The sequence below is a fragment of the Hetaerina americana genome, unplaced genomic scaffold (assembly GCF_022747635.1).
Source record: "Hetaerina americana unplaced genomic scaffold, ioHetAmer1.1.p SCAF_21, whole genome shotgun sequence".
Taxonomy (NCBI): domain Eukaryota; kingdom Metazoa; phylum Arthropoda; class Insecta; order Odonata; family Calopterygidae; genus Hetaerina; species Hetaerina americana.
The window spans coordinates 7,965,423-8,031,847 of record NW_027286775.1 but is presented as its reverse complement, the minus strand read 5'-3'; the positions used below and the strand labels follow the sequence as shown (position 1 = coordinate 8,031,847).

At 41.1% G+C, this 66,425-nt stretch overlaps 2 protein-coding genes across 3 annotated transcripts in view; one reads left to right on the top strand and one right to left on the bottom strand.

Annotated features, from left to right (window-relative positions):
* The first annotated feature begins 11,398 nt into the window (after positions 1 to 11,398).
* LOC139688610 (sodium-coupled monocarboxylate transporter 1-like) lies at positions 11,399 to 46,742 on the top strand. Its single transcript, XM_071586157.1, has 12 exons — positions 11,399 to 11,637; positions 15,638 to 15,797; positions 17,283 to 17,334; positions 17,445 to 17,512; positions 20,062 to 20,216; positions 20,465 to 20,605; positions 25,937 to 26,045; positions 26,206 to 26,315; positions 29,995 to 30,178; positions 41,111 to 41,197; positions 42,341 to 42,507; positions 46,508 to 46,742. The coding sequence occupies exons 1-12, from the start codon at positions 11,399 to 11,401 to the stop codon at positions 46,740 to 46,742; spliced, it is 1,707 nt and encodes a 568-aa protein (XP_071442258.1).
* Positions 46,743 to 63,969: 17,227 nt separating this feature from the next.
* pit (probable ATP-dependent RNA helicase pitchoune) overlaps positions 63,970 to 66,425 on the bottom strand; it is a 25,104-nt gene continuing 22,648 nt past the window's right edge. Inside the window, exon 11 of one of the 2 annotated variants that reach the window (XM_071586212.1) lies at positions 63,970 to 65,067. In XM_071586212.1, coding sequence (XP_071442313.1) covers positions 64,922 to 65,067 — 146 coding nt within the window. In that variant the 3' untranslated portion in view covers positions 63,970 to 64,921. The remainder of the gene's footprint in view (positions 65,068 to 66,425) is intronic. The other variant, XM_071586211.1, reaches the window with a different exon arrangement.

Below are 66,425 nucleotides of genomic sequence, written 5' to 3'. Positions count from 1 at the left end.
AATAATTTTTTTTTTAATTGCGACTGCCCCATCCAATTCGTATTTAGCCTACAAAATATTCCCCATATTAGAAGGGACTTAAATAAAAAAATGGAAAGAAGAGGCAAGGAGGAGAAACTAGGGCGTAACCTTCTGTTAACGAATTTTCTAGCCTTTTAACGATTTCAATGGCCTCTCTGATTATTCTCTGGAAGTATTTTTCTTCTTTCGCTATTTTTTTCCCAAATTTTAACAGAGAGGATGGATATCCACTCCACAGTGCGTGGAAAAGAATTATTCCGCGCAAATATGAGGACGTTCCCTGATTGGCCAAGAAATTTCCCGATATTGGCGCCGGATTTTCCCTATATAAGACGGGACAACGAGCTTCTTTCCATCCTTGACCTGAGGACGCCAGCAGGATAGCTGGCGAAACTGTTGTGCATTTAAACGACATACGCGGACGCAGCCCGAAAAATGTGGAAATCACCTACTCATCGCCGCGGAAACCTGCGAACGAACATCTTCAATTTTACTTTGGCGTGGCAAAAAACACTATCTCTTATCATCCAAATACATATCCGCTCCCAGGAAACTACGCAATGATGATGCTGTTCATAAAATTTGTGCTAAACTTTCTGGGTCTCCCGGAATTTTCCACATGGCTAATGCGGTGCTTAAATCATTCCTCTCAAAAAACACTATCTCTTATCCTATAATCATCACATCATTGATAAATTGTGCCCAGATGATTTGTAAAAACTCCCTTTCTCCATTCATCCTTCACCACGTTAAACTCCATTATCACAACCAAGTGTTTCTTTAGCAAAATACCCTTGATCATTACCTCTAGTTGGTCATATGCACAAGTGACTTGTAGGTATGACTTTGTCAGTAACTTCATAGAGACTTTGAGGCTCAAACCGACAAACAGAAACGAGAGGCGATAGTTTTAATCCTCAGCGTCAGAATTATCTATTCCCATGGAACAGTTTTATTACCGAGTATTTACTACAACTCCGTCCACGAATTGCAACGCGGCATTATGCAAGAAACCTCAACACTAGTCGCTTACAAATCTACGTATTTTTGGACTTTTTAAAACGTGTTTTTTTCTACAGAAGCTTGGGCATTGAGTCGACGTTGAGACTTCCCGTTATCTATTCCCTCCTCTTCTGTCACCAAAATCGTTCTTCTATATCCCCTGACCCTCCCAATTTTCTTAAGAAAGTTTCCTAAATACGAGTGCGCATACGTGAATTGAATGTGGAGTATTTACTACAAATGATCAAAATTGTGATTCCTTGAGGATCTGTCCACGCTTAGGCTAGAATATACGAGCAACTCGCGTGTGTGAATAAATATATACAGTACAGTAGGTTTACCCTATCAAACTCTTTCTCGAAATCTGCGAGACAGACAAAGACATCCGTTCCTATCTAATCATGACCTCATAACTGCAATGGCATCATGCGTTCCTGTAACCTTCCTGCACCCAAACTGGTCATCCTTTAAGTTATCATTTGCCATGCTCTCCATCCTTTTCCTAATAATCCACTTCAGCCAAGGCAGATGCTCCTTCTATCTCACCGTCGATTAAGCCTGGACCTAAGCTATGCTCAATTACGTCATATTCTCCTTCTATCTTTGAGCTTGCTGGTCTAATCTCTATACCATGCAATTTTTCCCTACATTTCTGTCTGTTGTTCCTTCTCAGGCTTAACTAATACTTTCACTGACTTATTTGGATTGTTTGCAAAGATTTCCCGTTCTTACTTCCCGATAGTGTTTTAATCTTCTTGTGTAGCGCACCAATGTCACACTTCCTCTGCAAACTTTCCATATCCTCTCGCACTGAATCTTCCACCACGCTTCTTTTGCTGTATTTGTAATCGTTTCAGTTTATTATTTAACGTTTTGCACTTCCTTCTACTCAGCTCTCTATTTAAATTCTTCTATTTTCCTCTCTCATCTACATTTCTAATCAAATCGTCCGTAATCCATGGTTTCCTTTTCCTGTCAACAACTCGTTCGGTTTTTGCGGCCTTCTATTTCCTTTTTTATGTACGAGTATTCCCGTTTTTCCACGATAGTACTCAGCTCTTTTCCCTCATTCATGATTTTTACTACAGCGTACTGATGCTCCTTCCTGGTCAATCCAGTTATTGCTTCGACATTCCATTTCCCAAACTACCTTCCCTGCTTTATCTTTTTGAATCAAATTATACATTTCATTATTTCTAAATTGTGATCCAAGTCCGTAACCGCTCCCAGGAATCTGTACGAATTGGTCACTCAACACCTAAATCTGTGCCTAACCATAATATAATCTAACTGATACCTTCCTGAGTCCCCTGGCATTTCCCATTTATACCTACACTTTTCACTTAGTCTACAGCAAGTTTTAGTCATGATTAACCCCTGTCTCCTGCAGAACTCATTGATTTCTCCCCGCGATCATTCCTTGTTCCTAAACAGTTGTCCCCCTACCTCACCACAATCTCATCCTTCGTCTACTATATCATTCCACATGCACATGTACACATTCCAATCCCCCATCACTATCAAATGTTTCCTTGCGGGAACGCACGCGATTACGTCCTCTAACTTATCAAATCGAATCGTATCGACTTCTTCCTCCTTATGATTGTATTCCTGAACAATGACCAAGTTCGTCGGGTCTGCTATTGCCACTTCCAGTAATACATGTATATTCTATACAATATTCTATCCTTTGCCTGTTCTATGTTTATTACGCTTCTTCCTACCTCTTTATTTAATACTATGGCAACTCCTCTTAGGATCTCGTCCCCGCCGCTGTATATTATTCTATAATTATCACTCCAGTAATCCCCGCTATCCTTTCATCTCACCTCGCATAGACCTAAAAAGTCTATATTTCCTCTATTCATCTCTCGCTTAACATTCTCCAATTTCCCTGTCGTCATCATTGTCCTAGCATTCCACGTTCCTATTCTAACTAATTTGATCTTCTATGCTACTGCTGTCGGTTTTGCTGTGTAAGGCTTTCGTGAGGTCACGACCGCGGAAGCCTCGAATCTCCCGCTGCCGGGCACGACACACGGCCAATTAGGCCGAGTCCCGTAGTTTTCAGGACTCGTATTCTCTGTAGTGACCATCATAAAAATCTTGGGAATGATAATTGAGGTGGGTTCCCGTTGCCTTCCTCAATAGTTTTTGCAGCTTGGCTGTATCATTTCGGCAAGGCTCACTGGTACAAATTAATCCCATCCGAAAAGAGATACTAAAAACGGTGAAATGAAAATCCCATTCAGCCATGAGAACTATTTGAAAGGAAATGTGTGCCAACCCCAGATTTATCTCATCATATCAGAGTGACATTTCGGAAACTATCGGCATGTTAATAGAGTCGTCATTGGTTGATAAGACGAAGAAATCGGGTGAATGTATATCTTCGTCAGCACTAAAGTGCCATTGGCGGGAGCAACTGGTTTAAATACGAAAGACAGGGAGAAGCTTGAAGCTTTAACGGACAGTTTGTCCCCTCGCTGCCTCATTTGGTGAGACTGAACGGCCGCCCGCCTGTTCAGCGGAAGAGAGAGAGAGAGAGAGGGATTTTAAGGTTCAGGGAGTAGCGGGTTCTCAGGGAGACTGGAGCCGAATGGAGATTAACCAGAAATAAATACTGCCTTGGTAAGGTAAGAAAATTCAAAGTTCAAGAAATAGCAGTAAAATGTTTTGCTATATCCATAAGTTTAAATCAGGACACATTTTAAAATAGTTTTCCTATTTTTTATGGAAATCAGTTTTGAAAATTATATTATCCTATTTACTTCACTTATCGTTTAGTTAAAGTCTCAACGCTTAAACTGATACGCAACTTAACTAAGAGCAAAGATTGCATCCGAAACTGTACAATTTATACACAAAAGTTGTTCATTGTTTAGACACTGAGCAGCATGGTTGACTCCTGAAATGCACAAGGCAAATCAAATTAAGGCTTACTTCTACAATATATAATTCTCATGCATGGTGCTTACAGGGAAAAATTCTGCACTTTAGCCGGCTTCCTCGTTTAACTCGCCACCACAAACTCTTCAGCCAAATGGACCAGGTGAGATAGCGTTGAAGTAGGAAATACATGTAATCGAGCTTTAAAATTTTTAGTTTGGCCATACTCGTTCATTTAAAAATGTTTACGGCTCTTTTAGTGTTTTACATGCCAACAGGATGACTCCGCTTTATCAGGAACACCTTTCAATAAAAATTATAATATTTATCAATAACCAATTTCTGTATTGACAAAACTGCCATCGGGCCTGGTTATCTTCAAGATCATGAGATTGAAGGAAACAATCGAGAATGAGTTCGATTTCTTCAATTGGGCAATGTTTAGCGCAGGGTTTAATGTAACGAGCGTAAATTAGAACCCCCCTCTAACTGAGGATATTTGCAAACAATAAACATGGAGATGTTTGATTGTTAATATATCAATAATTAATACATATTATTTCTCATTATTGCCTAGCAGTAATAGAACAGTCATTTAAGGCATTCTGTCTTCTAAAGGTAGGTTTTGGACGGTGCCTAACGACTGTCTATGTACTTCTGCCTATTATGAGAACTTCCTCTTCATCCTTGCCTTCATCAACTCCTCTCAACTTCCGCCTTAGACTGCCGTCCAAGAATTTCACTCTCTTCCCTATTCATCCCCGCTTAACCCCACCCGTTCTTCATTCTTACCCGGCAAATTCCACCCACTTTTCCTCCATGCATACCTTTTCTGCCTTCTGATGACTTACCCACGCCACGCCGTAGTACAGGGCTCGAGGGAAGCTCTACTGTCTTGTTCCCCCATCACACCATCCTTGAGGAGTTGAATGCTGCGGTCGCATGACTTGTTCTCCTCCACAAGAATACTTTCCACCCTTTTCCACATCTCAGAAAAACCTCCACTCAACGTGCTCTCATCCACTTGCCTCAAATACCAGGTTTGCCATCTGGGACTACTTAGCGCTCTCGTTATCCGAAATTCGATCTCCCTTTTCAGATCAGTTGGACATCACGGACCCTGGAGTTGAATCTACGCCAACTCCGAGTGGATTTTGTTGGACTTGCTCATGCAGTCTTGTGTTTCTAAAATTTAAAAAAAGGTGATACAATATTCGCTATCAAATCGACGTCCCGAATCCCAGGTTTTATATCCACACTGCGCCACGCGCCATATTAGTCTATACTCATCTTTTCTTTTAATCTTTACTTTCCGAACATGCTCTCTCCTTCTATTGAAATCTTCTCTGTATTCCTTAAGTATTTCCTTTTCAGCTCATCCATGATATTAAATCCTTCTATACACGCTCTATCTTCACAGCAAATCTTCTCGCAATGTCCCCACTACGACCTTCTCCTCCAAAATTCTGGCCAAATACGTGAACTGCTCCACTCGCTAGTGGTTGATTCCCTCCTGCATTAAGAATTATCTTAGCTTTCCTACTTCTCAAGAATCACATTACATAATTTCGAATAACTATCATCATTATGCTTTATCCCTCCGATGATTGATTCGTGGGAGCTATCCAAGCTATAGTCCATTCTCTCTGGTATCACTTCATTCATAATTCCCCGAGCCACGTCTTCCAGCATCTCCTTCCCGTTGTCCACCTTTGGCTTTCCTCTGCAATCTCCTCTCCACCCCGCTCATCTTTCCTTCATTCATATTCCTCGGTGAACTGCAATCGGGCCTCAGGATGCGTCCAGTTAGTTACCCACCTCTTCTTCTTGTTCTGGGGGCTTCCATAGGCTTCCCTCTCCACCCCCACTCACTACCAAGCATTGCTGTTTGTTTATCATTTTCAATTTAATTATTTTTCTGCATTTTTCCACTTCCATTGACTCCAGCCTTCCTCTTTGCGCAGCTGCCTCTTCCATGTTCAACACAAAGGCAAATAACACACAACAGCTCAAATCAACCCCTTCAGATTAATACAATTCATGGCGTCAGTACTTGGTTCTTTTGAGCCCGGCCTCTCTTTGCTTCCAGTGCTGCTTAAATACGCAAACCTTTCCCCTTGTTCTTAGACTGCTTTTGCATTTTTGAAAATTTTGAAACAAATTGCGGGATTCTTTATCTTAAGCCTTATATTTTCCCGCTAAGGTACGTTTTACCGTTGAGCTTAGCTAATCTACCCATTTTGAAATTTTATATCTATTTCATTTTTATTATTTGTCAATGATAACTCCTTCAAATCGGTCAAAAACAAAATAAGAATGAGGTTTCGCCACAATTTTCTGCCAACACTTCACCCGGAAATATCATCTATCTTATCTCCTCGGCATCGCCGTGTCGTCTACGTGGCATAAAAAACTGGAGGTCCCACTATTTTAAGGAAGTAGTTATAACCGAGTCAAGGTTAAATATTTCTGGCGGGGATGTGATTTGCTTCAGAGAAAATTACACAAATACCGCTGCAAACTGGAAAATGCAAAAGCTTACGTAAGGCAAAATGAAATTAATCAAATCATCAGCGAAAAATAACACAATAATAAAGAATGTCGGGGAGAATTTTTTTTCACACTCATTACCGCGGACGTACGTGTAGTGACTTACTTGGTTAAATACGTACTCATGTCACAGAACACTGCTAAGGTTGTCAATTCATTTAAGAACTTTAAATCAAGGAAATTACAAGGAAGCCAAGGATCACAGATGAGATTATTAGAAAGATAGATGAGAGAAGAAAATGGGAGAATGTAATCACAGAGTTTGGTAGAATGAAATACAAAGAGTTAAATAATAAATTGAGACGGGTAACAAAGACATCAAAAGTAGTATGGTTGAAGACGCGCTGCGAGGATATGTCCGCAGAGGAAGGGTGAAATTGGTGCACTATACAAGAAGGTCAAAACACTATCGGGAAGTAAAAATGGAAGGTCGGTGTTCACAGTCAGAGATAACTCGGGTAAGATAAAAGCTGAACTAGAAAAGATCCAAGAGTGATGGAAGGATTATAGAGAAGAACTGCATGGTAAAGACATTAGGCCAGCACTGTTAGAGATAAAAAGAGATTCTGGGAGGAAGATGGCTTGTACATGCATACCCAAAGATGAGATGGAAAGGGAAAATAGAGAAATAAAATCAAATTAGACAACATTCCCGTGGAACTGCTGAAAGGTTTAAGAAAATGTGGGAGGATGATGCTATATGGATTAATTCGTAGCATATATGAGGAAGGAATCTGGCCGCAAGACTTTGTGAGATCAGTGTTAGTTCCTATTCCGAAAGAGGCCATGTCTACATCATGTGAGGACTACAGAACAGTAAGTTTGATTTTGTGCTAAAAGTGGTTCTCAGGATCATCAATATGAGCGACCCAGGCGACGTAGGCGGCCGTCAGTAGTACAGGATGCTCTAAGAGACGCATTGTGGCTCATGTCGGGACAAACGACGCCTCGGAGCGTGGATCGAAGAGATCCTGCGCTCCTTTAAGGAGATGCACTCGGAGGTTAAACGGATCGAGAGAGAGTTGAAAATCCCAATAAATTTTAGTTTATGTAGTATTGCGCCGCGCATTGACCGCAGAAGGCTCGTCTGGAGCCGAATAGAGGGTTTTAATCAAATGTTGTTGGGATTTTGCCAGACAATTAGAGGGGACTTTGTTGCTTTGAGGCCTGTCCTCTCGTCGTGTTGGGTACCCCTTAATCGCTCCGGGGTCCATTATATCGCCGAGGCATCGCAGTTTCTGCTACGCAGGATATAAAAACACGTTTTAAGGGTTTAGCATAGTGGGTGGGCAAGAGCGCAGGGTAAGCATTGGGAAAAGAAAGTAGGATTTAGTTCTTTTTGTCACTTCAAAAGTGACTTTATAGTCGGGAGTGACTTCAATCTTCCTTCAATAGGCTGGGACAAATTCTGCAATAATACCGCTGCAAGAAACCACGGTCCATGCGATGCCATCCTTAATATGCTCACCACCAACACAATGAGCCAAACACCAACCAGGGGCAGCAACATTCTAGATCTTTTCTCAATAAACCATCCCGAAATTGTCCCACATTCATGTGTAACGGAAGGAATAAGTCATCACAAAGCAAATGCAATAGAATTATCTGTTTCGGTAGATAAAATCGTACAAGCCAGACGAAAAGTATACCTATTCGAGAAAATTAGCTCCAAGGATTTCGCCGCGTCTCTTAGAAAAGGCCTATAATTCACATTACGGAAACAAGTAGATGTGATATTCTTTGATTTCAAGAAGACCTTTGATAAAGTCCGGCGCGCTAAATTGATTCACAACTTGCAATGGTGTGGAATAAACGACAAAGTCCAACAAACGTATAGTCGGAAAGTGTAGTGACGAAAAAGTGAAGGAAACGAGCTATTTATCTTTAGTATGGCCTCACATTGAGTATTCGGCGAGTGTTTGGGATCCTTTTAAAAAACATTGACTATAGAATTGAATAGGGTACAGAAAAAGGCCGCCAGGTTCGTGAAAACTCGTACCAAAGGACACAGAGCGTCACACATTTAATACAGAATCTGGGGTGGGAACCTTTAGATATGCGAAGACTCAGGGCATGATTAAACTTATTACAAAGATATAAAGCGTGTGGTTTTGCATCCGACACTGGAGATATAATTAGACCTCCTAATTACATTGGCAAGGTAGAAAATGGCTACAAAATTATAGAGAGTTAGACTGTCGAGCTGATGAACTCAATTATTCGTTTTTCCCGCGCACTATTCGCGACAAAAATAAAAGTGGGAACACCTAAGAAAATAATAGATACGCGCTGCCGAAAAGAGGAGTATAAAAGATTAAATTCCCAAAAAAAAACTCTCCAAGTCTGGCGTCCTAACAATCCGCCCCACCATGCGCCCTTGTGCCAGGTGGGTGGGGTAGAGGTGTAAGTTTATAAAGTGCATTGCATTTGTGAATTGTCCGTCCGAAATGCGTAGAATACTAACCGGTAATACTTAAGTGTCTGAATTGAATGTATGTCTGAAATGTATGTGCGCCTGCCCTCTGTTAACGTATTTTCTCGTCCTCCGTTTGTGGGCATAGTAATAGCGGCTAATCATGTAATACTCGTCATATTCAAGTCTTGTATGCTGCGTCTATGACCTTGAGTGGAGCAGATGTACTCCAGGGAGCAGGGCACCCTCGGCTCCCGACCAGGACGGTCACTCACTACAATACCCGTGTCCCTATTTATCCAAATAGGGACACGGGTAAACTCCCTGGATATGTACCTTCGTTATGAGCCACATGGATTTTGAACATATCTCTCGGATATTCTCTCGCCCTAGCCCACATTGTGCCATCATAATTAAAAAGATGTGATAACCGAATTTTTACATTTCTGAAATGTTTTCAATGGATTCCAGGGACGTACGAGGATAATTCACAGCACAATTCAGCACGTACTGAATATTACTATTATAAATTCAGCTGCTCACTGACCCACACACACTTATATACCATATCAAACCTCTGCGGGCAATCGTATAGCTATTATTTATTTGGGATGTGGAACAGATTGACCTGCCACTCGTACACAGTTTTTAATGAAACCAGAATGCTAAAGAAAAAAAACTATTATTGGCACCATCGTAATACAGTACGATAGAGCATGCCATGCCATGTAGCGTCCGTTTCAAAAAGATAAGGCAGGGGCGGCGAGTTAGAAAATGGAATGTAGAAGCATTAAATGGTTTGAAAAGGAAGGAATACAAACAGGCGGTAGGGGAATTCATGGAGGATGGTAAAGGGCTTAGTACTATCGAAGAAAGATGGGAAAGTTTCAAGAAAGGGTTGTCTAAAGCCGCAAAAGACACTATTGGAACCGTTAACGCTAAAAGGACAAGAAAACCATGGATCACGGATGAGATGATTACAAAGATGGATGAGCGGCGAAAATGGAAGAATTTAAATATAGAATTAGGCAAAATGAAGTACAAAGAATTAAACGATAAATTGAGGCGGGCAACAAATAAAGCAAAAGAAGCATGGTGGAAGACGCAGTGCGAGGATATGGAAAGTCTGCAGAGGAAGGGTGAAATCGGTGCGCTGTACAGCAAAGTTAAATCTTTATCGGGAAGTAAGAAAGGAAGATCTATGCTAACAGTTAGAGATAAGGCGGGTTATCTTACCCGCCTTATCTCTAACTGTTAGCATAGATATTCCTTTCTTACTTCCCGATAAAGATTTAACTTTTCTGTACAGCGCACCGATTTCACACTCCCTCTGCAAACTTTCGGAGAAAGATATCGACTAATATTTTGAAGGATTCAAAGAAGTTAAGAGCATCGCTGAAAAAAGTGTATCGACGTAAAAGAAGACTATGTTGAAAAATAAGAATACATATTTGAGGAAATAATGTATCGTTTATTTTTGTCAGATCGGAAACTTTTCAGACTACCCTCGTCATGCCTCTACGTAAAAAAGCACAGTCTTATTTGAATGAGTTTCAAGAGAAAATAATGAAGGGATAGGCATATGAATTTGAATTTTGTTTGTTGGGTGATAACATTGGAAACCAAACTAGAGTATGATAACCAGTAAGAGAAATTAAAAAACCTCTTTTCATCGATGAATTCCATGAAATTTAAATTTATTTTTCTAATAACTACTTTTTTATACTAAAGTAATAATACTACGTGACTTCGTGCATCAGTGAGGAATCGTCATGAAATGATTTTGGTTTTTAGTGCTTTGGCTACACTCATTTTGGCTGCCATTCAGGTTGCCATATGATGAGCGCCTTCCGCTCACTTTCCCTATTATTTTCTTGCTATATTATCTTCCACACATATAGTATCCCTGATACAAGCATTTCCTGTTAATATCGCACTTGATTGATTCTACCTGAGATATGTTCTTTATTGGAAATTCTGCTATATTATAATTCTCTTGGCACAAAAGTGTTTATTCAGGTAATACTTTTTTTTATTTGAATTGTTTGCTTTTCACCATTCATTGGTTTGATTCCATCTTATAATCAGACTGTCGTGGGTCGCGGTAGTCCAGTGGGTAGAGCGTTGGACTGCTGACCGGAGGGTCCCGGGTTCGATTCCCGGGCAAGGCACTCTGGGCACCTGCAGCTCCACCCAAGCTAAAGTGATTTTTCGGGTACCAAATCTTCCTGGGAAACCATAACTGGCTCAGGGAAAGGAACTGGCCCCCCTTATTACCCTGATGTGTGAATTTCACACGCCGTATAGGGCTTAGTGCTGGGTGAACTCTACCATCACCCAATACCAAACCGACCTTCGGGTTGATTACTGTGTTTATGGTTTATTTTAATCAGACTGTCGGTGAAATGAGTTGCATTCGCTGTAAATTGCAATGTTTCCCGTTCTTGGCTAGTTTTCGTGTGCGATCTAGAGAGACATTCTTCCGGGAGTTCATTTTCGATGCGACTGACCCCGGCGAGGGAGATGAGCAAGCAGCACCCTTGGATGCCCCGGGGCGAGGGCGAGTGTGCGGCCGGCGGCGGCCTGGACCGTCATCACTTCACCCCGGCCGATTACGCCGTCTTCGGGGCAATTCTCTGCATTTCAGTGTCCGCGGGAGTGTTCCAAGGATGCTTCCGGGGCAGGAAGACCACGGCCTCCGAGTATCTCATGGGCGACCGAAAGATGCACTTCTTCCCCGTCGGTATATCGCTTATAATTGGGTGAGTTTACATGCATATTAACTTATAAATAAAATCAAATTAAAAGTTAGCATTAGAATGGAAATAAAACCAATTACACGCTCATTCCAGCATAGGCATATATTTCCCATGCATCCGAACAAATTCATTGAATTTGACTCAGGTCATTAGAGGTCGAGGAATTTCACTCCGCATAAACCGAAATTTTTTCTAAAAAGTTGTATTGTCTTGAAATGGAGAATGTCCTTCTTTCAAGATGTAGACTTAATGAAAGAATGAAAAACTCGCAAAAAGAAAGACACATGAAAAATTACCTCAGATAATTGAGGAAATAAAGCAATTCATTCAAAATATGGTAATTATTCCATTTCAGGTTATCGAAAACAATAGTCATACGAGATTTGACAAAAACCATCAACATCCGGACTTCTTGCCAGAAATACTCGGACCTGTCCTCGGGGATAAAAATTCATTTGGTTCCAATGCAACAATTTCAGAGTGTAAAAATCATTCGCTTTGACTGGGATTCGAACCCAGATCCCTCAATATCCGGTCGAGTGCTTCAGCCACCTAAGCTACCGAGGCGTCCTCTTACGCTTTGAAATTTTGGGGCTTTTAAAGGAACTAGATGTTGTGACGAAATGCCGTACATACAATTTCTTTGGAATTCATTTGTTTCTTCATTTTAAGGTCCATAAATACATGAAATTGTTGTTGAGCAGAGATGAGTTACGAAACATCCGAAAGGGTTCCAATTTCAGTGATGAGGTTCAATAATATTTCCAAGTAAAAATTCTAGAAAAAACGAGCCTGAATGGTCCACATCCGCATTCCCACATTAATAACCAAAAACCACGCGTTTAATTCACGCTCTTTGATGGAGTTGACAATATTAATTACATTCCACGGGAAATTATTCAGTTTGGGTTTCCGCTGCTTCAAAATGAATCGTACTTTCTTTGCCTGGATTCTACTCTTTGGTAGGGGACGAAATCAAAAGATTAATTACTTATAAACCCCGTATTGAACATGATAACATTAACGAAAGCCGTTTTGCCTCTGACCCAAAGAGACTACAAATTCTCTATCAACGAAGAAATTACTTGTTCCCCAACGTTTTTTTTTTGCTAAAATACGGTTATGTTCGTTCGAAGGTTTCCGCGGCGATGAGTAGGTGATTTCCACATTTTTCGGGCTGCGTCCGCGTATGTCGTTTAAATGTACAACAGTTTCGCCAGCTATCCTGCTGGCGTCCTCAGGTCAAGGATGAAAAGAAGCTTGTTGTCCCGTCTTATATAGGAAAAATCCGGCGCCAATACCGGGAAATTTCTTGGCCAATCAGGGAACGTCCTCATATTTGCGCGGAATTATTCTTTTCCACGCACTGTGGAGTGGATATCCATCCTCTCTGTTAAAATTTTCTGGCCTTTTAACGATTTCAATGGCCTATCTGATTATTCTCTGGAAGTATTTTCCTTCTTTCGCTATTATTTTAGCGTCGTCGAAGAGAATAGAGTGTCCAGGTTCACTCCAGGCGTGCTCAGCGATGGCCGATGCTCTAAACTGTTTGGCCTTGGTTGCCCTCTGGTGTTCACTCATGCGTGTTTTCAGCGCTCTGCACGTTTCACCGATGTACCATTTGCCACAGGAGCATGGCACTTGGTACACGCCTTCTGATATTAACGGTGAAATTCCATCCTTGGGTCCGGGTAGGGTGTCAGCTATCTTGGTGACGCAGTTGAATCTGGTCACCACATCATGTTTCCTTAAAGCCCTCGCGATTCTTTCCGAAGTCCCTGCGATGAAGGGGATGGTGACGTAAGCCTTCGGACGTGGTCTGGAGTCTTCCTCCCTGTCAAGAACAGCGGTGGTTTGTCTCTTCTTTTCTTCCTTCTCGGCCCTTTTTTGGATCATATGAGCGCTGTATCCATTCCTTTGCAGGGCACTGCCAAGACGGAGAGAAGCACAAGGGCTATCATTAAACGATCGCTTATTCCAAAAGAAGAGCAACGACGCCTGCTTCCGACTGCACGGAAACCACCGAGACTGTACGGCCTGCCCAAAATTCACAAGAAGGATGTACCTCTCCGACCGATTGTGAGCCAGATTGACGCTCCGACTTACCAACTCGCCAAGTACTTGGCGCGGTCTCTGCAGGACCACGTCGGACAGACACCCAGCTTCGTAAAAAACTCGACGCATTTCATTGACGTAATAAGAAACATCACCATCCACGACAACGATCTCATGGTCAGCTTCGATGTTGAATCGCTTTTCACCAGCGTCCCTATTGAGGAATCGCTGAATATCATCAAGGAACTCACCTCCCGCGGAATCCCTAAGGACTTTCCAGGATTGGTGGAGCATTGCCTCCGCAATTCCTTCTTCCTATGGAATGGTGACCATTACGAGCAGATGGAAGGAGCTGCGATGGGCTCACCCCTCTCCCCGGTTGTGGCCAACCTGGAGAGCTTCGAAAAGAAAGCACTGGAATCCTGCGACAAGCGGCCCTCACTGTGGCTAAGATATGTCGACGACACTTTTGTCATTTGGTCACACGGAGAGGAAGAATTAAAAAAGTTCCTGAAACATTTGAACTCACAGCATCAAGCCATCCACTTCACTATGGAGGTGGAAAAGGATCACCAACTGCCCTTCTTGGACGTCATGGTGAAGAGAAATACAGGGAATGGGAGGCTTGGACACAGAGTATACAAGAAGCCTACTCACACCGACCGCTACCTTAATGCTGCATCGCACCACCATCCCAGTCAGAAGACCTCACTGGTAGACACACTTGTCAACCGAGCATATAAAATATGTGACTCCTATTCTATTGCCAACGAGAAGAAACACTTGACAAATGCCCTGCAAAGGAATGGATACAGCGCTCATATGATCCAAAAAAGGGCCGAGAAGGAAGAAAAGAAGAGACAAACCACCGCTGTTCTTGACAGGGAGGAAGACTCCAGACCACGTCCGAAGGCTTACGTCACCATCCCCTTCATCGCAGGGACTTCGGAAAGAATCGCGAGGGCTTTAAGGAAACATGATGTGGTGACCAGATTCAACTGCGTCACCAAGATAGCTGACACCCTACCCGGACCCAAGGATGGAATTTCACCGTTAATATCAGAAGGCGTGTACCAAGTGCCATGCTCCTGTGGCAAATGGTACATCGGTGAAACGTGCAGAGCGCTGAAAACACGCATGAGTGAACACCAGAGGGCAACCAAGGCCAAACAGTTTAGAGCATCGGCCATCGCTGAGCACGCCTGGAGTGAACCTGGACACTCTATTCTCTTCGACGACGCTAAAATAATAGCGAAAGAAGGAAAATACTTCCAGAGAATAATCAGAGAGGCCATTGAAATCGTTAAAAGGCCAGAAAATTTTAACAGAGAGGATGGATATCCACTCCACAGTGCGTGGAAAAGAATAATTCCGCGCAAATATGAGGACGTTCCCTGATTGGCCAAGAAATTTCCCGGTATTGGCGCCGGATTTTTCCTATATAAGACGGGACAACAAGCTTCTTTTCATCCTTGAACTGAGGACGCCAGCAGGATAGCTGGCGAAACTGTTGTACATTTAAACGACATACGCGGACGCAGCCCGAAAAATGCGGAAATCAAAATACGGTTATTTTTCCCTAAAAACGTATGGAGGACAAAAGTAACGAACATTTATCATCAAGGCAATGGACAATCATGTGTGGTTATTACCACGCTTGTTTTCTTATTAATATTTTATTTCCAGCGATCTGTGAAAAAAACTTGATAAGTTTCGTAATGATATTCAAATAATGAAAACTATACCATAAAAAAACCATCAATAATGCATATGCAGCATTCACAGGTTTTCTCATAAATGCTGTTGTCTGATATCTGACCGAATAATGTAGTATTTCTCGCAATCTTCATTTTAAGAGCCCGTCACAATTCACCTCAGTAATCGCGATACATAATTGTAGACGGAAGACTTCGCTTTTCGATATTCTTTTATCTGCTACTTCCCATAGATTTTCGACGGCAATATCGGTGCTTGGGAATCCAGTGGAGATGTACAATTACGGCGGTCAGCTGTACATATTCAGCACAGCATTCTTCATCGCTGGCCCGATGACCACCGCGCTTTACATCCCCGTCTACGATCGCCTAGGAATCACTTCCGTAAATGAGGTAAGTGGTGAACAGGTCGTAAAAAAACAAGACGCGTAGATATTCACCCAAAATCAATCGCTGCGATTCCTCTGCAGTTTCAAGGATCCGAAAATGTTCCCACTAACCATATTTCAAAACTTACCGCTCGAAAGTGACACGGAGAGTTCAGGGATGTTTCGATTTGCATCTAAAAGTTTCGTTAGTATTTCGCTAATGTTCTCGATGCCATCTGCGCGTGAGATTGCAAAGGAAGCGGCACTCTCTTCCACTCGTGTTATCACCTTTACTCACAATTCACTTTTTAAAGTGTATTTACAATGACAAGAATACTTTTCCCAAAGAAAATGCACACGGAACTGAAGCATTCAGAAGGATCTTCCGCAAAGCACCTCTGTTCTCTTAAAGAACGAGCATATTTATTTATAAATAAACAAACAAATAACTCAAGAATTGAAACCGCAGGATATTATGTGGAAATTAGGAAGATGTTATCGTTGAGTTTACAATCAGTAAAAAAAAACTCAAAACTGCCGGAGAAAATATTCCTGGGAAGATATCATCGAAAAGTATAATTCCAGGTTAATAATAAATTAAGACCGTTTTGTCGCAATAGAAATGCTGCCGTCAGCAACAGAAAAATGCCACGGGGCCGAGTTTTGATGGATGGCCTATGCGTCGACTTAAAATAATTAATCTAGTATGAGTATCGTAATCGTGTCATGGGTGAGGTTAATTACGTTACTCTCGGATATCAATTGAAAATGGAGGGTTTGACGAGGAGAAGGAAATAAACGAGCCGACTGTGGTGACACCCGAGGGCAACGGATTGCGACGGCTTCCTTAGCCACGAGAGGCATTCTGTTGGACTGCAGCAAATATTAAATGCAGTTGGACATGAGTGAGTGCATTGGTATTCATTTTCGTCGGAATATTATCGTTATAGAAAAATGATAAAATACCGTCTAAGGGAAGAAATTTATATTCCTAATCAAGTAATTTTTGGTTCTATTTTCAGCTTAGCGAAGTGAAAAATGATTTCCGTAGACAAAGCTCCCCTATTAATGAATGACGTACCACCCAATGAGTTTACTATTTCTTTCCTTTCTTTTATGATGAACTTGCACAATTTCAAGTACCTGACGTTAATTGATAAATGGAGCTGGTGAAGAACAAAATCAAAATATCAAGTCACATCACTCGAAGCTACCTCCATTCTTTCTTAAAAAATTAAAAAAAACCTCCAAATTCCTTCTCTTTAAATTGACTCTTTATTGCTTAAAAAGTTAAATAAACTCTTCGATTCACATTTGTCGGGCCCTTTTAACGACCCACCTCGTGGTTTGTTTTTCAGTATCTACTCCTGCGATTCCACAACTGCGTTCGGCTGATCTACTCATTTGCTTTCATCGTACAGGGGGTAAGTATCTCGTGTAACTCGTAGAATTTGAAAGTGTTGAGTCCCCCTAGCCTTTCGTATTCCGACCATTTCGTTTTCCCCTTCAGATGATGAGCAACGCGCTGACGCTCTACGCGCCCGCCCTCGCCCTGGCCGAGGGTGAGACCGACCCCCATCTCCTTCTCTCTACCCACCCGGGCAACGAACACGACTCGCACGTTCATTCATCTTACGAGCCACCACTAATGACATTTCCTTCTTTATTTCAGTGACCAACTTGAACATTTACGTAATTCTGTCGATAGTGTTCGGCGTTTGTGTTTTCTACGTTTCCATAGTAAGTACACCGTAAGTATTTGATAAATGAAAATCTGCATGCGTAACTTTTAATCCCAAGCTTATTTAGTTATTAATTCACAAATACAATACGAAGTAACTCTGAGATCACAAAATCAATTGACATAAAATGACATACACAATGAAAAATATTAAAAGATGAATACACACATAATATATAAGAAGTTTCATCAGGAGAAATAAACCTATATTATTTAAGGTATTGTGAGCAGAAAATTACATTCTTTTTAGTGTCTACAAATCCGTTGAGGATTACTTCACATGGGTAGGTGAAGTTCGAAAACTTCTTAGCTAGGTCATTCCATTCCTCGATACGAATGGTATACTGTGCATGGGGATAAACCATTAAAAAAAATACCTTATCGCCTCACGCGTTAGAGAAAGCCATTTAATTTTCCAATCATAGTCCAAAATGACCTTACTTACAGCCGCATGTTTTTTCTCTCCCATAAACCTGAAAATGCAGCCTTCCAGTGAGCACTACAAAGGTTTATCACGGAAATGGTTGACTTCCTGCTCTTCGCCAATCCCTCCCAAACGAGTTTGCTGATCATCTCACCAACTCTGCCCTTTCTCCTGTGCCATTTTTCAAACACAAATCTAATAGCAACTCCCTGATTTTTCAATTTTTTCGACTGCAACATTTAGGCGCAAAAGTCCCTCAAGAGAACACCATAACTTACGATTGGCCTCTGGAACAGTATTTTGTTTTTTCTAACAAAATAATGTGTTCAAGGGGATTTTCAAAGCTATCTTTTCCATAATATGGCTCCTACTTACCTAAGCTTCACTTCGAAAAACATAATCCTACCTAAAATTGCTCAACATTCGTATTTTTCAAGCAAACGGCGGAAGCCTATTTCATAGATTAAAATATCCTGGGCTGGATGGAAGACTTTCAAATGCAGTAGAAGTCATTTCAGATACTCCCCAGGGGAGTGTTATCTAGCCTTACCCTAGCTATCTCTAACCTATCTCTAACCTAGTCTATCTAGCAAACAAAAAATAGGATTTATTAGAAGAGTATTGGGGAAATGAGATGAACAGGTTAAAGAGTAATATTATATTTCTTTAATGAGCCTCATTTAGAATACAAGTACGGTGCTAGTACAACATAAGGGATCCTCATGAAGTTGGATCGATAACCGAATTAAATCGCGTGCAGCGTAGAGGGGAGCTAGACTTGTGAAATGTTTTTTTATGATAAACTTATAGTAGCGTATCAAAATCATTAGAGGAGCTAGGTCGGGAATCACTCACGGAGCGAAGGTTAAATTTCAGATTAAATCCCTTGCACATAAATCGGAAGGACGTCTCTTTATAAATGATGTTGAACATGTATTATTACCTGCATTACACTTCGGTAGGGGAGATAGAGTCAATGAAATGAGAGAGATTTTTTGTAGAGCAGACATATTTAAGATGTCATTTTTCCCCGAATCAGAATAAAATTATCCGCGCCACTTAAGGGAAAAGTATTTTGGGTCAAAAGTAGTCTGGTGTGTAATCACCCCCTGCCACACACCCAAGAGGTGGCTTGCAGGGTACCTAGGGTGATTGAATAAATAAATGAAAGGTACATAAACCACTCAACTTGTATATGCCCAACTGTACTATACTCACTCTACATACTCAACCTGGACATATTTAAGTCCAACTTGCATTAACTCTGTCCAAAATATTTTGCAACAGGCCACAATTCCCGATGGCTCTCAACTTATTGTATACCGCGCAACTATCCGCAGGCAAGCGAGCTAAACAGTTCATAACACTTCAGGAAGGTCATTCATCAAAATGAGAACCATATTGGTACTTTATTGCGCTTCCCTGTGAAATCCGCGAGTTAAAACTATAATTCCATCTCACAGTTGAATTTCTCAGCTTTTGTTTCCTACAACTCGTAAATGCTACTATTAAGTCCACTAGTCATGGATCTAAAGCCGTGTTATTTATTTAATGAGGCCGTCAGTCAGTGCCATTCACGTCAAATTCTTGAGTAAATGCAATTAATATGGCGTCAACTTATTCGAAGCGATCATTCGTGTCAGCACATTTCTAGTAAAATCTTACTATTTAGATGTCTCTCACAAAAAATTTCAAGACCAGTCTTCTCTCAAAATTCAAACCTTAAGGGGGGCCGTCAACATTCTAAAATCTCTTCTTAGTTTATTAAGAGTAGCTGAGCCCTAGCTCTGCTTGCATCTTCACCTGTCCAATCTATTTTAAGTAAGTTCAGATTAACCGCAATCACTGTACACGTGTCATTTACTTTTTTGCATCGCCATTCTGAGATTACACACCGCAATTATTTCAAGTTTCTATTCCTCTATGGGTCACTTAATGCTACAATCCTGTGATATTTATCAATAATGCTCACAATATCATATATTGTTTGCTGATATGCAGAAATATTCAAAACTAATTAAATTTCTTTCTCAATCGTGAAATACCTGTGTTGCTGCATCTTCCAAGAGGAAATGTTGACTTGAGTATCGTTAAGACATCCGAACGGGATTGATTTTTTTCCAGGGAGGGATAAAGGCCGTAATCTGGAGTGATGTGGTGCTGTTCGTCGTTTTAGTTGGCACCCTGGCGGCTCTTATCGTACGCGGGACCATTTTAGGCGGAGGACTGGAACAAGTCTGGAACGACAACCTCGCGACTGGGAGGTTGCAACTTTTAGAGTAAGTAGCGTGCGGAGTGAAAGGGATTATCTCCTAGCTTTTTATTCTTCCCTTCGGCCGGAAATAAAATGTTTCGAATTTTTGAACGGCTGCGGAATAAACGATACGATGAGTCTAAAATATGGATACGATTACTCCCCCCAGCTTATTAAATTTGAGTCCGTTAACAGACGTTTAATTTGAAATATAAAGACATGTTTAGGTGCATCTTGACAACCAAAAGTATTTGTCTAATTGCTAAATTTCAGCTTCAATCCGGATCCCACCGTACGCCACACTTTCGTGTCCGTGTTGATAGGAGGGACTTTCTACTGGACCGGAATCATGGCTGCGAATCAGAGTGCAGTCCAACGGTTACTGACACTACCATCCAACAAAGAAGCCACAAAGTAAGATTTTCGAAAACAAATACAATGTTCTTTTCAGTGAAAATATCAATTATTTCTAAATCGCTCACATTGTCCTTTGCAGCTGTATGCAACAAATTATCATTCTATTCGCAGTTGCGAAAATCAATGATAATCTAAGCAACCAGTGTGTGATCTAATTTAAAAGATTGTGAAGGCTGCATGGTTTCACCGCGTGTGTCGCTGGCAACCGTTCCGCCATTGTCACATCTGGCGAAACAGTTGCCGGCGGAGAGAGACACTCGCGGTTAAATGTCCTCTCGACTTTCGTCGTCTAATGTCCGCTCACGTCCTCGCCTTCATGGCCGTCTCTCTCTCTCTCTCTCTCTGTTCTCATGGCTCTTCATTTCGCTACAATCTCCATCAAGCTGTTGTTCCTCAAAATTATATCAACAGATGATACACTAGTTCTCATTTTAGTGATTCCATTGACTTCTTTCCCCTTGCAGGGCTCCATTCATAGTCTACGGCCATTCTCTCCTCCACTGTCGCGCCCAACCCTCGTCATGTGGTCGTCCATTCATGCTCCTAGTATTTGAAATCCTCACGAAGTTGAATTCATTGCCGAATTGGATCGCGTGCAGCGTAGAGAAGCTAGATTTGGCAAACTTCATTATGATTAACTTAGTAGAGTATCCAAAATATTAGAGGATCTAGGCTGGGAATCACTTAAAAGAGCGAAGGTCATATTACAGATTCAATCTCTTGTATAAATTGGAAGGGCGTATCCTTAGCAATGAAGTTGAAAATGTGTTATTATCCCCATCGTACAACGGTAGGAGAGATCATGTCAATAAAATTAGAGAGATTAAGTGTAAAAGAGATTTTTTTCCACGAACGATAAGGGATCAGAATAACATTTTCCGACTGCAGTGGGGATAAAATAATTCGGGTCAAAATTAGTCTGTTGTGTATTCACCCCCTGCCATACACCCTGCATAGTACTAAAATAAATAAAATATTCATGACTTGAATTGTTTTGCTTCCTTCGATTTTATGTTTTTACTACGAGCAGACTTCTTACTCTCGGTTAACGAAGGGCAAACGTAGTGGTAGCGGAACAATTAAAAAATACTTGGGAGTCTCTCTGACATCGGATCTAGCGAATGAAATACGTACACGTTGTTAACACTGGCGGAGCATCTGTATCAATGAATCTTAGTCTGGTCAAAGTAATGTTCAGTAAATAAATTTAAAAATGAAAACAATAAGGAGACGTCAACAATCCCGGTCAAGGCGAATGATTTTTACACTCTGAAATTGTTGCATTGAAATGCATATCAGCGGATGACTCCGTGAAAAGTTACTGTCGCGACATCTCCCGCAGTTTCTTGCAATAAGGAGAGGTTCTATGTTCGCTTAACCTTGCCTTCACTACATGCCGCGTGCCTGATTTCACAGAAGACCCTAATTTTGGGATAAAATAAGATTCAGAGAAAAAATCAAGGATTATATGCAAGACTAAATACGAGGGATGTCCAGAAAGTAACTAAAGTTTTGGCCTAGCGTGGCGGTGGGTAGGACTAGAGCCACCATCTTGGTGTCCAAACGTCCCCACACACTCAGAACGCATCTTGCTATAGTAGTGTGTGCAGTCAGCGATTCTTCTACTTTACTCATATTGCAAACTGTCAAAATATAATGCAATGCGATAGAAAATCCCGCGAGATTTTCGCGACCCGCGAACTTGCGACACCCACTCTCATCTATTGATATCCCAGGATGCCAGGATTGGTGGTTAGTAAACTCATTTACTTTTCCTCTGGATTTTTAATCCTTTTGAAGCAGGGTAGGTATATATAAGGAGGTAATTAGTTAGGGATTGATAAATAAAATACAAGGTGTGATCAAAAAAAGACCGGGCTGATTTTATTCTGTGCAATCCGTTCAACGGTTTGAAACGAGACACAGTGCGCCATCTAGCGACATATCTGACGACTAAAACGAGAGGTGTTGCGTTTGTTTACGTCGAGTCGTTACGCAGCAGCAGCGGTACGTGTCTTAACCTGTACGTCGCCGCGTGCTATGGCAGCAATGGAGGAGCGAGAAGGAACAGCGTGTGTGCGTGAAATTTTGTTACCAACTTGGCAAAAGTGCTATGGAGACGTTTAGAATGATTTAGCAAGCCTTTTTTAATGAAGCTATGAGTCGAAGCCAGTGTTTTGAGTGGTACAGTCATTTTAAAGTGGGCAGAACCTCGACAGATCAAGATCGCGAACGGGGCAGCCTTCCACTTCGACAGACCCTAACCATAGCAATTTGGTGCTGGCAAATCGCCGTTTTAACTGTTAGGAAGAGAGCCGAGAAAGTGAACATTAGTTTTGGATCCTATCAGACAATTTTGACAGGCATTTTGTGTATGACGCGCGTCGCATCAAAATTCGTCCCGCTGGTGCTGACTGATGAACAGAGACAAAAACGTGTGGACATTTGTCATGAACTCCCGTATCGAGACAATGCCGGCCAAGAGTTTCTTAAAACCTTCTTTTTGTTCCCAAAGTTAAAATCAACCTTGAAAGGGTGCCGATTGGACTCTATTGCGGGCATTAAAACTAATTGTACAGCGGACCTGAAGAGGATCCCCAAAGCGGCTTACCTGGCAGGGTTCGAGAGCTGGAAGGAACGTTGGCAAAGGTGTGTCGTCAGCCAAGACATGCACTTTGAGGGCGACGAGTTCGATTAAGCTGTATCCGTCGAAATAAACAACTTATAAAATCACTCTTGTCTTTATTTGATCACACCTTGTAAGGTAGGAATGGCTTCCAATTTCGATTTTAATTGGAGTCCGGTAGTAGTAGTATTCAGGGGAAGGAGGCGACCGACAGCTGAGGTCATTTGCGCCATTGGGGATGGATGCGATAGGAAGAAGGGTGGAACCCGGCGTTGGCATTAGCCTATTCTTGTCGAAAGGCGCCAAGGGGTTCGCAGTTTAACGTCCCATCCGACGGACGACATACTACCTTGATCAAAAAGTTCCCGGAATAACCACCGTGTGGCGCTCCCATCGTTCCGATTTGAGTTCTGTTTTTTTGTTAAATTGGTACATCTGTTGTTGATATTCCCTTTAAATCTTAGTGTCATAACTTGACATTTGCAAAAGTTACGTAGCCAAGAGTACATCTATCTCTGTGTGTGTTGGCGATTTTTTACAATTGCAGAAATGGATTTAAATTTGCAACAACGAACTTGTATTAAATTTTGCGTAAAAAACGGATTTAGTGGCGCACGGACGTTGGAAATGTTGGAAAAGTGTTTCGGCAACGATTCTCTAAAAAAAACGGTCGTTTACCAGTGGCACGAGCGGTTCAGAAGTGGTCGTGAGTCAATCGAAGACGATGAACGCAGTGGCAGACCATCGACATCGAAAGTCGGTGAAAAAATTGATAAAGTAAAAGAAATGTTGGTCAATAACCGCAAATTAACCATCAGAGAAATAGCGGAGGACTTGAACATTGCCTATGGATCCGCCCAAGACATTGTGGTTAATGATTTGGGTTTCCGTCGTGTAGCAGCAAAGTTGGTTCCAAAAGACCTCAATTTCATGCAAAAAAGAGACCGTGTTGACGTCGCAAAAGACATGATTTGCGAGGCTGAATCCGATCCCACATTCATCAAAAGGATCATTACTGGAGACGAGACGTGGGTTTATGAGTACGACACGCAATCCAGACATCAGGCAAGTGAATGGCGTTCACCAAATGAGCCGAGACCAAAAAAACCACGTCGTTTTCAGTCAAAAAAGAAGGCAAAGCTGACGGTTTTCATGGATTACAACGGTGTAGTGCATCATGAATTTTTGCCAGAAGGCCAGACAGTAAACAAAGAGTATTATTTGGCCGTTATGAGACGTTTGCGTGAAGCAATTCGCCGAAAGAGACCAGAAATGTGGGCAGAAAACTCGTGGATTTTGCACCATGATAACGCACCATCGCACAGTGCTATCATTATTCGTAATTTTTTGACGAAAAATGCAACAAATACCATCCAACAGCCACCGAATTCACCTGATTTGGCTCCCTGTGACTTCCTTCTGTTCAATCGAGTTAAAAAACCATTACGGGGAACGCGTTTTAGCAGCCGAGAGGAAGTAATGGAAAAATCGCAGGAAGCACTGATGGACATACCGAAAACCGAATATAAAAAATGTTTCGAGGATTGGATCAAGCGCTGGCATAAGTGTGTTGCAGTCGATGGGGATTACTTTGAAGGGGACAATATAGATTTAGATGAATAAACTTGTATTTTTAATTTTCTGAATAAATTCCGGGAAATTTTTGATCAAGGTAGTACTCACTCAAAGTGCTCTCCACAAATCACCTCAATTAGGGATCGAGATACTGCTGAAAAATTCGGAAAGATTCCGTCGAGAAACGTGATTTCTTGAAAATTTCGAAGGGCGAGACGCAAATGTGGCCATCATAATCTTTTAGTGAATGAAGACTGCATTCGTCAACCCCAGCAAGTGTTTTTCTCCCTACCACTGCATTGAAGGGCTACCAACAATTCCGCATCGGAAGAAAGGAGAAAATTTAATTTTCCATTCGCTCATGTTGGAAAAGTATCCGAGTCATCTCGGAATGCAGTTTATTTTTAAAGACGTAGTTTCTTTTCGTTTCCTTTCTTTCGTAGCGGATTTGGTGTCCACCCTATCAATGAGGCGATAGGGTATTGCGACCAAATTCAAAAGAGCCTTAAGCAAGCACTAAAAATTCTCACTTGAACACCGTTTGGTTTTTTATTTCAATTTTTCGTAAGAGGTATGTTAAATTTTGTGCTAAAATAAGGCAAGCACAATTCTTATTCGTATAACTGTGAAATAACTAACTCTGAATGAATCTCAGTTTTGATTTTAAAAACGTGAGAAAAAAGTAGAAAGGGTAACTTCTGTTGGGTCACTTTCGCCCACTCTAATCAAATTTGAATTAAACTGCTCAATGTGCTAAATCCGTGCCTTTCAGATCGAGAGTTATCGCACCCATAAGAGTCGATTCAATGTGCACAGACAGACATCATTCAGAAAATGACGAAACGTGTTCAGGGGGAACTCACTTCCGTTGAAAATCTTAATACTGGATTTCTCACGAAAATAATGCATTTCTCAACACCACGTGCTAAGTTAACTTCAAAAATTCACGAAATAAAACAGAGATTAACTTTTCTAATAACTGATGCGTTGTATTGATATCGGGAGTGCAATTAAATAAGGAGACAGGCAACGAACGCCATTGTCATTGTCTTTAAGTGGTACATCGACCGCCGTGGCGACTCCATTTTGAATGTTTAACAATGGAACGACAATCCTCATTTGAACAGGTGCATCTGGTTATCGGCTGTCGGCAACGTATTCATCACTGGAGTGCTCTTCTATATTGGAATGATGATTTACAGCAGCTACAAAGATTGCGACCCCATGTCGGCCAAGGTTAGTTTTTTCATGCAATTCGTTTAAATCTTCGTAGTATTAGGAATTTGGTTTTCAAAACCAACGGTTATATCCATAAGGGTAATTGCAAAATAAAGAATAGAGTTTGCGAATTCGTTCTTCCCATCTTATTGTCATTAAAAATTCCCCATTCGTGCAGATGGTCGAGCGATCTGATCAACTCCTTCCCCTCTACGTGATGGATGTGATGGGCGATTACCCTGGACTCCCCGGCTTATTTGTGGCCTGCGTATTCAGCACTTCAATAGGGTAAGTATTTCCCATAAATACGAAGAATTAAATACCTTCTAACACAGTATACGATTCGAAGACTGGTTTTGTTAGGCTAAGGTAGAACGTGTCTGATGTCGGGTTTTGAAAGACGATGTAATAGGACGAGGACCTTCAATTGTTTCAGGCCCAACTTTGTGGAAGTTCATGTTCATTAAATGAAGAGCACAATGTATTTTTACACTCTTCTTTATTTCCGTACCTCTAGACATTATCAGGTGGTCATCAAGAAAATAAAGAACAGTGGAAAAATGGTATTCTTAATTTGATGAGCATGAGGACCTCCTCATTCCCTCTTCCGCTGGTGTTTCCGAAGATATGGCCCCCTCAAAATCACACAGCTTGGTAGAATATGAGAATGCTTAGAGAAAATCATCGGAGGAAGTCGAACCTGGGTCATCCACTCAGTAGGAGAGCGATTTAATCACTGGAATGTATCGTCGTGAGACATATTTTTCAACTGCACCCCAGGAATGCAAAACTTGGACCAGATCAAATTTATATAAATATGGGGACAAAGAGTTAAAAATAGTGTGAATGCATAGATTATTCATATATTATTTCCGGTGAAGACTAAAATTAAGCATGGTCGCACTGTATTTGAGTGTACACATTGTGCTAGTCAATTCTTTGTACTTGGAAAGCGAGCCACATGAAAACAAGGTCATGAGACATATACAGGGTCCGTACAGTAAGTATCGGGACTGGTTCTAAAAATCAAAATTTATTGCAGTTATCTCTTGCGAAATTTCCACCCGCGACAGTTTTCGTTCCTCGCTCAAGATTTCCGGCACCAGGTTCGCGCACACTGTCGTCATCGCAAGGTCCTCTGTTGCAATGGTGTGGACGGTTCCGACTGAAAGGCCGATCTCCTCACTCATAACGGCGATGGATCGTTTTTCACTTTGGCCTCCTGAGCATTCGTTCGAGCTGTCGTCAGGCGTTCGACGCGGTGCTCGTCTTTGACGAGCTCCCGGCCTTCCTTAAACGTTCTGTGCCACTCAATAACCCTTGTGCGGCTTAAGGTATCATCCTAATAAGCCTGTTTAATGAGTTCAAAAGTCTCCGACTCGGATTTCCCGAGTTCAACGCAAAACTTCACAGCGTAGCGTTGCTCGACGGTGCGCTCCCTGCTGGCGCGACGACACCACAAACAATCACACGTCACAAAAATCCACCTCCTGTCTCAACGCATTCCCGGAGGCGACTAAACTAAAGTGCGCCTGAGTAGTGGGGGACCCATCTACCGAGCCGACCGGTCGGACCCCCATCCACCGTTCCGTTGAGGCCACAGCGAACCAATCACGATACTTATTGTACGGACCCCGTAACTGTCAGTTCGATGATGAGATATCAATGCCATTGGTTAACGATTGCAAATCCAGTTCGGTTTCCGAAAGGGCAGATCCTGTGAGAGACAATTTGGGATTTCTGTTCTTGTGTATCGAGAAAAAAAAATGTGCCAGGTAACGCCATTTCTTCAGGCTGAGGACCTTTCAACGTAGAATAATATAGTGAGCAACTGATATACCTTGAAGGCACTGGCATAGATAAAAATAACTTAGGCTGGATTAAAGCTTCTTGAATTATCCCATTTCAAAAGGCCATAGATATTTTTATCTCTAAACCAGCCGAAGTCACATCAGGTGCCGCTTATCGGGCCTCTTTTATTCCTTCTTTTCATCGACAGAATTAACTATATGGTTGATGGTAGGTAATTTACAGGTATACTCGTAATCCTTATGATAAAGTAGCATTGGCAGATGGCGTAAATGCTATGCAACGCTGGCGGTACCCTTGGCAATTGGAATTAAACTTTAAAAAGTGCGTAAGGATGAATTTTTGAAAAAGAGCAATTCCCACCCGATCGCTTAGTGCATCGTGAGCACCGAAATGGAATGAGTAGACTCAATTAAATACTTTAGGGCGTTACCCTCACTCGCGACCTCTCCTTGGTGAAACCCATACGGGGCATTATGTGGACAAGTCAACAAAAAATTAGGATTTATTAGAAGAGTACTGGGTAATTGTGATGAAAAGGTCACAGAAAATTGTCATCTTCCATTAGTTAGGCCTCATTTAGAAGCATATCATATGCTGCAAGTATATCATGCGATCTTCTCGAAATTGGATTGCTTTCCGAATTGGATTGCGTCCAGCGCAGAGGGGAGCTAGATTTGTGAAACGTTGTTACGATACACCAAGTAGTTAGGATAGAAATTACTCAAAGAGCGAAAATTAATTTACAGATTATATCTCTAACATACAATGTGAAGAGGACCCTTAAGCGATGATGTTGAACAATTTTTATTAGCCCCGTCGTACAACGATAGGAGAGATAATGTGTATAACCGACATATTAAAGATGTAATTTTGTCCATGAATAATAAGTGATCAGCAAGGGAAGTCACTATGGGGGGAGGGAAGGTTTTTAATAATCATTTGTGGCCTATTACGTTGTTATTATTTATCTAACCCTTATTTAATTAGGATTTATTAAAAGATTATTGAGTAAACATGATGAAAAGGTCAAAGAGAAATGTTATCTGTCGTTGTTTAGGCCTCATTTAGAATATGCTACTAGTATATGGGATCCTCACGAGGTTGGATTAATTACCGAATTAGATCGCGCGCAGCGTCGAGGAGCTAGATTCGTAAAACGTTGTTACTGTGGTAAATTTAGTAGTGTATAGTATTCAAAATATTAGAGCAACTAGGCTGGGAATCACGCATTGAAGCGAAGGTTAAATTACAGATTGAAGCTCTTGCATTAATCGGGAGGACATCTCTTCAGCAGTGATGTTGGAAATGTGTTATTACCCCCATCGTACTACGGTAATTGAGAGTATGTTAATAAAATCAGAGAGATTAGATTAGAACAGATAGATTTAAGATGTCATTTTTCCACGAACGATTAATGGGACCAGAATAATATTATCCGACCGCGGTGGGGGTAAAGATATTCGGGTCATAATTAGTCTGGTGTGAATTCGCTCCCTGCCACACACCCTGGCTCAGGCTTGCAGGGTACATAAATAAATAAATATTTTATTTTGATTGTGGCTAGCAATTAGTCTTTCATGCGTACTGAAGTATTTTACACTTAAATACCATAGTGTATGTAGCTTTATTGACCTTTACGTCCATTATTTGAATTGTATCACATATTCATTCTCAACTAACAATAAAGAATAAACCCTTAGCAGTGGCTTGCAGGTTACCATATGCATGTAGACGTTGATTACATTGTAAACATTTATTTTATGAAATACCTATTTCTTTCATTACTTCAAATACGTGCAAACAATTTTCACAATAGTGCGGGAAATTATAATTAAAATGGGAATAACATCTGGAGGAGGTGCGGGGACCAATATTCAGAGTATCCGTGTAAGAGTGATGATGTTTCTGATACCCCCGTCTCCCGAACATCCACCGGAACCCCCACGCGGCGGGCAATATCATGGGGTTTAACCCAAAAGGGTCGGGGGGAAAAGCCGCCTTCCTCATTCGCGGCGGGACTGCCTCGGAGGCACAACAGCAACGACCAAGGCTCACGAGCTTAAATAAATACAGCCGCATTGGAAAAATGCGAGTGAGGCGTGCACATAAAACTTCTAGCGTTGTCTTGGTCACAAAAGGTCCCATTACTTTCCAGGGACACGGCAACCATGCTGAATGGAATGACAGCCATTACTCTCCGAGACTTCGTGTTCGGGCTCCTGCACAAGGATTTGACTGAAACCCAAGCGGGGACACTCTCCAAGTACATCAGCTTCGGATACGGAATCACCAGTTTCGCGTTTGTCTTTCTCGTTTCGCATGTCGGAGGAGTCATTCAGGTGCGAGGAGTGATTGTTCTAATACCAACTAATAGCCCTAGTTGACATGAAATGAGAATCAAATCAACAGAAAATTCTATCAGCCATAAAATTGAAATTAAATAATGGTCATTTTTCACAAACGTATATTTCGTACCGTTTCCATCCACGCATCGATTCCTCCGCATGCCTTGATGACATCTTGCAGGAGTAATTAATGTATGTGTGGAATTCAAGCTGCTTTATAAAATGTTGCCACATACGCGGTTATGGGGTTTGGATATAAAGTTAAAATGAGCATTTGTTTTAACATGTTTCAAATACGGTAGGACTCTTTAAGCAAAAATGTATCAATAAATAAACGCACATCATTAGTGGTTATCTGGAAGGCATGGCTAGTTTCCACGTTACGTCATTATTATGAGAAAAAACAAATTTTCACTTTTCCGCAGATTTATTGGTAACGTCCCATCCTATGGACTGCAACCTTGGCGTGGTGGAATGGCTTTTGCGTTCCGATGATCCCTAGAGGTATGCTGGCGGGGGAAATGATAATTGCTCTTGCTTAGGAAAATGTGGGAGGAAGAGGTTATATGGGTTGATCGGTAGTATTTATGAGGAAGGAATCTGACCGGAAGACTTTGTGAGATCAGTGTTGGTTCCTATTCCGAAAAGGTTGAAGCCTACATCATGTGAAGACTACAGAACAATAAGTTTGATTTTCCACGCAGCTAAAGTTGTTCTCAGGATCATAAACAAAAGGATAGAGAGTAGGGCAAATGATTACTTAGGGGATGATCAGTTTGGGTTTAGGAAGGGGAGAGGTACGCGTGATGCCATTGCAGTAATGAGATTAATAATCGAGAGGAATATAAAATACATCCAGGAAGTATTTGCCTGTTTCGTAGATTTTGAAAAAGCGTCTGATAGAGAGAACTGGGAAACACTAAAAAGTACATTGAAGAAAATAGGAATAGATTGGAGGGAAAGGAGGCTAATCCGCAACCTGTACATGTCTCAGGCTGCTCATGTGCGAGTGAGGAACGGGGAGCCCGGATGGCAGTCCTAGGAAGAGGTGTAAGGCTTGCCATTACCACCGTTGCTGTTCTACCTGTATGCAGAGGAAATGATTAAAGAGGCATGGGAAGAACTGGAGGTAGGAATGAAAGTGGGCGGGGAATTCGTAAAATCAGTTAGGTTTGCTGATGCCCAAGCTTTAGTTTGTCAGTCCGCCAAGGGGCTGCAAGCATTGCTGGGTGCATTAGAAATTCAATGCGACAGGTATAGGATGAGAATCAATATTATTAAAACAAAGGTTATGCGATTTTCTAGGAAGAAAAAGGCTAAGCTAAACATTAGAATAGGAGGGCAAAAACTAGAGCAGGTAGAACAGTTTACGTATCTCGGCAGTGTTTTGGACCAACACGGTCAAAGTAGTAGGGACGTAAGGAGAAGAATTGCGCTAGGCAAAGAGGCTTTCACAAGGAGGAGGGAGTTGATGACAGGGACGTTGAATAAGGATATTAAGAAAAGACTCGTCAAAACTTTGATATGGAGCGTAGCTATGTGCGGCGTGGAAACGTGGTCATTGAAGCAGGAGGATAGACGTAGATTGGAGGCTTTTGAAATGTGGGTGTGGAGAAGAATGGAGAAGGTGAAATGGACAGAGAAGAAAACAAACGAGGAAGTACTTGGTATTGTGGGCGAAGAGAGGGGTTTGTTGGGAGATATCCCAATGAGGCAGGAAAAATGGATCTAGGGCGTATTGATCAGCAGTGGGATGTTGAAAACTGTAATAGAGGGGAGAGTGCTAGGCAAAAGAGGAAAGGGAAGGAACAGGATAGGGATGTTGGACGGGATGAAGGGAGGAAGGAAGTTCACAGAGATGAAGAGGGACCTGATGTAGAGTGCGTTGCTGGATTGTGTTTTGTTAGCAGTCACAAAATAATTATTTGGTAGTTGTGTCCATACAAATTTCTGTTTATTGGATAATGCATCCTTAACCGGTGGATTATCCAATAAACAAAAATTGGCAACGTACAACTCGTTTCGGTTCACAAAACCATCTTTAGGTGCAAGTCTTGTAACTGAAGTACATATTTGTTTTATCTCATAATGACGAACTTCCATTTCATCTCGCCTGAATCTTCGTTGTCTCGGGCGTGACTTCATGGAATCGACTTAACATAATGAAAAGAGAAACTTTGAAATGTGTTAAAAATAAGGTTAATATTGTTAACGAAATTTTTTACCCTTCCCACTCCCACCTTCTTGACCTTCCTTCCTTCCACACCAAATGACACTTCACCTACCTTATCTCCCCTACCGGCTCTTAATGCAGCGTTTTTACGTATATTCGGGATGTCCCCTCTCCCTCCTGACCCACGCGTCCCCTTCACTACCTCCCCCTTCCTGAGATTACGGAATCCTTTCCTTTCTTCTAGTCCCTATGCTCTCAGCCCCCTTAACCACCTCCGGGCCAAACCCCGCCCCCCCTGGGGTTTCCCCTCTTCCACCCCCTAACCCTCAACTCAGACCGTGGAGTTGTCTCTCTCTTTTCCCCCCCCTTGATCCCCCCCACCCCCATTTTGTGTGACTATATATTCTCTGTCTTCTCTGCAAAATGTACCTGATGATGACGTGCCACGTCGGAACCTAGGTCGTCCGTCTAATAAATCAATGTGGAATTACAAAGTTTCTCTTTTCATTACGTCGCCTGAATCTGTTGAATTACTTTTCATATTTTTTATTTTCGTTTTTTATTCGTATCTTAATAGGGAATTCTATAGTAGTGTGATTCTCAATGCTAAATGTAAATTGATAAACCCCAATTCAATGAGAAAGAGGCTAACAAATTTTCTAAATCATTGTAACGATAGAACGAGTACGTCCCATCAACCATCAAGATACTTTGTACGTACTCGTACATATATCTTGCAAATAACTGTTCAGGCCTAAGAAACGGGCTTTCCAGATTTTGAAGCGCCATTTTCTTGGCGTGTTAATATGTTACCTTGAAACCTTCAATTCCATCCTTTGTGTTGTCACTTGGACGATTCGAATGTATGTGACGCAATGTAGTATGCCTGAGAGTTTGCCTTTCTTTCTTATTTATTTCATGCTCACATTTTCTTTTGGCTGTCGCAGAACTCAAAGCGCACAAACACGTCTCAGGTGCGATTTTTCAGTCAGCAACTTGGGTGGGTGGCACCCAATCAAATCTATAACGTTTCTGAGAGTGCTCTTGACTTTATTCAAAGATCTTCTCTCACAATAGCAGCAGCGATGCTCATGTTTACTTTCATAAGAGGAGTACTGTAGCTCCGGATCCATATTCCTTGGAAACTGATTGACCCACTCTTTATAAATGAAAAACCATCTTTCAACTCTTGGGGAAAAAAAAGTCTTTGTAAGTCTCCAGTTGCATTAAATACACCTCAAACTGCTCCATAGTTCCCATAAAAAGTATCCTTAAATTTTCGGAAAAATAGATTTATTTCAGATATTGATGAAATTCCTCTATATATAAAATAAAACAAGGTCTGGCGTCACTTGGTGGAAAATCTTCATATTACAATTGAAATTAAAACTCTTAGTATTTCCACGTATAAACACTTTTGTTACTGCCTAGGTTTCGTAATAGTATAACATCATTCATCTACATCTACATCAATACCCTGCAAGCCACCAAAAAGGTGTGTGGCAGGGGGTGAAGCACCAGGAGGAAAGGGTAAGGGATGAGGGGATTAGGGTTTTTCAAATGGATGGGGAAAGGTAAGGGGAACCTGCAAAAAAAAAAATATATATATATATATATATATATATAAAATATAAATATTAGCGTATAACCCTTCGCAGTTGCTACCTTGTAGGTTAATACTTATTATGTCGAGCCGGATCCTGGGCGATTTCGATTAAAAGAATTCTGGTCTCTTATTGTTCTCGGAAAAAATGACCATTTAAATCTGTCTGTCCTGCAGTCAATCTCTCTAATCTTACATTCGTGATCCCTCCGCCCGTAATACGTTGGGGTTCGTATTATGTTCTTGATGTCATCGGAAAAGGACCCATCTTTAAATGTTTTTAATAAGTTTAATCTATATTGTAAACGCCGCTGTGTAAGGGAATCCCAGCCTAAATTTTCTAGCAAAGTAGTTACGCTACTGCGTTGGTCATAGCAATTTTTGACAAATCTAGCCCCCCTCCGCTGAACTCTTTCCAATTCCGAAATTAAATTTATCTCTTGCGGATCCCATATACTGGCAGCATACTCTAGGTGGGGCCTGACTAGGGCAATAAAACATCGTTCCTTTACTTTTTCGTCACATTTACCCAGCACTCTTTTTACAAATCCCAATTTTTTATTAGCGCGACCGCATATTTCCCGTATGTGCTTTCCCCAGGACAGATCGTGAGTAATTGGGTACAGATCGTGAGTAATTCCCGTGTACTCTTTTCCCAAAAATGTATTACTACGCATTTCTTCAAATTTAATTCCAATTGCCATGTATCGCACCAAGTCTGGATTGCATTTAGGTCGTTAGCTAATGTGACTCTGTCATCGCGACTTCGAATGTCCCCATAAATCACCGCATCGTCAGCAAAAAGACGGAGCCTACTATTAACCACGGTGCTGAGGTCATTTATGTAAATAAGAAACAAGAGGGGACCTATGACACTTCCCTGTGGTACACCCGACGCGACCTTAACAGTATCGGATGATACACCGTCCAGGACGACTGTTTGAACACGATTTTTTAAAAATTGTCTTATCCAGCATATAACACTCCCGTGTATTCCATAACTTTCCAACTTAGCGAGTAGCTTGCAATGAGGGACTTTATCAAAGGCTTTTTTAAAATCTAGAAATATTGCATCAACTGGAATATTACTTTCACCGGAATGCATTATATCATGAACAAATAGTGCGAGTTGAGTTTCGCAGGATCTACCTTTACGGAACCCGTGTTGGTTATTTATCAATAAATCTTGGCTATCGAGGTACCTCATTATGGAACTAGCAATGATGTGCTCAAAAATCTTACAGGATATGGAGGTGAGCGATATTGGCCTATAATTACTGGGGTCCTCCCGGTCTCCATTTTTAAATATGGGCGACACAGAAGCTATCTTCCAGCCACTTGGCACGCTTTCTTCTGCTAATGATTTATTAAATATTATATTAAGATAAGGAGCAATTTCAGACGATAGCTCTTTATACACGCGAGCCGGTATCTCATCAGGTCCCGGAGATTTGTTGGGGTCGATATTTTTAAGGAGTAACTCTATTCCGCGGGTGGAAAAGTCGATTGCATGCATTGGTTGTAGAAATGCTTTCGGGAGGTTCTCTGGTGTATTCGGGGAGCATTTGTTGAAAACACTGTGGAAGAATGAGTTTAATATATTGGCTTTGTCTACATCTACATCTACTGAATACCCCGCAAGCCGCCGCAAGGGCGTGTGGCGGGGGGTGCTAGGACACCACCCATAATTTAGAAAAGAAAAAGAAAAAAAAACCGCATGCAATAACCACAAAATCATATATAAAAAAAACATGGCATACATTCATGCATGAACACTTACACCCCACACACATGCAAACACTCAAACTACCAACTAACATACACATGCACCTGAAAGTATACCTAACATCTCTATAGTGTTTAATTTTGTTCCGACTTGTAAATTCAACGTTTTTAATATTTCTAAAGTGACTTCGGTTTCTTGCTATTATGATTACTGATTGTTCGGGGAAAGAATGAGTATTTGTACCTATCTGTCCTGGAATCTATCTCCCTTAGTTTATCTTTGTGGTCTGATCTACCTAAGTAGTGTGGGGCCATTATAATTCCTTCAGTGTCAAATTTAAACTCGTTTGTTCTGAACCTTTCTAAAAGTCTAAGCCTCGCTTGTTCTCTCCGCACTTCAAGTGGTTCCCAGCCTAAATCCCCTAAGAGACCTGTCACACTTGTGTTTTTATCATAACAATTTTTAACGAATCTAGCGGATTTTCTCTGGACTTTATCTAATTCTTTTTGCCAAATTTTCTCCCACGGATCCCAAATACTTGCGGCATATTCCAAATGAGGTCTAACTAGAGCAAAATAACACCTCTCTTTAACTTTTTCATTACATTTCCCCACCACCCGTTTTATGAAGCCAAGTTTCTTTAAAGCTGATCCGCATATTGTCCTGATATGTGCTCCCCATGAAAGGCGTGGTGTTAGAACAACCCCCAAATATTTAACAAGATTTGCCGTAGTCAATACTGAACCCTCTATTTTGTAGTTTATATCCTGTTCCTCGCTTCCTTTGTTCCAAAATTTCAAAACTGCACATTTATCTATATTAAGTGTTAATCCCCATTTATTGCACCATTCCGAGATATTGTCTAAGTCTCTAGAGAGTAGCTCGCGATCTAGTTGGCTCCTTATTTCCCTGTATATCACCGTGTCGTCAGCAAATAACCTTAGATTGCTACAAACGTGTGTGCTTAAGTCATTTATGTATATTAAGAACAGAAGAGGCCCTATTACACTTCCCTGGGGGACGCCCGAAGTAACATCTCTCTCCGTTGAGCACAACCCATCTATGACTACTATTTGTTTGCGGTTTGACAAGAAGTCTCTAAACCAATTAATTATTTTCTCATTGATCCCATAGTATTTAAGTTTATGTAACAATTTATTGTGTGGGACTTTGTCGAAGGCTTTTTTGAAATCCAGGAATACTGCATCGACTTGGGTGTTGTTTTCTCCCGATCTAAGTATATCGTGAATGAAGAGACCAAGTTGTGTTTCGCAAGATCTGCTTTTCCTAAATCCGTGCTGGTTGTGGATTAGTATTTTCCTGCTATCAAGAAATTTCATAATGTTAGTGACAATAACGTGTTCCAATATTTTACAAGAGATCGATGTTAAAGAAATGGGTCGGTAATTGGTTGTTTTATCCCTATCGCCGCCTTTATAGATGGGAGTTATATGGGCTAGCTTCCAGTCGCGAGGCACTGAGCCTTCTTCTATCGATTTTAGAAAAACAATATGTAAAAATGGGGCAATGTCGTCAGCTAATTCCTTTAATATTCTAGCAGGTATTTCTTCAGGACCAGGTGCCTTGTGTGCTTTGATACTACGGAGCAGATGTACTATTCCCTGCTTGGTCAGTGTAAGATCGCTCATGTGTTCCCCGGGTGGATGTGGAGGATCGTTTGGTGCTTTTGTGTTTTTGTTGTAGACGCTCTGGAAAAAATGGTTTAAAATATTTGCCTTTTTCACGCTATCTGTAATGATTTCTCCATTTTCCGTCTTCAAAGAGTGAACAGTGGGACGTTTACCCTGTATTTCCCTAACATAGGACCAGAATGACTTTGGATTTTCCTCAAGATATTCGCTTAGCATTTTAGATTTAAAAGAGTGTAGTGCTGTGCGCATAATACTTTTCGTCTTACTACGACATTCTTTTAGTAGCTGTTTGGTTGTATTCACATAAATTATATCGTCACTTTTTAAACTCTTTTTGAAATTTGACTGTAGCTTTCTTTGCCTTCTTAATGCCGATCTGACTTCCCCGTTGTACCATCTAGGTTCCTTACTGTCGCATTTGAGTTTGGACGGGATGTACGTCTTCATTCCTTCGCGTAAAATATTTAAGAAATAATTCCAAGTGTTCTCTGTATTTGTTGTCAGTGTTTTTGTCTTGTATTCTGGTAATTTTATCTTTAGATATTCTCTTAGTCCGTTAAAATTTGCCTTGTTGTACAGGTATATTTTACGCTTTTCTTTGTTTATTTTGACGAACTTAGTTTTTAACTCTACAAGAATAGCCTTATGGTCACTGATTCCGTCTATTATTTCAATGTTAGTAATGATTTCGGGCATAGAAGTCGCAAAGATGTCTAGTATGCTTTGGCCCCGTGTTGGTGATTTAACTATTTGTTCTAAGGAGTGTTTTGTGAATATATGAAGGAGTTCTTGGCATGAATCTCTGTTTTTGGCAGATATTCCTACGCAGTAGTTGTCCCAGTCAATTGACGGTAGACTTGTGTCACCAGCGATTATAGTAATACTGTTGCTATGTCTGCTGCTGATAGTGGATATTTGTTCGTCGAGCTTGTGTAGGACATCTGTGTTAGAATCTGGGGGTCTATAAAATGAACACACGTATAGGCTTCTGCCGTTGTAGTCCTTAATGTTGCACCAAACGCTTTCTATGTCATCTACGCCGCATTCATATCGTTGGCTACTAAGATGTGACTTTACTGCAATGAATACTCCCCCACCCAACCTATTTGGTCTGTCCCTTCTGTAAATTGTGAAACCGTTCGGAAAAACCTCATTGTTTGCTATATCTCCCGTGAGCCAACTTCTGTTCCAACTACTATGTCTGCGTTTGTACTGACAAAAATATGTTCAATATCCGATATTTTGTTTCTAATGCTACGGCAGTTTAATGTTATAATTTTAATATGGCTAATAACTTCTTGTTTTTCGGTTTTATGTACGCTAACAAAACTGTTTTGAGACGATTCGTGGTGAACAGAGACAAAAGAATTACATTCACTTGCATTGCTATCTGTTATGTGTGTAGAGGCACCAATTTTATTAAATTTACGTGGGTTATATGTTGTTTTAACGCAAGTATTTGTTTGTTCAATTTTTTTGCGGATATGAGAGGCAATACCTGAACTGAATTGACAAAAAGCGCTGGATTCTACTTTATTTTTCCCAATATATGACCTACGCTCTTGCCTACCAGCTATGCTAAACCCTCGAAACGTGTTCGTGTCTAAACTACTTGTTACTTTATCCCCTTTTTCGTTGTTCAATGAGTTTACGGTGGACTTTTTTCCGTGCACATCCCTGACGTAGGACCAAAACATCTTTGGGTTATCGTTTAAATGTTCACCTAATTTTCTCCTTTTGAATTCTGCTAGCGCCTTCCGGAATGCCTTCTTGGCAGTGGACCTAGATGCTTTGTAATTCTGTAAGGTTTCGTTGATTTTATCAGGGGAGGAATCTTTAACCGCGTTTTTCATTCTGGCATGGCACGCCCTTTGCCGTCTTAGTGATTTCCGAACTTCAGAGTTGTACCAACGGGGTTCCTTATTCTCTCTTATATATTTACTAGGCATGAATCTCTGTATTGCTGAACGTGTTATCGTAAGAAAATTATTCCAGGTATCCTCGACACTCCTAGTTTTGCTTAATTCGTCAAATCTAAGAAAGGAACAGTTTAACTCACGTTTTAGGCCATCATGGTCAGCTTTATTGAATAAATAAATTTTTCTCTTAGGTTTGTTAACTTTTTCTACGCTTAGGGAAAATTTAGCGTTTACAGCCCTGTGATCACTGATTCCATCAATAACTCCTACATTTAAGACTCTTTCGGGTATATTAGTAGCTAATAGATCAAGAATGTTCTTTCCCCTTGTTGGTGAAGTGAATAATTGATGTAGGGAATTTGAGGTGAACGTCAAAATGAGGGACTCGCATAAATCCTTGTCTTTACCTCCATTTATAAAACTGTACGAATCCCAATCTACTGTGGGAACATTAAAATCGCCACCGATTATTAATCTATGCTCTTTGTTGTGGGATGTAAAGCTTTTTATCTGCCTTTCTAGATCTAGTATTGAGTTAACGCCAGCATGGGGTGGTCTATAATACGCGCAGACATATATTCTTTTCGCACTGGGTATTTTACTGAGCACCAGACACTTTCTATACAGTTATCAGGAAATAACTCAGCTCTACTGATGGTAGAGTTTTTTACCGCGATAAACACTCCTCCTCCGGCTCTATTCTGTCTGTCGTTTGTCTATCATTAAGCAACCTGATGACGTTATACCATAACGAAACCTAGGTAGCAAATAAAAAATATATCTATGTGGAAGAGCTAATAGTTTTAATTTCAATTCCTCTATATTTTTTAAATTTTATCCCTTGAGCGTCGACACTTTTTTCAACGACTTTTCCACGACTCGAAGGCTCCCCCTCTGGTAGGCGCGGATCCCGGAAGGTCCTTATAGGTCCTCGTGCAAGCTTCTTTGACGGCACTTTGTAGGGTCCCACGGAGGTGACTTTTGAGGGAGGGAGGAATTCACTTTTGGGAAAAGGAAATAGTCTGCTGGCGCCAAGCAGACACTCGACTCTGCTCTAGGCGGTCCGTCAAGACCTTCGGGACGAGTTTAGCGCAGGTCTTCCGCATCGCCAAATTTTCAGTGATAATGGTGTGTGCACTGCCATCTTATCAATACCAATAATACGATCCGTGATCTGCGACCATGCGCACACTTAACCGATGATCTGAATTCAGCACTTCACGCACACGTCAGGTAAAAATTGATACCGATACTATTTATGCAAACCACGTATGTGTTCTGATGAAAGCCAACTTGCAAAACAGCATATTTATCTTCAGTTGTTAGCTGCCGCAGGTGGACCGAAGATTATATAAACTGCAAGGACTGACGCTGGCGCAATACTGCGCTCAAATGAATGAAGCTTGTGCCCCACATGCAAATCAAACTTGCACTGAACAATCAAATTGATCATTGCAATATGTGTATATATATATTATTATATAATGTATATGTTATTATTTATGTATATATTCTGCGAATAAAAAAATCATCAACCCAACTTTAGCAGATTTATCGACTCAAGAGTTAAATTCAAAATAAAGCTTAGAAACAGCATTCAATTTTATTCCTAAGCCTTTAAAAAATGAAGCAATAAGTGGTGAAAATAAACCGCGACAGAAAACTTAGTCACCTCTCGACAAGCCTACCTCGTGAGGAGACCTAAAATGGCCCCAAGCATTCCCTTTACATTTTATACCTACAGGAGACTGTAAAACAGTTGCATGTCAATGTAGTTATTTTCTATTTATTTTAACTTGTACATTAAAATGTAAAAAATAAAATGGCTTACTTACATCTGAACTTATTTCCAGACCAATCTTAGCATGAACGGACTAATAATAGGTATTGCGCTGGGCGAATTCGTTCTTGGAATGTTCTTCCCTTGGGCCAACTGGAAGGTATGTATTTTTAATGTAATCGCAGTAATATTTAGTGTATGTATTCAAGTGCCATTTTTAGTACCATTTCCTCGAATTTTGTAGAGTAAATGTAGTTAAAATCACAAAATAACAAAAGAATTTCCTCACATTCCAACACCCTGCACTTTCCGAATGAGAGATTCGGAAGCGTGTAAATTTGGGAGTATTTTAAAATATTTAATGCATCTATTACCTGTTAGTATTCATAAAATTTGTAGGAAAAATAATGTATGATCACAAAGTTTCGATTTCAAATTGATATCAACGACGAAATTGATAGCCTCGATGAACCCTGCCCAAAGTACTCTGACTCACAAGTTATTGCAGACTAGAAAGAGTTTGGTGCATACGTGTTTAAGATTTTATTACAAAATTGCCTCCAAAACTTGGAATGGAATATAACATATAGAATATGCTGCAAGTATATGGGATCCTCCCGTAGTTGGATTGATTGCCGAATTGGATCGCATGCAGCGTAGGAGGAGCTAGATTTGTTACACTTTGTTATGATAAACTTAATAACGTAACCAATATATTAGAGCAGCTGGGCCGAGAATCACTCACGGAGCGAAGGTTAAGTTACAGCTATAAGCTCTTGCATAAAATGGAAAGACGTCTCTTTAGCAGTGACGTTGAAAAGGTATTATTGCCCCCATCGTACTACGGTAGGAGAGATCATGCCAATAAAATTAGAGAGATCAAGTGGAGAACAGATAAGTTTAAGATGTCATATTTTTCACGAACGATAAGGGATCAGAATAACATTGTCCAACCGCGGTAGGGGTAAAGATTTTCGGATGACAATTAGTCTGATGTGTATTCACCCCCTGCCACACACCCTGGCGGTGGCCTGCGGGGAACTGAAAAGTGACACATAGCTAGGCCCTAGAGAGAGTTGACAAAGGGTATTCGACCCAAAGATACGTGAAAAAGGAGACAGGAAAGCAGCATAAATAAAACTCAACTAGTTTTAGCTGATCAAAACAGACTACAAAGTCATTTGAATGGTTTTAAATTTATTATATTTTCTTTATAATGTCAGTAATTAAAAAAATGTATCTTTTTAAAATTCTCATCTAAGGAAGTGCACAAATTGAACATTGTCCACGTTTCTCCTTCCAGGGCGCACTAGGTGGCTCCGTCATGAGCATAGCTTTCATGATGTGGCTTAGTTGGAGCACGCAGGTGGCCGTGGGCGACGGAAGAATTGTTTACGAAACGAAGCCAATTTCTGTCCTGGGATGCCCCTGCAACGCTACCATAGAAACGCCTCTAGTATCTAATGAAGAGTGAGTATGATTTAGTCCGTCAAGAATAAGTAAGTTACGTCCGAAGATATAAGCATTTTATTTCTGTTTTTATATTCGCTCCTTCACAATGCACCAACTTTGTGCACATTGTAATGCAACGCAGGAACTCAATTTGTTCTTTATCTCATCATTACAAATAATGAGCAAATTTTAGCCATTCATATTGAATTATAAATAACAAGGACAATCACAAAATAAATTTCAATATGAACTAGAGTATTGGTAAATTGAATTTAAAAGTATGCTTTTAATGCGAGTCTATATTTTTGTCTATTTTGCGCTGCTTTCAACTTGGTTATTTTAATTATTGATATTCATGATGGCGTATGCTATTAATTCTGATCAAGTTCGATAGCTGAACTGAAATGAGCTAACTTCTGTTGGTTAGAATTTGTAATTATCTCCATATTTTGGGTTAAAAATCTGAGCTTCAGTTCTAGCGTCAAAGGTAAAATATATTAATATAAAAAGGTCTTCGCAAGCAGACACTTTTGGCTCTGCTCTCTTGGTCGTCCGCAAAGACCTTCGGGAGGACGAGTTTAGCGCTGATCTTTCGCATCGCCGAGTTTTCAGTGATGAAAACGGTGGGTGCACTGTCACGCTCTAATCAATACCAATTATGCGATCGGCGACCATTCGCACACGTAAATGTCCGTCTGAATTCAGCACTTCACGCTCACGTCAGGGAAAAATTGTTACCGATAATTTTTATACAAACCTCGTATGACCCTCCGATTTCTTTATATATCACAGCGGCAATAATGAACGGCGGATGGTTAACGACGAGGCAGAATCGTACCAGGGGTGAGAGACAAGGTAGAACGTTCGAAAACAGGAAAGAAGATAGTAAATGCGCAGTGTTACACTTTTCATCGGGTTTTGAGTTTCTCCTAGTGGAAGGAGATGGCAAAGTCACGTTTGCGGAAGATGAATGCTTCTTGGATGAAATGATTAACTCGCGCGAGGTGATTGATGTCAGATCGACCTCTTCCCACGTCGGGTATTTTACAGCAGGTTTTTCCGTTCCGGATACCTAACAAGCCAGCGATTTACCATCAACTCCATAACCTGAGCAGGCTGCCGATGAGGGAGATAGTGGGCACAATTATTGGAGCCAAGTGGGCAAATAGTGGAGTGGAGAATTATCGATCTTTTCCATGTTTAGAATTTGGAATAACGACAGACTATATCCTAGATTACGGAACCCTACAACTTCAATCCAGTTACGGTTCGGTGTAAAGGACAACATCCATCAGCCGGAATATTCTGAAGTGTGGTGTCTCTGTGGGTGGCGACTAATCCGGGCGAGATGTTTTGGGATTCTGCTGTGATGTACCATAAAACTCTTTTACATCCAGCCAATTGTTCAAGAGGAAATTCCAATAGTCAAACTGGATAGCAAGTGCACTGGAGCCGCCTTGCTTAGAAAGGGAAATGGTGATCGCGAGCGTTAAAATCCCCTCGTTAGATGTAAGACTTCGGTAGCCGACGGGCAGGGGTTCTTCGTTGCCTCGAGTTACCGGTGCAACGTCTTGCAGATGAACGTTACGCAAAGATATTTCCTCAGGCGTGAGCGGTCACTGCCCCCTCTCGAAATAGGGTACGCCCTTGAAAGGGGTTGAGGGCAACACCCAAATCACCACGGTGGGCTCGCCGTCAACAGATTTCGTCGAATCTAAATATTTTAAACAATTCCAATTACCCCTGTCCGAGCCTTTAAAACTAGTCTAGTATACAAACTCAAAAGGGATTAAAACGGCGGATTTTAAAAGTCCAGCTCCACTTTACACCAAAAAATACTATTCCGCCGAGATGAAGAAAAGACTGCTCCATTGCGAGTTTATTTACGATCCCGCAATCGTAAAATACAACTGAAGATAACACAATATTAAACATGAACGGTCAACATCTTCAGAGAACTGGAGAAGAGGTCGCGATAGTAACTTTTGTAGGCTAATATGTATTAATATGTGTATCTGCTAATATGCATTAATATGTAGATGATTCGAAGTGTTATTTGTACGCCTTCAACCCTTTCTATCAACTTTCCTTTCCTTTGAAGTTTCCCTCGATATCTTAGCCGTCGAAGAGGCCACATTAATTTTATGTTATGTGGTGACTAAAAATACTTATTTTGCTCCGGCATTTTTTCCTGTGTTAAATTTCTATAATATCACATCAATCTCAGCTATTCAAATACTCATTCACCTTCCAACTTATATTTAACTTATACTTAAATCAACCATTCCACGTTTTTCCATTTTAATGGTTCAATCCCCATCAGATGTGCTCTAGCTCTAGTCCTTGATGGCGCTAGTTCCGACAGCGTTCGAGTCACGTCGGGGGTACCTCAGGGAAGTGTGATCGGGCCGTTGCTTTTCTTGATTTTTGTTAACGATTTGAACCGCGAAGTGAAAAGTAAAATTAGGATGTTCGCGGATGACATGGTGATCTATCGGGAGATATCTGGGGATGAGGATCGTTTTATTCTAGAGCAGGATTTAGATTGCATTACTAAATGGTGTTCTAACTGGGGATTGACTCTAAATTATAATAAATGTTCAGTGGTAAATTTCTTTAAAAGATCAACGGGATTTGCTTACAAATTAGCTGGAGGTGACCTAGCAGTAGTTGATACGGTGAAATACCTAGGTGTCACATTCACAAAAGACTTAACTTGGGGGACTCACATACGTAAAGTCTGCGGTCAAGCATATAAAAAATTGGGATTCATTAGACGCATTGTCGGCAAAAGTGACTCGAAGGTCAAGGAACGTTGTTACCACGCTCTTGTAAGGCTTCATTTAGAATACGCATGCAGCGTGTGGGATCCGATTGAAAAAGGTCTCATTCGGGAAATTGAGAAGGTTCAACGCCGGGCAGCCCGTTTTGTAAAAAATTCCTACGATAAAACGCAAAGCGTCACCAAAATGCTCATGGATTTGGGGTGGGAATCATTGGCTGAGAGACGATTCAATGCAAGATTGAAATTATTAAATAAATTTAGATCCGCATGTTTCAGCACCGAGGTCTCGCAAATTATTCGTAGTCCTACATACATTGGTCGCTTGGATCATGCATATAAAATTCGGGAAATAGATGCCAGAACTAGCCGACTCAAGGACTCCTTCTTCCCACGGACAATACGGGATAGCAACTGCAGGGTTATAGATAGCAAAAATTCCACTTGCCACCCTCAGCGTCCAAAAAATAATTAGTTGTATTTAAATGCATGCTCTTCCACTAACCTTATGTGTTTTGCTGTAATAACCCACTCTTTCCGAATGACCTCATTCGTGTTCTGTTCATCTGTTTTTAAGTTTCCCTTTCAATCCCTCGTCCCTCTCCGCGGGGGCAAATTCCTGCTACCTGCAACGTTGGGTCGCATTCCCTGCCTTTTAAAGACTCTTTGGGGGTAGAGTGTTTCGTGGTGCATTTTCATGTGGTAGTGATATTTCAATTTCTTGCTTGTTATGTCCTGGCTTCCGTGTTGTAGGATGTCTTTCGTGCTGCATCATGGGGTGCAGTTTTTTAGTTGTTTTGCGGTATATGTGTTTGCATGAGTATTGGATGAAGGGATTTTTGCATGAGTGTGTGCGCTGCTGTGGGTGTTATTTTCCGTGTTGTTTTTTTGCATGTGGTATTTTTCCTTTTTACGGTTGGTGACCTAACACCCCCCGCCACACGCCCTTGCGGCGGCTTGCGGGGTATTATGTAGATGTAGATGTAGTGCTCCTCTCGATAAGCAGCGATGCTCGGGAGGTGTTCTGCCCACCTACCCGCACGCATTGTGCGGCTAGGGTTTATCCCTCCGACCATTTCCCCACCAGTCGATAAGTCCATGCCAGCCACCGACTAATGATGTCAGTTTTTGGCGAAATAAGTATTTTCTTTTCATCTGAAAAAAGAAGAAACAAATAGTTTTAAGTTTTGCCTCCGCAGCCTTTGCTAAACTTTGGCATTTCAAATTCCTTTACAGAGTGTTCCCGTTGCTCAAATTATCTTACATGTGGTATGCGCCCCTGGGTCTCATACTGTTCCTCGTCATTTCAATGGTAATAAGCGGGATGACCGGTTTCCAAGATCCTCGTGAGCTGGACCAGAGATTGACATCGCCACTAGCTCACAGGATTTTCAACAAGCTGCCAGATTCAATGAGAAACTTTTTAAAGCTTCCTGTTTACGGCCTGAATGACAATGGTAAGCAACTGTAATGTAATACATTCGAAACCGAGTGAAACATGCATGCATATATGTAAACATTGATATAATCATGCACACATACAATGATATCTAAATCAGAATATAATGCTATGCTCGAGTGGTGTATCTTTAAATTCTTTGACGATGTAGTAGTGGTTTTAGTTGATTTTATTTGGAATTGTAGAGAGTAAAACAAATATTAGAATTTCTTTGCGTTGGAATTTCTCAATTGTTATCGTAATTTTCAATTTAAAGGTCAATCTGCCCTAAGTGCCATAACTATTTCTTCTGAATAAAAAAATTATCCACAGGCATTCATAGAAAACGCTTTGCTACATTTTAATAAGTTATCCTACTAAAACCTAAACAAAATCTTAGCAGTAAGTTTGCTAAATGAGCATGAAAATACAGGGTCCGTACAATAAGTATCGGGACTGGTTCCAAAACTCAACATTTTTTGCAGTTATCATTACAATTACTTAATAATGTTCAAAATACATTCCTCCTGCATCGATACACTTAAGCGTGTTTGCCACTCGTCAAAAGCCCGCTGGAAGTCGGTTTCCGGAATACTGTTGAGAGCCTTTGTTGTCACGACTTGAACCGCCTCGATGGAGTCGAACCGATATCCTTTGAGCTCCTTTTGAGCTATCCTTTGAGGTAATAACACTGTCGAGAAAATCTTCATACTCCTGGACGCAGTCCTAAATTTCTTGCGCAATTTCCACCCGCGAAAGTTACGTATGCTCCTCGCTCAAGACTTTCGGCACCAGCTTCGCGCACACTTTCCTCTTCGCAAGATCCTCTGTTACAATGGTGTGGACGGTTCCGACTGAAAGGCCGGTCTCCTCACTCATAAGGGCGATGGTTAATCGCCTGTCAGAGTCCAAAACGTTTTTCACTTAGGCCACCTGAGTATCGGTTCGAGTGGTCGTCGGGCGTCCGACGCGGTGCTGGTCTTCGACGACTTCTCAGCCGTCCTTGAACATTTTGTGCCACTCAAAACTCTTGTGCGTCTTAAGGCATCATCCCCATAAGCCTTTTAAATGAGTTCAAGGCACAGCGTGGCATTGCTCGACGGTGCGCTCCCTGCTGGCGCGAAGACACCACAAACACTCACACGTCACAAAAATCCACCTCCAGTCTTAACGCATGCTCGGAGGCGACTGAACTAAAGTGCGCCTGAGTGGTGAGGGACCCCTCTACCGAGCCGACCGGTCGGACCCCCATCCACCGCTCCGATGAGGCTACAGCGAACCAGTCGCGATACTTATTGTACGGACCCTGTAGTTTTAACACCTAATTATCTCATACAACGGATGGCTGGTTAAATGGTTTCCGAAATCAAGGCCACTATTTCTCATAATTGAACTACGTTTCTCTGGTTGAGAGGCGAACAAGCCATTTTTTGATTCATCATGGAAGTATTGGTTGATTAAACTATTAATGGATGATTTAAAATGTTTGTAGGAAGCTTCCAGGAACTTTCATGCTATCTAACAGCAGGTATTTTTACGAAAATCTTTTAATTCGCTTCTTCCTCCGTTAACTTCAAAATATGTATTGGCTGTGATTCGTTTCTCCTAGACCTCAAAGGTCGATATCAAGCGTTGCAGTTCAGCCAGAAGTCTTTCCAAGTGAATATGATCATTGCAAACGTTGCCTCCTTTCTCAAATTACACATAGAGTCACCAAAGACATTCAAAAATTAGATCAGACTTTATTTTTCTTTCAGGAGAACCTGAAGCCTCCAAATCATCGACAACAGTTATCGAACGTTTATAGCAGTACGGAACTTCACGCCATGTTGAAATAGAGCTTTGCTGCTCGATATAAGAGGATTTAGACAATTACTTCGAGTGTTACCAGTGATTTTACGTCTATTTTTGGGAGGAATAACGAAACGTTTTTGTGTGCCATTACGTTTATATAAATTTAAATAAATTTTTACACAATACCAATAATCTAGAAAAATGCCACGCTAATAATCGGAAATTTGACGCTGGAAGATATGTTTCGGATAAAGCAGATGACGAAATTGTCAAAGTGTCTCAAAGGCATGACTTACAGGTAATACTCTGCTACGGTTAGTTTACGGCGAGAGTTAGTATGACATGCACACCGTGAACTTCGGTAAAGTTATTCAACGTCCACGTCGACAACTCTAGTTAGTATTGAATATGCCATTATTTATTTATTTATCGACTTAATTGGGCCAGGTTGAGACTAATAGTCCCTTCTTCCACCTAACCCTTACATTGCAGACATTAAATTGCAGAAAATTACATACAAACAAGTCCTAGATGGAGGAAAATCCACCCAGGCGGGATTCGAACCCACGACCCTTGGGTTGGTCGGCGAGGACGTAACCCCGCCGCCACCGGGGCCGGCAATTAGGTGGTATACAAACAAATAGATGGAGTATTACTACAGTGGTCACTGGAACCGAATGAAATGCCGAAGACCCCGAGCCTTGGCAGAGTTCTTAACGGAATGACCCCAGGGAAGAGGATCGCCGGACTCCGAATGGGGAACGCTTAAATCATGCATTCTCTGCCGAGAGAATATTCTGGATTACGATAAATACATTACATCACGTACAATGGCAATCTCGCACACATAATGTAATTGATATGATGCAATTCCTCACTGCATCCAACGGTCTCTCTTGGATCGCAAGAATTGTTTCAGAGTCCCGGAGCGACTTCGAAGGTTATCCGCCTGCGATCAGGGGGTCGCTCAGGAGCCTTACGCAGTCGAGTCGATTTAATCGATTTCGATTCGATGCCGGTCCGAGGAATAACTGAGTTTATTGAGTTTTGATACGTGGCAGCACATTCGGTTCGCTAGCCAACCGTTTAAATCTCCAAGGACGATGAAAAGTCCCGTTCTGATCGAAATATGCATGACATTCAATACTCGGTTAGACAATATCCCCCAATGGAATTTGAGGGACACAGCTGAAGCATTAAAACTGACCGGAAGACGACGATTTAACTATTTACAGTTGTTTTCTCGGGAATCATCTAAGTTCACTTGATGGAGTGAAGATAATAAAGCATTACAAACTGCTCTGCGATCTTTGATAATTTTGATTTGAGAATCTCTTGCAGAACATTATGCGGTACTTTAGGATTGAAAGTACATACAGTATAACACTATTAACAGGAATCACAAAATAGATGTTTGTTTACATTTTACGCAATGTGTAATTCAATTACCGACTTTGTTTTACTGCTATGTAATGTGCTTTGGGATGTAGAAATTGACTATTGTCCTCTCGTGTTTTCCATCGTAACAATAAGGATGTAAATAACAGTTTCAGGCGTAATATGGTGGAAGTCTTTCATGATGAAAGACGACACTGCTTTTCCACATAGGGTATTTTTACTATAACCTAAGTTTCATTACAGCGTAATATCTTCAAGTCCTGAAGATGTTACGCTGTAACTTAGGTCGTAATTAAAATATTAGATGCAGAAAGGTAAAGTGTTTTCTTTAAACACGATAGGAACGTTCCAAAATTTAGTCTCTTATCAAACTTATACATACGATGTCAATGCAGATTGTAAAAATATTTATCTTACGCGATGTTTGAATAAGATCAATTCAATATACTTAATCACTAAGATATTTGATACGTGAACTTTTGAAGCTGAAAAAAGTGGGAACCAACCAACTATTGATTGTAACAGGCAGGTATGGTCTTACATTAGAGTAGTATCTAAGTATCATACTGTAATAATTATTTCCAATTCTGACATAGATCTGAAGTAATAGCTGTACAACTACTTATATAAGTAATCAATCAATTTGATCTAAGTAATGAATTCCCATTTGAGATTACGTAAGAAAAATAATTTTCTGTCGGAAAATATTCTGTGATTTTTTTATTTGCTAGATAAACCTTTCGTCATCTGTGGTGCTTCAAATTATAATGCTCATGGAAGAAGTGTAGTTACACGAGCGTTGCAACTGTCGCAGATAGTATCAATTTTTAGCAATAGCAGTACTATTTGATACGTGTTCAAACTATTGAGGTCATTGGCACCTTTCTGGGGCAATATAAACAAGTATAAATAAAAGAAAAATATAAAATATGCTGATTCCTTTGGTGAAACATCTAGCAAATTAACATTTTGAACCTTAATCGAATCGTGAAAGGTATTTCATCTGTCGAAATAAGTCAAAGTACTTTGAAAAACAAAGTTTTTCTAGACAAAACTTCATAGCCATCACCTTGGATAATGTAAAAGTCTTCCCTCATATTCAATGACTCGCATACGGCCTGGCGTTTTTTCTTGCAAGATCTACCTTTTCGGAAGTCGTGCTGATTTTTCATTAATAACTCCTGATTATCCAAGTATCTCACGATCGAACTAGCAACCATATGTTCCATAACCTTGCACTAAGTGGATAGGTCTGTATTTGCTCGGTTCCTCCTAGTATTCGTTTGTAAACATTGGTGGTACATCAGCCGTTTTCCAATCTCTGGGAGCTTCCTGATTTACCAGCGACTTCTTAAATATCATCTATAGATACCGCGCAATTTCCGAAGCTAGATCCTTAAATATACAAGCGAGTATTTTATGGGACCCGGAGGATTTATTAGGCTTAATATTTGTTATCAAAAGTTCTATGCCATCATATGAGATTTCAATTTTGGTCACCGATCGGTCGGCATGATTTGGTAAGCTAACGGAGACATTCGGTGAGACATGGTGAAGATGCTTTGATAGAAGGAATATAACGAGTTAGCCTTTTCCATAACGCTTATAAATCATTCGTCTTTATCATTTTTCAGTGAATCGACAGTTTTCTCATTTCGCTGAATCTCTCTGAAGTACGAGGAAAATGCTTTATTGATTCTTTTTCAAATTTTCCGCTAATCTTTTCCTTTTGAAATCTCTGTACGCTTTCCGAAATTCCTTCTTGGCATTCTCCTTAGATATCTTATAATAGTGAGTGAACTCATTCCTTTTGTCGGTGGAGATATAATTTCTTATATTTGCCGCGGACGTCGTAATGATGGTCAAAAATCCATGCTGTACCATCTAGGTTTTGTGCTCTATTATAAAATTTCTTGGAATGGCCAGTTGACTGCTGAGCACGTGATCTCAAGGAAATTATTCCACGTATCCTCAGTATTTCGGTGATTACTATCTTTCTTAAAATTAACAAATATATATATATATATATATATATATATATATATATATATATATATATATATATATATATATATATATATATATATATATATATATATATATATATATCTGCGCCTGTGCTTTGAATGAGGCGATATTTAGCAAATTTTTTCTTAAACTTTGACAAATAACTAATAATAATTAATGTGTCTTTGAAATTACTGTTACTTGAATATTTAAAGGGGATTGTTTTTCTGTTATTATCAAATCCCCTCTAAAATATTCTGTTTAATGATATCTGATACAGTCTACAACTCAATGAATCTCTAGCACAGACAATCATTTCATCTAAAGCTAAATTATTTGGCAAAGAAGGACCCACTAATTGACCTACACGGTGACCTACACTTTAACCTAACAACGCCCTGCAGTGCTCTAATCTCTCACCCGCTACACACCTGGCGGCCGCCAAGAGTAGCTCTAAACTCTAGAACGGTCCATAAGTTTCCTACACTAGTGGATCGCCGGCGGAAGGTCGACGAAGGAGGCCCAAATGCCCCTGCAGAAATTACGCAACCTCTGTCTCTCTAATCTACCTAACTATGAACATTTCTAGTCCACAATTTTCACATACACTTCCCAAGAAATTCACGTAGACATTAAAACTATTAGCTAACCAGTGTCCAAATCTCCAGCTATCCCAACCTTGAAAAAACTCATTGCTTTAGAAAACCTTTAAAAAACAATTTTGTAAGCGTGAATGCATTTTATGTTCGTTGACTAAATAAATAGGAGCATATCCTTGTTTAGTGCACTGCAGCAGCAGTGTAAATTATTACACCACCACTTTACATGACAGCCATATTGGAAAAAAAACATCAAACTGAAAAAAAGAATTCTGGTAAATTAATCCATAGCCTTCAATGCCCCAAGATATGTTCTCAGAATGATGATTTCACCACGTAACAAATTCTGGAAACGGTTTCGGCCGATTAAAAACCGCAGTATTAGAAAGACTGAGGGTTTACTCGGGTTACGCGATTTTTAAACCATTGCTCTGCAAAATGTCCCCGAAGGTCAATGAATTGCAATGGATTAACTTTATAGTTTCGAAGGGGAGAGTTCTTTTACTGGAGAAACGTTTTTTGGCATTTTAACTTCAAGAAAATTCTAAAACTTGTCAAAATACTCTTAAACAGTTTCCATTACCCTTGCAAGCATCAAGCACGTGCCCTTAATTTACGGGTCCAAGTCCGTTAATCGGGAACGAGATAAAAATGATTGAAATTAGCGAGCACGTTATAACATATTGTTTCAAGAATGTAGAATATGCGTCTAAGCTGCGCGAATCGACGGGATAGTTTCAGGGAACTCACGATGCAATTGGTGTTCCAGTAAGTTCAGTTTTAACTGCTGTAATTTAAAATATTCTTGACTCTTCTTTCAATTGTGTTTTATAAGCTAAAGCAAACCCCATGCTGTGGTATTTCGTTTTGAGATCTAATGTTATTGTCTCCTGCCAAGTTATTAATTCTTGTTTCTTGCCAAGTATTTCTCGCTGATATTTTCTTAATCGGTTATACCGATAGCTATCAAGTTATATAAACTATCAAGTTATAGCTTTTTAAAATTTTAAATGCTAATAAGATTACTTTCCTTGCGTTAAAAGACCTTCGAATCAAGGGCATTCTTACTTCGAGGCCAAAATTGTATCGCCATATGCTGCAGAAATTCTATTGTCTATTAAGTAATAGACATTTTGTTTTGGTATGCGGCTAAGCTCTTAATCGAAGCGAGTTAAAACTTCATTACATTTAAATTTCTGCCGAGTTCTAAATTTTCCACCCGTTAATAGTCGGGCATTGCCGTTAATATACGTCTCCCGAGAAGCAATTGGGAAAGAGGTGTGCCAAATGCTTTCTCCATTGATTTACAACCCCTTCTTGTTCCGCGAACCTAAATTACACAAGGCGTCATCATTATTTCGCTATACCATTTCATACCTTTGCACTAATAATCGTGCCAAGATGACAGTATCTACTACACTATGATTGAAAATGAACCCGATGTATTCATCTTCACAATAGTCCATTCGAAAACTTCTTGTTTTAATGGACATCTGAATTTATTTGAGGTGGATACCTATACTCGATGCAAGAAATAGAAATATTGGGCTCGCAGAACATGGTCACTCATTTCACCCTCCATGTTGAGGAATGAGCTGTAAATAATGAAGCTATTAAGTCACAGCAAAGGCACCAAGCCGTAAGGAGTGTCTCGTTGGCCTAACTATCAAAAGAATCCCTCGACAATGTCTTCACTCCGCAGCAGCGAACTCGCTCACTCTCTCCATTCAACAACAGCAATTAATCAGTTCCCAATGGTGCTTATACCCCACACCGAATCCACTTACCTTTATCTATCCTTTGCTCCCCGCTCGACAACTTCTGCATTGCCACCAGTCTTTAAGGACTCCAGAAATGTTTCCTTACCTGTTGCATTCTCAGCCGCTTCTTACACATCTGCAAAAATTATATAAAATACTTATATATATATATATATATATATATATATATATGCAGAGGCGTCCTCTCACATGACGTCTAGGGGCTTTCATCAATTAAATCCCTGGCTAAAGCACTCAGCCGTATGATGAAATAGTCCGGGTTCGACTCCAGATCAAGAAGACTTGTGTATACATAGAACATTCGCCAACGTCCATCACCGTATGGCTCCGTCATAGTTATGGAAATTTGTTTAGACAAGAGTTTTGAACTCCAGAAATTATTCTACTGCCTTTTATATATTCAAGACCGGAGCTTACAGAACCCTCTGAAACAAGGGAGGTGGGAAACCCAACACAAACCGAATCGCCTCAATGGCAGAGTAACATCGCGACGCCTAGCGGTCACTCATCAGAAGGCGGGGCCATGGGAGGGCGATCACTCCATGAGCGAGCGAGAGGCAGCTGCAATCCAATTGGCTAATTCTATCGGTTCCCTTGGCGACCGCTAGGAGCATCCTCCACCCACACAGCCACCTACAAGTCTGATTGCGAGACTGCCTTGATTCCTCCACGAAAGGAACAACGCAACTTGTTTTCAATTAATTCCCGCCGCCATTAATTCTTACGAATCCTCATTTTAATATCTGATTCCTCCAATGCGGTACTCTTGTTAAAGAAAGCATTCCCCTCATTTCATATTGCCACTAAAAGTTCAGCTGATGACTGCGCACATGTCGCTGTTAAGCGTAATAATTATTATTTCCATTTATTCTCGCCAGGTAAACAGGATGCAATAAAACAAGGTGGTAGAACATGGTGGTATTTTATTTAGGACGCATCAAAACATGACAAATCAAAGAGCACGTAGAATCATGTTAAAAAAATCACTGCACAATATACAAAATTTACAAAAGGCTATACCTCCGAGTAATTAAGTCTTCTGCTCCAGATTATCTGATCTCCTTTTGCAAGTATTCCATAAGTTTCACCTTGTGAATCTTCGGGTGTTACGGTTTCGTAATGTAATGTGCCGTTCATATCTCTGGTGACAACCGTGTTCCGTTTATCGCGAGGCTGTTCCGATGGCTTTAGAAACTCCTGGCCCAGCGTCATACCAATCTCCGTACAAGGGTTCCTCTCGTTCGGGCAGAGCTTAATTTGGCGCCAGACTGCCTGCTTGAAGCAAAGGAGGATTCTCCTGGCACAAACATTACACCAAAGCAACTACATTCGAGTCATGTAATTTGAAGTATACCTTAGGAATGAATATCCACGCATTTGACTTTTTAACGTCTTAGTTGAGGTTATATTGTTGAAATAGTCTCAACTTAATACCTTGAAGGCAGAAAGCAAACTTTGCGCGTTTGCAATGCGGGTAATTATCACGGAATTCAGTTTGTGCACGTAAAGTTTGTACACGGCCGGTTATTCCCTTTCGTAAGAGGTGCGAAATTAGATTTCATTATCGTGGTACTGTATGCGTCAAGTCCTATGTTCGTATTACAAAGGTAATGGCTATGGTATATTGCGTCTGAATATCCGTTTAACATCTGATATGCAATTCTTGTCGAATTTCTTAATATTATTGACACGCTGCAAATTTCCATTCCTTGTGGTTATGTCTATTTAACAGATTTCTATGGCCGTATCACGGCTCTGGCGAGCTTAAAGTATTACCCCAATCTTCCCATGGAACCTGGGAAAACTACAGTATCTCAAACAAGGAGGGGCAAGTGCTTCTTACGAAACTTGTGTCATTTGAGGAATAACTTCTCCCGAAATTGGTAATGGAAAGGGAACGATGGGAACTGTCAACATTTGGAATGCAAGTGCACTTGTTGCTCTCGGTGCGATGCGCGTTACACATGTGAAATTAGAAGCTGGCGAAAGATGGGTGCGTCGGATCCAGCTTAACTTAGTAGAAACTATAAAGTTCACTCCTGTTCCCTCTATGATATAAAAAAGGCACTCTGCATAAATTACCGGATTAGTCAAGTATTCCATCGCAGTGGATGGGTCCAAAACTAAGTTAGGTAAGACCGCAAATAGCGTCATTAAGCGCCTGCCATTGGGGTTCTTAGGTCAAATAGGGTTTGATAGTATGCGTGGTGCGAATGGGCATGCACAGCATAATGACATTACTGCGGTGTTCACGAGTATCAATGACGAGACCAAATGGTGCGACCAACAAATCAAAGTTCCTGGACCACGTCGAGATCAATCATGGCATACCGTTGGAAACATTGCCTACAGCTCACCAGTCTGGAATGTGCGCCACGCAGTCCTTAATGAATGCCATTGCTCCCCATCATCAGCCAATCCAATTTGTTCGCGTGTAAGAGAGATCACCTTCCGTAAAAACGAAGCCGTAGTCTGAAACTGTTCAATTTTGTCGTGCCCTCAATTAATTGAGGAACCATGGGAGAAAATTCTGCTGAAATGGTTCCAGGTTGCTTACACCTAACAGAGCGTTCATTTCATCCAAGTACCAATGAAGTATGCTCAATTGCATTCTCAAAACCCCTATCACTCAGTGGTACGCCACGCGCCAAATTAACATTCTCAAAGCAGAGTAGCGAAGGGGACCTGGATCATTTCTGTGATAATAATTGTGAGGGATGGCATGGAGAAGCTCCTCACGAAAGGCATAGCGCTGGTTTCATAATACCCGCAAACAACAACCTCCGAACAAAGTCATTCCTCCATAATTCAGTGAAAACGACACCGGCAAGTTTTTTCTTCATTTATCAGTTTAAAAGTTATGGAATAGAGCTGGCCATTAAATTGAATGCAACATGTCTTCCGATTTCACCAGTTTGCGTTACGCATTCTGTATTTTTGGCAAAAAGCAAATGAGATTTTAATGCGAGCGGATTAGAATCAACCGTACTGGAGAAAAGCGCCGACAACCCAAGTGGCAGTTAGACCAGTGGTGTCACGTGTTTTTTCAAAGGAAGGAACTTTCAAAAGACTGCCTAGTCTGGGGTACCGAACGAGCATAATGTATCCCTAGTGCACCTGCATCTCAGAACACCCGAAGCGAGCGGATGCTGTAACCATGGCAACGCGAGCTGCATAGCTGTAAACATTCTAAGGAAAAGGTGGAGGTAAACACTGAATGAATGAATGAAAGATTAAAAGTGCAAAAAAATTTAAAAAATGATTTGATGGACGATATGAAGAAGTGAAGTAGGATCGAAAAATTAGTGTTTTGACACCACTAGGTTCGGAAATCCTGATATTCCGCTGCTTAAGCCGAACTGCAAGTTTGGCGAAATAGCAGGAATAAAGAAATTGCGAATAGGTAATGCTGATAAATGTATGGCCACATCAATACAGCAGTATGATTATTTGCCTGCTGGATGCGGATTAGTCGACGAAGGACCAAAATCTAAACCAATGGCATTGACAATGAAAACAACAGGCTTTAAAGTTGTTTGGCAAAGTTAGCAATAAATCAAGGTAAACAAAAGCAATCGTGGAAGAGTTTAGCGTTGCACTGTATGTTCATCCGAGAAATAGGGCGCAGCGTTAAGACAGCCAAGACAAAATCAGTCCAGCGGAGCTGGACAACGGTCACACCGATGCAAGGAATGGTGTCCACCCAAGAACTGCAATAGGGCCACCCGTGCTGCCATCCCGTACCGCTGCTCATTCGTGAACGAGTGTGCACCATTCCCGGAGTATAATTAACGGCGTTCTACCGTCGCGTTGAGCGATCGCCGCCGACTTGTGCAAGGGCAACAATTGTTATTTGCAACCTTAAACAAGGGTGTAAGTGAATGCTCTCGCCTTCGGAGGACTATCAGGAACAGGGAAGGAGAAAATAATTTACGTCACTCCGATTTGGGTTCGCCTTTATTTGGAAATTGCACGCGATGTTAAACGTTTAAAGAGCAATTGGGAGTGATGATGTCGAGGGAGAGGAAAGGAGAAAGAGGGAGAGATTGCACGAGTTTCCTGTTGCTGACCCAATGAGGTATCATGCACAGCTCGTTGGAACCCATTTTCCGGCATTCGTTGCAAGGTGAGAACGAAGGCCGATGGCCGGTCCATCACGCCCCTCCTGCAGGCAAGAGGGACGTCCTACTGATACCATGCTACAGCGATCCCTTTGAAACAGGAAACTGCTGCCTTCGGAAAATATATAGTGGAAGGAACGTGAAGAAGAGTGATTCGTGATGGAACAGGAGGAAAGAGAGCGATGGAATGATTCAATGTAATGAAATATTAGGTACAATCCACCAGTACTCAACACTTCATTACATTAGGATAAGATTGGCTGCCACCAAGTGCAAGCCATTGCGTTAATTAATGTCGCACCCAGTCACTGTTAAATGTCCTGCCTACTTTTATCGCCTAAGGTCACCTTAATTCACCCCCCCCATTTCTCTAAGTGCTGTGTGGTGTCCCTTAAGCCCCATCGGGGGCCCTACCGCGGAGGGAGGCCATGTCTCGCGCTAAAAAGACCCTACACACTGAACCTGGATGAGGGACGCGCTGGGGCGGAGAGGAGACGAATCCCTACCTTGGTCAACTGCAAGATCCACCGGCGGCCGCTCGCTCTCCATCGGCGATCCCTCGGTGCACACGAATCACGCACAGACACAAGCACCACAATGCTCACTTATTCACGAGGCACCAGAACGACCATGCACCACAATGCTCACTTATTCACGAGGCACCAGAACGACCATGCACCACAATGCTCACTTATTCACGAGGCACCAGAACGACCATGCACCACAATGATAGAAACACTTCAATGCCAATCACGCAAACTGGCACCATTAAAAGCCACCGCCTTGGTATGTGGCAGGGGGTGATCACATTCCGCTGGGGCAGCTGTGACCGATGCCCTCTCCCGCACAGGAACTCTATACTTCTGCAGCAGGATGCATGGCGATGGTGTGTTCCGTGTCTTTTATGTCAAGGAATACCTCGAAACTCAAGTGCTGTGGTTTGAATCTTTGTCCAATGGGCAGGCATATTGCCTCTTTCCCCAGGAAAATATCAAACAATTAGAGAGTGTTAACGTGGCCATGTGTGTAATGACAAGACTGGGAATATTTAATCGACGAAAGGTGAAATATGGGGGCATAGAAAAAGCAATGCCGGCGAAATATAAATGTGCTGAGGGCTAAAGTCTCCGGATGAGATCCGATTAATCGCAGAGAAGAACGAAGGAAAATGAAGAGTAGGGGGTGCGGCACTAAGAGTTGACTCACCATACGGTCAGGTGAGAGATGCCCGAGGGGGACAAGAACTGAAATAATTAGATATACGGAGGTACGACAATTTCCCCGAAGACCAAAGCAAAATAATCCATTATATTTCAACAGAAATGCAAGAACTTTGCGAAATGTCATTCCAAAATTACCATTACGAAAATAAGAATGCAGACATTGAAGTCTCCCGTATGGAACACGTGAAAATTACGACGACGCCTATTCGTATGCTTATAAATACATTTCCATCTCACATTTCGATGAATATTTCACCGTTTCGAATAATCGAATGGCGAAGAGGAATCCAATAGTGAACAAATTGGTCAACTAGGCAGCGGCTGCACGGAATCGAAGACAGAAACTAAGTGACCAATACTAAAAGGAAAGAGAAAGATGGAAGTTGGAAAATTGAGACGACCAATACAACGAGTGACTCGGTGGTAAAGATGCAAATCGAGTATCCAAGTCGGAAAGCCACATTAGGCCAAGGAAACCTAAGAAATGAGGAAATTGCCGTTTAAGGCATAACAGGATGGGATTATTGCGAGAAAAAACTAAAATGCTGTATCGACGGATGTTTTCATCGAAAGAATAGAGTAATATTTAGGAGAGGTGAATCATAGATGAACGAAATATTCCCGGGACTGAACATGGTGGGGATATACAACAAGGACGTGCAGTCACACCTGCCTTTGCTTTTGAACGTCACCTCCCAGCAAAATCCATAGTAATTGCCGCGGATGCAGTTGACTGACGACTGAAATCTCTTTCGCGGTCTCGCCTCCACCGTAGCGGGTAGAGCTAGAGAGAAACACCCGGGAGTGAACGGGACGAGAAGGTCGGGAAATGCAGTTAAACTAGATTGAACATCACAGAGAGTTCAGTAATTAGATAACGAAATTAAAACAGATTTCCACGCAAGAACCTTTGAGCCAATAGGAAGCGCTGGGTCGGGAAAACTGCCTCCACGCCTGCGAATTGAAGAGGGCACTTAAACAGCTATAATGCAGGGGCGGAGTTGGCTCGGGCAGGGGTTCGAAGCCACAGCTGACCGAGGAGGAAGGTGAACGCCGTTGGTCACTCTTCGGAGAGTGCAGAGAAGGCGAACGGCAGGGAAGAAGCCGGAGGCATTGCGGCACACAAAGATCATTCCAAGACGGGCCTTCTCCAATGCTGAACACATGCTAGGCAGTCTCAGCTTAGAGACTAAAAATGACGAAAACGTCATGTTAACGAGGCCAATTACAGTCATATCCAGAGTAGTGACGTCAAGTAAGGATGAAAATATGGAGGCAAATGAGATATCAGGGCCACGGTTAAATAGAAGGAAACAATTGGAACTCCCGAGAGAATGAAAAGCCTGTGATCGAAGATCCAAGAAATCCACTCATTTAGTCTTGATTATGTGTCAAGGGTACAATTGGGTAGTGTACCAGTCCACCATTACCCCTGAAACAGAAATACATCCTTCAAATAACTGCACCACAAGTCAGGATACTTAAGAAATAAATCCTTGTAATGTAGATTGCGAATTAAATCGAAACATCTTTAAACTCGACTGAATTGAAATTTTACGTGAAAACTGAACTAAAACATTCCGAAAAACAATTGACGCCGGATAATTTTGCAATCCGTCACCAGAAATATGAAAAATGGACGGAAAATATTGGATAGGAACACGGCGGAACCAGGAATTCGTCGAAATTAACGAGTCTAGGAATTGCAATCAAACGGTGTTTGCACTTACATCTTCCGCGGCGGACGAAGACCGCTGTTCCTTGCTCGGAGACGGCGACGCATTCATCTGGGCGTGAGGCGAGACCTCGCCTAATAGCGCGGACGACTACCACGACTGCAGGAGAATGAGAGGGGTTGTGCCATGTGCGGCTCCCTTTATATAGCGCGAGCAAGGGCGCGAAGGGGGAGGGAGGGTTGCCGAAGGAAGAATGGTGGGCACAGGGGGGGGCGGACGAGGTGTGGGGGAGGCTTTGACGGGGATTACCACTGAAAGCAGGTGGAAATGGTCGAACGAGGATCCCCTGCCGGAGCGCCCCCCTCTCCCCCGCGGCTCCCCTGGCGCAGGGCGTTTGACAGTCCGCGAGGGAGGAAGGGGTTTTTTTGCCCACCCTCCAGCCCTTTACCACGGGGAGGAATAACGATATTTTAATCAGCAATTGACTGACTGCAAGGGAATAGCCCCTTCTTCGCAGGGTGCACGACCTTGGTGCTGCTGTGAAACGACATGCGCTCTGGTATGAACTTCGACCCCGTCCCTCCGTGGTGCACACGCGGTTGTGTACTAGCTGGGCATTATCGGGTCGGGACATGGCGATCCTTGCGAGTAAGCACGGTGAGTACGGCGCAGGGAGCCCATTACCGATGGAGAGAAACGCGGGAAAGATGAGGCGCCGAGGCAAATAAAGGGAGACGTCCACGCATCGAACGTGAGGCGGCTGCGTGTCATTCGCGGTCTTCTGGTCACTTGGCGCTCTGAGAAACGTGGGGGGGGGGGCTGAAAAATAGCAGGGTGTGGAATGGGGGGTTATTGACGCCGCTCTTTCTCCCTGGTACGTGGCTCTTACTAAGGAAGGTCCTTAATTTTTTGTACAAAAGTTTGAGATCCCAGAATCCATCACTAGGAAATCAAATATGTCCGCGGTTGCGACTACGGATGACAAATTTAAGAATCTCGTGAATTGCAATGGCAAAATCAATGCGGGTTTTAATGGCTACCCACAATTTTGTGCCAGAGGTAGTCTGGTTTGGAATCACCACCTGCGACACAACCTGGCGTTGACTTGCAGGGTAATATGTAATAATAAAAAAACAATAATGAATCAAAACTACGTACACGCGGAGATCTGAAAGTTCGCCCTGAAAGAATATTAGCGAGTCCCATTTTAAAGATGTGCGCGGTGAATAAATTTTGAAATACTTTACTTTTATAAAATGCTGCAAGTGCTCATTATGAATTCATTCCTGATAAAATAATATTTTAAACAAAATTGAAGGATTGAGGAAAGGTGTAGGTTGTTCGCATCTGAAATATCTAATATCCATGTTTTCTTGAGAGGAAGACATTAGAAGATTCTCGTCCGGGTGGGAGCCAAACGAAAGGAAATCCACCGTACATCTGTTCGTCAGTGAGGCGGCTGCAAAGGTGTACAGCCCCAGCAGTGCGCCCATTGAGTCATGATGTAGTAAAGGTAAAAAATACTTCTGAGTGAGGAAAAGGGAAAATAACGCTGTCATCTGCTCTCCATTTCAAACAATTGCTAAATGAATTTCGACAAATTCCGAATTTCTTCCAATCTTGCACAAAAATATGCTCCATTGTGGTTATTACATTCCAGTACACAGCTAACTCATTTGGAAGAAGACTTGATCAATCAGAATCATACAATTAGGATTCAGCATTCTCCGCGGTTTTCACTTAAATTTTCCATGCTATGTTATCGTTTAAGATGCACATCGTATTATGATATAAGGGCCTATGCCACAACCATATTACCAAGGGCTATATTGCATCCCATCTTCCATTGCTCAGATGCAATATGAATAAGACGATATTCGTTGTGCGATGTTTAGCAAAGCTTCAAACATGGTACTTCTTTGATGAAACAAATTAGCATCGCAATAACCACTAGTGTAGAAGTGCAGTTGGAATTGTCTTCCATGCGGTACACTTGGTGCTGGTGATCATTACGATGCGTGTAGTGTGAAACAATCAGAAAAAAGGCAAACAATTCGTCTTTGCTAACTCAGCAGGAACCTTTGCATTTGCCATTTAATGTAATGACTTTCTTGCCCTATATGCGTAACTTATTGATAGTAGCAATGACAAGCAGTTAAAGAGAGATGAGTCAATTCCTCAAAATATGATCAAAACCATCAGCAGATTGTGTCATCAAAAATGCTGTCTTCAATCCGGGTTTCGCCAGCTGTGGTGCTGGATTTGACACCAATATGCTTTTTAATCAGTCCACCAAACATGGCAGAATAAGAGGTCGATTTTTAGCACCGTCCAAAAATATTTTGCTCTTGTTCTTTAAGCTTATTTTGAAAATTATTCTAATATTAAAACAAATACCTTAACAATAGAGGAATAATTTATTTCATACCATTGATCATTTTAAAAGTAACAAAAATATATTTTGAGGATCTTATCAGTTGTCAATTTTATTTCAAATGGGACATTTTAAAATCCATTCTTTAGGGTAACTAAATGAACCTTGCGTATAATAGATTGACCATTGATTTGCAGGAAAATTAAGTTCATTAATTGGGTCATTTAAAGAGAGAATCCTTCAAATGAAATTATGTCCATGGTACTAAGTCCTTATTAGCTCATTAGATTTTGACAAGCAACAATGCCAATTTCACATTAACAGGCATGATTTCATTTTGATTAAACATGTTATGTAAAATTTATTCTCTTTTAGAGGCAATACAGAACATATGTAATCTGATTTGAAATTGCAATTTAAATTGTTTTGACTTCACCTACCAGGGTGGACCTGGCTAGTAACCCTCGGCTGACAGCAACTCATTCATTTATGCAATGGGTTATTGTCACTTTAATTTACTTGGGCACTGCTTCATTAGCCAGATAGACAATTATAGGGGTGCATAGCCTGCCAACACCCCACAGAGTTTGACAGTGTGGTAGTCCACTCTAATGAAGTTTCCTACTTCCATCACGGACTATGCAATCAAAAGGTTGATAACAAAATTATTTGATTTGAATACAATCAATGAGACCTGTTAGCAACATGCATTCACACAGTTTAAAACAATAAATGCATATTATTAAAAAAATCATCAATTCTTTTATTAACAGTTTTATCTCTTGAGTAAATGTTACATTTAAACAATTTCCAAAATATCCGACTACCCCTCTTCTTTCACTGCTTTTGGAATCTTCCAGCCTCAGGGTCACATGAGCAAGACATTGCTCTCACTCCACCCCATGTCTGAGGAACAACATCACACGGATTGGAGCCCACATTTTCCTGCACTCCCAGTCCATTGATCTCCATGCCAAGGGCATGCATGTCTGAACGTTTGATCAAACACTGAATAAACTGAAATTGAACTGATGTCAATGGATGGAAAAATAATTCTACACAGGCAGGTATTATCCAGGCTTTGTCTGATAATTTAGTTTTTCACCTTCTCCCATGGGCCTTTTCTCACTTAATAATAGACATCTTCATCAAAGGAAGATTAAACACAGCTACTGCACCCACAATGCACTGCCACTCGCTCCCGAGAATGGGTTGGCAAGAGGATAAGGCAGGCACATTTTATCTCATGTTCCTATTAACATTGAGCCGCTTCCCAGGTTGCCTAAAGATCTTTGCCTTTTTCACAGAGTCGGAACTCTGATTGATGTGAGCATATCCGCCACCGCCCCTCTTCCGTGGCCGAGACCCCTTGCTGCTGTTCACTTCTGAGGGGAGAGAGTTAAGGCAACCATACAAATTGACCATGTGCCTCGTTTAACACTCGGTGCTCAACAACATTACCATTCCCTTAAAACGAATATGTAGCAGATGATGTAACGCACATGAAAATAGCCCTGCATGCTACATTCGAATCTGCGATCAACCAATACGAGGGTCATTAGGCCCACAGTTATTCATTCTTTGGTCTCCTGATGAATTTGAGAACAATGCGCTATCGACAGTGTTTTGATTTCACTGAATACATATTCTCCCTCTGACACCACTTTCAAGTAAAATTAATACTTAAATTAAAATATATGCATCGCTATTTGTGCCAATTGAAGGGGAAATCACAAAACAAAATAATCATATTCTACTGAGTCATAAGTTAATAAGTTAGCATCCACAAATAAGGGAAGCCATTGCTATTGAAATACACCAAAAATAACCACTAATGAATACTCATTTACAATATAAATTTAGCGAGCACTCTCTTTACCATTAGCATTGCAGAAAAAATTACAAAAAGCTAACTCTTATCTATCTAAAATTAACTTAGCCAGGGTGATCAACTTAAATTTAATGGAGTGCTCACTCAGCATGCATTACAGGATTTTCTTCGCATTCATCCACTACAGCCTGTACTCTGCCTTACATGGATGTCTAATATGCCAACAGAATTACTTTCCTTACCCATGAACTTTTGTTAAGTGGAATTATAAGACAAAATCCACCCATCCATTCCCACAAACCAGTGTCTTTTTTTATACTCCTCCCTACTTTCAAACGTCTACATCCGTTCGTGGATTTCCCCAACGTCAAGAGTCAAAGAGTTGCACCATATCCTTGTACTAAATAATAACTAATACCCCCCCCCCTCTGCATCAGCAGACGGTTATTTGATTGACCGATTTACTTTCCATGAATAGAGCATATGATATCCATACTAAAAAGAAAGACTAACTTTTCCACAGATTTTATTATACGGTACAATAAAATACTGTATAATAAAATCTGCAGAAAAGTACGAGTCTTTCTTTTTAGTATGGATATTAAATACTTCCACGAGGTGAAGCCTGAAACAATTGAATATAAGAGCATATGATATTGCTTGGTGGAATGCTTTCACACCGGAAATGAACTAAGATCTGCAAAATGTTTTGCAGAAAATAAAACTATTTTTGATTGAGGGCAGCTTTAACTTGAATAAGCAAGTTTCAATCCTTGTTATCATTCAGGGGCCCATCACTACTATTACCACATCACATCATTGCGTTCCCACTGAGGCATTGAGGCGGGACAAATGGTCCCCCACTCGCCATTCACCAGTTCCTGCATTTTTCATGCTTCACAATGGTTGGGC

Bases quoted from the DNA above. Each gene is read 5' to 3' on its own strand.
- LOC139688610 (XM_071586157.1), top strand. From the start codon at position 11,399: ATGAGCAAGCAGCACCCTTGGATGCCCCGGGGCGAGGGCGAGTGTGCG. The intron at 15,798-17,282 runs GTAAGTGGTGAA...TTTCCCCTTCAG, and splicing joins GAATCACTTCCGTAAATGAG to ATGATGAGCAACGCGCTGAC. The intron at 41,198-42,340 runs GTATGTATTTTT...TTCTCCTTCCAG, and splicing joins TCCCTTGGGCCAACTGGAAG to GGCGCACTAGGTGGCTCCGT.